Consider the following 72,089-nt stretch of genomic DNA (forward strand, 5'->3'; position numbering starts at 1 on the left):
ACGTGATGGTGAGTGGCAAACTACAGGGAGAGACGGTGGTTTTGGTAAACGTATATGCCCCGAACTGGGATGATGCCAATTTTATGAGGCGGATGCTAGGGCGCATTCCGGACCTAGAGACGGGAAAGCTGATAATGGGGGGAGACTTTAATACGGTGTTGGAACCAGGGCTGGATAGGTCGAAGTCCAGGACTGGAAGGAGGCCGGCAGCAGCCAAGGTGCTTAAAGATTTTATGGAGCAGATGGGAGGTGTAGACCCGTGGAGATTTAGTAGACCTAGGAGTAAGGAGTTCTCGTTTTTCTCCTATGTCCATAAAGTCTACTCGCGCATAGACTTTTTTGTGCTGGGTAGGGCATTGATCCCGAAGGTGAGGGGAACGGAGTATACGGCTATAGCCATTTCGGATCACGCTCCACACTGGGTGGACTTGGAGATAGGGGAGGAAACAGGAGGGCGCCCACCCTGGAGAATGGACATGGGACTAATGGCGGATGAGGGTGTGTGTCTAAGGGTGAGGGGGTGCATTGAAAAGTACTTGGAACTCAATGATAATGGGGAGGTCCAGGTAGGAGTGGTCTGGGAGGCGTTGAAGGCGGTGGTTAGGGGGGAGCTGATATCAATAAGGGCACATAAAGGGAAGCAGGAGAGTAAGGAACGGGAGCGGTTGCTGCAAGAACTTTTGAGGGTGGACAGACAATATGCGGAAGCACCGGAGGAGGGATTGTACAGGGAAAGGCAAAGGCTGCATGTGGAATTTGACTTGCTGACTACAGGCACTGCAGAGGCACAATGGAGGAAGGCACAGGGTGTACAGTACGAATATGGGGAGAAGGCGAGCAGGTTGCTGGCACACCAATTGAGGAAAAGGGGAGCAGCGAGGGAAATAGGGGGAGTGAGGGACGAGGAAGGAGAGATGGAGCGGGGAGCGGAGAGAGTGAATGGAGTGTTCAAGACATTTTATAAAAAATTATATGAATCTCAACCCCCGGAGGGGAGGGAGAGAATGATGGGCTTCTTGGATCGGCTGGAATTTCCCAAGGTGAAAGAGCAGGAAAGGGTGGGACTGGGAGCACAGATCGAGGTAGAAGAAGTGGTGAAAGGAATTAGGAGCATGCAGACGGGAAAGGCCCCGGGACCGGATGGATTCCCAGTCGAATTCTATAGAAAATATTTGGACTTGCTCGCCCCGGTACTGACGAGGACCTTTAATGAGGCAAAGGAAAGGGGCAACTGCCCCCGACTATGTCTGAAGCAACGATATCGCTTCTCTTAAAGACGGAAAAGGACCCGCTACAATGCGGGTCCTACAGACCAATTTCCCTCCTAAATGTAGATGCCAAGGTCCTGGCCAAGGTAATGGCAATGAGAATAGAGGAATGTGTCCCGGGGGTGGTCCACGAGGACCAAACTGGGTTTGTGAAGGGGAGACAGCTGAACACGAATATACGGAGGTTGTTAGGGGTAATGATGATGGCCCCACCAGAGGGAGAAACGGAGATAGTAGTGGCGATGGATGCCGAGAAAGCATTTGATAGAGTGGAATGGGATTATTTGTGGGAGGTATTGAGGAGATTTAGTTTTGGAGAGGGGTATGTTAGATGGGTGCAGCTATTGTATAGGGCCCCAGTGGCGAGCGTGGTCACGAATGGACGGGGATCTGCATATTTTCGGCTCCATAGAGGGACAAGGCAGGGATGCCCTCTGTCCCCATTATTGTTTGCACTGGCGATTGAGCCCCTGGCGATAGCGTTGAGGGGTTCCAAGAAGTGGAGGGGAGTACTTAGGGGAGGAGAAGAACACCGGGTATCTTTGTATGCGGACGATTTGCTACTGTACGTGGCGGATCCGACGGAGGGGATGCCAGAAATAATGCGGATACTTGGGGAGTTTGGGGATTTTTCAGGGTATAAATTGAACATGGGGAAAAGTGAGTTGTTTGTGGTGCATCCAGGGGAGCAGAGTAGAGAAATAGAGGACCTACCGTTGAGGAAGGTAACAAGGGACTTTCGTTACCTGGGGATCCAGATAGCTAAGAATTGGGGCACATTGCACAGGTTAAATTTAACGCGGTTGGTGGAACAGATGGAGGAAGATTTCAAGAGATGGGATATGGTATCCCTGTCAATGGCAGGGAGGGTGCAGGCGGTTAAGATGGTGGTCCTCCCGAGATTCCTCTTTGTGTTTCAGTGCCTCCCGGTGGTGATCACGAAGGCTTTTTTAAAAAGGATTGAAAAGAGCATCATGGGTTTTGTCTGGGCCGGGAAGACCCCGAGAGTGAGGAAGGGATTCTTACAGCGTAGCAGGGATAGGGGGGGGCTGGCACTACCGAGCCTGAGTGAGTATTATTGGGCCGCTAATATTTCAATGGTGAGTAAGTGGATGGGAGAGGAGGAGGGAGCGGCGTGGAAAAGATTAGAGAGGGCGTCCTGTAGGGGGACTAGCCTACAGGCTATGGTGACAGCCCCATTGCCGTTCTCACCGAGGAACTACACCACAAGCCCGGTGGTGGTGGCTACACTGAAGATTTGGGGACAGTGGAGACGGCATAGGGGAAAGACTGGAGCCTTGGGGGGGTCCCCGATAAGAAACAACCATAGGTTTGCCCCGGGGGGAATGGATGGGGGATATGGAATGTGGCAAAGAGCAGGAATAACGCAACTGAAAGATCTATTTGTGGATGGGAAGTTCGCGAGTCTGGGAGCGCTGACCGAGAAATATGGGTTGCCCCAAGGGAATGCATTCAGGTACATGCAACTGAGGGCTTTTGCGAGGCAACAGGTGAGGGAATTTCCGCAGCTCCCGACACAAGAGGTGCAGGACAGAGTGATCTCAAAGACATGGGTGGGGGATGGTAAGGTGTCAGATATATATAGGGAAATGAGGGACGAAGGGGAGACTATGGTAGATGAACTAAAAGGGAAATGGGAAGAAGAGCTGGGGGAGAAGATCGAGGAGGGGCTGTGGGCAGATGCCCTAAGCCGGGTAAACTCGTCGTCCTCATGTGCCAGGCTAAGCCTGATTCAGTTTAAGGTATTACACAGGGCGCATATGACTGGAGCACGGCTCAGTAAATTTTTTGGGGTGGAGGATAGGTGCTCGAGAAGCCCAGCGAATCATACCCATATGTTTTGGTCATGCCCGGCACTACGGGGGTTTTGGATGGGGGTGACAAAGGTGCTTTCAAAAGTAGTGGGGGTCCGGGTCGAACCAAGCTGGGGGTTGGCTATATTTGGGGTTGCACAAGAGCCGGGAGTGCAGGAGGCGAGAGAGGCCGATGTTTTGGCCTTTGCGTCCCTAGTAGCCCGGCGCAGGATATTGCTAATGTGGAAAGAAGCCAAGCCCCCGGGGGTGGAGACCTGGATAAATGACATGGCGGGGTTTATAAAGCTAGAGCGGATTAAGTTCGTCCTAAGGGGGTCGGCTCAAGGGTTCACCAGGCGGTGGCAACCGTTCGTCGAATACCTCGCGGATAGATAGATGGAATGGGAAAAAGAAGGCAGCAGCAGCAGCCCAGGATCGGGGGGGAGGGGGGGGGGGGAGGGGTAGGGGGGGGGGTTACTTGTGACAAGGCAGTTGCCAATTAGGGCTAGTTTTCATTTTTGTTATTTAATATTTATTCATTTTTTGTTTATATAAAATAGGTCATTGTTATTTGTGCTGTTATAATATTGTGTAAAGGATGCACAATGTACTGTGTTGGTTGACCAAAAATTTTCAATAAAATATTTTAAAAAAAAACCAAGTCAAATTCTACATGTAGCCTTTGCCTTTCCCTGTACAGTCCCTCCAACGGTGCCTCCGCATATTGTCTGTCCACCCTCAGAAGTTCTTTCAACAACCGCTCCCTTTCCCTACCCTCCTGCTTTCCTTTATGTGCCCTAATAGATATCAGCTCCCCTCTAACCACTGCCTTCAGCTCCTCCCAGACCACTCCCACCTGAACCTCCCCATTATCATTGAGTTCCAAGTACCTTTCAATACACCCCCTCACCCTTAAACACACCCCCTCATCTGCCAATAATCCTATGTCCATTCTCCAGGGTGAACGCTGTTCTTTTTCCTCCCTATCTCCAGGTCCACCCAATGTGGAGCGTGATCCGAAATAGCTATAGCCGTGTACTCCGTCCTCGTCACCTTCGGGATCAGTGCCCTTCCCAAAACAAAAAAGTCTATCCGTGAATAAACTTTGTGGACATAGGAGAAAAACGAAAACTCCTTACTCCTAGTTCTACTAAATCTCCAGGGGTCTACTCCTCCCATCTGCTCCATAAAGTCCTTAAGCACCCTAGCTGCAGCCGGCCTCCTTCCGGTCCTGGACCTTGATCTGTCCAGCCCTGGGTCCAGCACCGTATTAAAATCTCCACTCTTTACCAACTTCCCCACCTCTAGGTCCGGGATACGTCCTAACATACGCCTCATAAAGTTGGCATCATCCCAGTTCGGGGCATATACGTTCACTAAGACCACCGCCTCCCCTTGCAATTTGCCACTCACCATCACGTATCTGCCCCCACTATCCGCCACTATGGTCTTTGCCTCAAACATTACCCGCTTCCCCACTAGTATAGCCACCCCCCTGTTTTTTGCGTCTAGCCCCGAATGAAACACCTGCCCCCACCCATCCTTTGCGTAGTCTGACCTGGTCTATCAGTTTCAGATGCGTCTCCTGCAGCATAACCACATCTGCCTTAAGTTTCTTTAGGTGTGCGAGTACCCGTGCCCTCTTTATCGGCCCGTTCAGCCCTCTCACATTCCACGTGATCAGCCGGGTTGGGGGGCTCTTTACCCCCCCCCCCCCTTGTCGACTAGCCATCTCCTTTTTCAATCCAGCTCGTCACCCGGTTCCCACGTAGCCGTATCTCCCCCCAACGGTGCCCTCCCGCCCCGACCACCCCACCCCATATCAGCTCCCCCTTCTCCCCAGCAGCAGCAATCCAGTTACCCCCCCCCCCCGCTAGATCCCTCGCTAGCGTAATTGCACTCCCCATGTTGCTCCCAGAAGTCAGCAAACTCTGGCCGACCTTGGCTTCCCCCCGTGACCTCGGCTCCCACTGTGCGAGGCCCCCTCCTTCCTGCTTACCTGTTCCCGCCATGATTACCATAGCGCGGGAACAAAACCCGCGCTTCCCATTTGGCCCCGCCCCCAATGGCCGGCGCCCCCAGCTCCTCCTCCTCCCTCCCCCACGACATGGGGAAGAGAGAAAAGTTACAGGGGCGCGGGATTAACAACTTGGGAAATCATCTCTTCCCCCTTTTCCCCCTCTTCACCCCACGTATTCGCCCCACCACTTTGTCCCAAACGTTCTTTTTCTAGCCCGCTTATTCCAGTTTCTCCTCGACAATAAATGTCCACGCCTCTTCTGCCGTTTCAAAGTAGTGGTGTTTCCCTTGATGTGTGACCCACAGTCTTGCCGGCTGCAGCATTCCAAATTTAACCTTCCTTTTGTGCAGCACCGCCTTGGCCCGATTAAAGCTTGCCCTCCTTCTCGCCACCTCCGCACTCCAATCTTGATATACGCGGATCACCGCGTTCTCCCACCTACTGCTCCGAGTTTTCTTTGCCCATCTGAGGACCATCTCTCTGTCCTTATATCGGAGAAATCTCACCACTATGGCTCGAGGAATTTCTCCAGCCCTCGGTCTTCGCGCCATAACTCGATAGGCTCCCTCCACCTCCAACGGGCCTGTCGGGGCCTCCGATCCCATTAACGAGTGCAGCATCATGCTCACATATGCCCCGACGTCCGCCCCTTCTGCACCTTCGGGAAGACCAAGAATCCTTAAATTCTTCCTCCTCGCATTATTCTCCAGCACCTCCAGCCTTTCCACACACCTTTTGTGTTGTGCCTTGTGCATCTCTGTCTTCACCACCAGGCCCTGTATGTCATCCTCATTCTCAGCAGCCTTTGCCTTCACGACCCGAAGCTCCTGCTCCTGGGTCTTTTGCTCCTCCTTTAGCCCTTCAATCACCTGTAATATCGGGGCCAACAGCTCCTTCTTCATCTCCTTTTTAAGTTCTTCCACGCAACGCCGCAGGAACTCTTGTTGGTCAGGGCCCCATATTAAACTGCCTCCTTCCGACGCCATCTTGCTTTGTGCCTGCCTTCCTGGCCGCTGCTCTAGAGGATCCACCACAATCCGGCCACTTTCCTCTCCTTTTTCCATCCGTGTCCAGGGGGGATTCCCTTCTGGTTTACCGCACAGTGTTTTTAGCCGTTAAAATTGCCGTTGGGGCTCCTATTAAGAGCCCAAAAGTCCTTTCCACCGGGAGCTGCCGAAACGTGCGACTTAGCTGGTCATCGCCGCACCCGGAAGTCTTGTTGTGACTTTGTTGAGTGTACATGATTTGCTGTGTTCCGTGTTTCTCAAGGAATATCGACCTGAGCTCTCAGCTTGCGGCATTCCCCATTCTATGTCCTTATCCCAACCTCTCCCGTCTATTTTAATATGAACGCTAAAGGGAGGAGCACTAAATGATCACATCTGCCGTCGGACCGCATCCAGAGGTATTTTTTACTTGGGGCGGAATCAATGACGGTTTAGCAAACTCCGTCATACAAGTTTTTTTGCAAAGTCGCTAAACAGGATCAAACTCCTATTATGCATCGTCAGCTCAGTCAGCATCTAGCTTTGTCATCTGGGCTTGTCAATCAAACTCTGCACTTGGCCTTCAGGACGCAATAGCTTTAGGGGAGGGTTCTTTGGAATATGCTGTTGTACTTTTAAAATCCAGTAGTTAAATAAAATGGAATGATTTGTGGAATTAATGTTGTAAAATCACTGAGGCCTCACTATTTTCAGACTGCAAAATAGTGCCGTGCTGATTAGGGCACACAACGTAACTCTAAGGTTGGAGGTTGTATTATTGCGGCAAACTGGTTATAGATGTGCATCACTACAAGACTCATTGAATAACTAATAGACGTCCAAAGGGTTGCTTGGTTGCACAGAATTTGAATATTGCTCAAAAGAGACAGGTTGCTAAAGTTTTTCATCTCGCACTTATCAGGACAAACACAAGAATGCCAGATTACAAAAGGTGCAACAAATTTAGGCCACAGGACAAAAGGGTGCTGGTTGGTTGGCAAGTCGACTCAGGACTCTACTCCTGTAGTATAAATCGTTGCGATCGTTTGAAATTTGTCATTCTTGCACTCGTCCTGAAGAGCACCAAATGGAAAAGCTTCGACAACACGCCTCTCCTTTGAATAATGTTCACGTCTTTAGAATTAGAAAAGGGTTTGTTAGGGGGTAAACGTGAAGAAGATGTTTCAACTTCTGTGGAGGTGCTGGTGGGAGTGGGAGTGTGGGGGGGGGGGGGGGGTGCGGGGGGGGGGGGGGTATTCCACACAAAAGGTCATAAATATTAAGATAGTCACTGATAAATTCAATAAGAATTCAAGACAAACTCCTCCAACCAGGGAGTGGGGAGATTGGGGAACTTGCCACCACAAGGAGTAGTTGTGACAAATAGCTTGGATGCATTGGAAGGGGTGCTAAGGTTCGTAATGAGCAAGGGGCTTGGATGGACCATCACACTTGCATTGATCAGTTAGGCTAAATGACCTATTCCTGTGCTTCTAATTTCCACGCAACTCAGGAGTGACTCCTGAGTGCGCCAAAGCAATAAATCTAAAGCCAGAAACAAGACACCGCAGATAGTGAAAATCTGAAACACAAACAGTAAATGCTAGAAATACCGAACAGGTCTGGAAACGCCCGAAGGTAGGCAGAAAAACAGAGTTAACCTTTCAGGTCAATGTCTCTTGCGCAAAATTAAAAACTCAGCACATCCCAAACATTTTACAGCCAATTAGGTATGTTGGGAGTGTAGCCACGGTGACAGTCAACTTGTGCAGAGGAAGATCCCACAAACAGCAATGGGAGCACACCCCAGATAAAGGCTCTAAACTTGCGCGATGCAGAAACCATTGCTGGATTGCTACTCCGTCCGAATGCTCCAATTCCCCGACGGTGCTTTATATTTCCTGCAGGGTCGGCCGGCTTCTTCAGAAACATGGAGCGTTCAGTCCCACGGAGGATTCCATTGTTGTCGGTGGGACCAGAAGATGCTAGCTGCTGTTCACAGCAGGAAAACGCCACCCAGGGCCATGGGATGTTTCACACCAGCCTGAGATAGTTTGGTTCAACACCTCAGCTGGAAGGCGGAAGACACACTCTCCCTCGGCACTGCAGCGGGGCATCAGCATTGTCCTTTGAGTTCAAATCTCTGGAGTAGTGCTGGAGGCCACGACGTTCTGACTCCGAGCTGGGAGAGCTGCCCACCGAGCCACTCAACAGCATGTTTGACCACATGTGCGTGACATGCCACATTGGCCGCGCACTGCGTTTGTACCTCCGGCCTCCAAAGAGACTTTGAGCACTCTTTGGAGTGGAGCATCATCGATGTCAACGATAAAAGCAAATTACTGCCGATGCCGGAACCTGAAACAAAAACAGAAAATGCTGGGCAATCTCAGCAGGCCTGGCGGCGTCTGTGGAGAGAGAAGGGAGCTGCCGTTTCGAGTCGGTTTGGCTCTTTGTCAAAACTGACCCATTAATGACTGGGAGGAGCTTGCCACCATTCGTTCAAGGTGGCGACAACGTGCCCATCAAGCTGCCGCACGTTTTGAGTACGAACGTCATAATGGTGAAACGGAAGGAAAGAAAAGGAGGCAAATCCCTGCACTTTAGGAAATGTGGTGGTGTAGTGTCACTGGGCTCGAGAGCCTCCCTCAGTACGGAGGTGGGACGTCAGCATTGCTTTATGGGTTTAAATCTCTGGAGGCCACAAGGTGGGTTCAAATCCCGCCATGGCAGATGGTGACATTTGAATGAAATGAATGAAATGAAAAATGAAATGAAAATTAAATTTGAATTAAATTAGTAAATCTAAGGGGCGGCAGGGTGGCGCAATGGTTGGCACTGCTGCCTCGGGCGCTGGGGACACGGGTTCGATCCCGGCCCCGGGTCACTGTCTGTGTGGAGTTTGCACATTCTCCCTGTGTGCAGGTTAGGTGGATTGGCCACACTGAATTGCCCCTTAATTGAAAGGAATAATAATTGGGTAGTCTAAATTTATAAAAACTAAATAAATTAATAACTCTGGAACTAAAAGTCCAATGGTGACCATGAAACCACTGTTGTGAAAATCCATCTGCTTTGCCAGCTGTATGGGCCGGTTTAGCTGAGTGGGCTAGACAGCTGGTTTGTAATGCAGAACAAGGCCAGCAGCGCGGGTTCAATTCCCATACCGGCCTCCCCGAACAGGCGCCGGAATGTGGTGACTTTTCACAGCAACTTCATACTTGTGACAATAAAATATTATTTTTATTATTAATAATGGGAAGGAAATCTTCCACCCTTACCTGGTCTGGTCTATTTGTAAATGCAGATCCACACCAACGTGGTTGTCTCTGGAATGCGCTGGCAAGCCACTGAGATTCGGGATGGGTCCAGCCAGCGATGATTGATAACAATAACTCCAGATCCCACTAGCTCAAGGGACACCCAACCACATGTGCCCAACGATCTGCGGGTCGAGAATCGGCCGGTTCAGCCGCATGAAGACCCATGGCAGAAGCTCGCAACCCTCAGTAGGCCTCATTCTCGAATTGACCCCCTGCCTGGGTACAGACCTCGACTAAACAAGACAGTTCCAACAATGTTTTTTTCCAAGGAATTCTGCGCGAGTGATTCTGAGGCTCTTCAATGCAGTGTTAGAAAAACGAATGCAAAATGCTGAATGGCCAGTGTCGACTTTGTGAAGTAACTTTGGTTGTACTTAATGTTGTTATGCCACTCCCAGTTATACTGCCCTAATATTAAAATAGTCACTCAGAACACGGCATAAAAATGTGTGTGTAACTTGCACATCACTGAGCTCAACGTGAAGCACTAAGCAGTATCACTCAAATCAGCCGTACCTTGCACGAGATAATGGCCTGAGGGTGGGAACTGTGGTTTAACTCAAACCTTAATGCAGACACCCATGTCAGTCGGTGAGTAGCAGCCTCCACTTTCTTTCTAATCACAGCACAGCGAAATTGTGAAATCCACTGGAATCGGTTGACATTTCACAAGAGAGAGAGCCGACAACATAAGCTTTAAGGGCGCGATTTAACTAAATGGGAACAGAGTCCCATAGCGGGCGCGTCCCGCCGCGTGTTTCCTGGCGCTCGCAGCATTGAGAAACACAACGCAATCAGATGCCACTCGGGTTAGATAGGGGGCCACGGCGGGGGACGCATGGCAGAGGTTCACATAAACCCATTTCCTGCACTGAGAAGCTCCACTCGCGTACCATTTAGTTAAATTGTGCACAAGGTGGTTATTTTGCAATACCCCCCCAGCTCTAGGTGACCCGTTGCACCACTTGCCAATCTGGGATTTGCAAGTTTACAGATCTCTGCTGGAGCTGTTCCACAACTGACCACTAAGAGGCGCATAATAGCATCCTGGTTGATGGTATTAGTGAACTTGGGAGAGTTGATCGAATGATCATTCTATCCTGTTCACATTTGCTCTGTGTGTCCTTGGCCACTCTGAATTCGTTTTTTGTCTTGTTGCTAAGCACAGAGAAAGCCCTAGTTTCTGACTTTCTTTGCTCAAGTATCTAGGATATTCACGCAGCAAACTGGCTGGGAATGTGACCTGTGGAGTGGGGAATATTGGGTGCAAAATCCCCCCCCCCGCCCCTGCGGTTTTGGGGGCCGGACTTCCGGATTGGGTCTTTCCCACCATTTTCGCCATGGTGGAGAGGCTCCCATCCGCTCAACGGCTTCAAGCCAGTCTCCCAGTAGCTACAACATCCAATCCCTTCAGAACCTTGTACATTTCGATCAGTAAACACCACTAGTGATATATTGTCTGTATTACGGCACTGCCCGTGTATTACAAGTACTATGGTAAATCCCTGCCTGCTGGCTCCTCCCTGCAGGCGGCGTATAAAAGTGTGTGCTCTCCTGCGATGCAGCCATTCTGGTTCCAGCTACAGGAGGCACAACATCTTGTGCAATAAAACCTCGATTGTCTCACCATTCTCGTCTTGAGATAACTGACGGTACATCAATCAGGATCCCCTCGCATTTTTCCAAACTCCAGAGGATATCGGCCAAATTTACTCAGCCCCTCACCGTAGGACAACCTCCTCATCCGAAAGACCAATTTACCGAACATTGGCTGTCCTACCTCCAATGACCAGGAGCACACTATGGCTTACGAAACTGATGCCTGGGTGTGTTGGCGTAAAACTTGAAATTCTGAGCGCTAACGATTGGGGACAATTATGCCGTACATCATTTGTCAAATTTACGAATATCATTGCTTTGTGAGATGAGAAAATAATTAGCACAGACTGAACTGTTTCAATCTCCAGACCACATGGCTAATAGACAGCTGATAATGCAAGAACTAATAGATCAGCCCTCACATTAATCTCGGTAATTATTTATTCTATGGCTAATAATGATTTTTACTATGTTATTTATGGCCCATGTTGAATACTAACTCCCCTTTTAGAGCTATTTAATCAGCTTGCACGGTCTTGCCAATAGGAGCTCTGAATTTATTTGACAATTGGTGATGGGATTTGTAAGTTTTATTTTACGGGTTTATTTTTTGGCATAAGCTTTTATTTCCCCCCTCCCCCCCTCAAAGTGTTGAATCTTGCCAGGGGGGGGGCTTTGAATAGACAAGTGGACGCTTAGCCAGGATGTCTTTTTAAAAAGATTTAGGGTTTTTTTTCCAATTAAGGGGCAATTTAGTGTGGCCAATCTACCTAGCCTGCACATCTTTGGGCTGTGGGGGTGAGACCCACGCAGACACTGGGAGAATGTGCAAACTCCTCACGGACAGTGACCCAGGTTCGGGATCGAACCCGGGTCCTCTGCGCCGTGGGCAGCAATACTGTGCCACTCCTATCCAGGATGTCTTGACAGTAAAGAGCGAAACAATTATGATCAGGGCTCAGCCTGTGGTGAGCTCGCCTCTATGTCAAGAGGTTCTGAATCCACATAAACCTGAGTAAGCAAAGTTGCCACAGTCCCAGATGACCATAGGCTGCTTTGACAGAGTCATCCAGACTCGAACTATTAGCTCGCTTCTCTCTTCACAGACGGTCAGACCTGCTGAGATTGCCCAGTATTTTCTGTTTTTGTTTCAGATTTCAGCATCCGCAGTAATTCGCCTTCATCCTGAAGATTGATCTTTGACTGACTCCAGGCCAATCCTGGAGGGTCCATGACCCGAGTTGGTCACCAAAACACTGGGGATAGGAAAGCTTACAGTGCATTAAGCTCTTTAAGAACGCTGTAACCTCTCCAGTCTGGGTTGCTTGGGTGACCAACCATCCTGCATTTTGTTGTATTTTGAATTATAAATACCGTAATTAAACTCTTGGTAGGAATCTGAAATTGTGGGCAAAAAATATAATAAAACTCAAAGGTTTGTTCTAAAGTGGATATTGTGGGGGTGATTCAGGGGGTTGCAGCAGGAGTCACACAGAGAGATAGAGAGAGGGAGATGCAGACAGAGAAGGAGGGAGACAAAGACAGAGAGGGACACACAGAGAGGGAGACACAGGCAAAGAGAGATACAGGCAGAGAGAGAGACAGGCAGTGAGGGAGACACAGGCAAAGAGAGACACAGGCAGAGAGAGACGCAGGCAGAGAAGGAGACAGACACAGAGAGAGACACAGGTAGAGAGGGAGGGAGACACAGAGAGGGACATACAGGCAGAGAAGGAGGGACTCACACACAGAGGGAGACGAGACAGTGAGAGAGGGAGACAGAGAGGGAGGGGGACACACACTTAGAGGGAGATGTAGACATGTAGGGCAGCACGATAGCACAATGGTTAGCACAGTTGCTTCATAGCTCAGCGTCCCAGGTTCGATTCCCAGCTTGGGTCACTGTCTGCGCAGAGTCTGCACTTTCTCCCCGTGACTGCGTGGGTTTCCTCCGGGGGCTCCGGTTTCCTCCCACAGTCCAAAGACGTGCGGGTTAGGTGGATTGACCACGCTAAATTGCTCTTAGTGTCCAAAAAGGTTAGGTGGGGTTATGGGGATAGGGTGGAGGCGTGGGCTTAAGTCTGGTGCTCTTTCCAAGGGTGCAGACTCGATGGGCCGAATGGCCTCCTTCTGCACTGTTAATTCAATGGCAGAGAGGGAGACAGACACACAGAGAGGAGGAGGATGATCAATGATGAGGCTGGGGCGGGGCGGGGTCACAGAGCTACGCACGGGGTCAGCTGCTGAGCCGGAAGCGGAAGCGGGCTGCGGTTGTTGTCAGGGTGAAGCCGGGATGAGGAGATGGAGCCGCGGAGAGAGGATCAGAGTGAGCGGCAGCGAGCGGGGGAGGAAGCCGGGCCCTCGGTGAGAGCGGGGGGGAGGAAGCCGGGCCCTCGGTGAGAGCGGGGGGGGGAGGAAGCCGGGCCCTCGGTGAGAGCGGGGGGGAGGAAGCCGGGCCCTCGGTGAGAGCGGGGGGGAGGAAGCCGGGGTGGGGAGGAGGAGAAGAAGAAGGCGGGCCCCCTCGGTGAGAGCGGGTGGATTAACTGGGATGATAGGGGGGGTATTGACAATGGGGAGGGGAATGGGCTGGTATTGACGGGGGTTGGGGGGTATTGACGGGGGGAATGGGTTGGTTTTGAGGGGCGGATGGTGGGTATTGACGGGGGATGGGTTTTATTCGGGTACGAATGGCGGGTATTGGGGTGGGTAGGTATTGATATGGGGGATGGGGCAATATTTTTTTTTGGGGGGGGGGGGGGGGGGGAGAACAGACTGTGTGGAGACCTGTGGGACTGGGGACTCAGATGTAGGGCAGAGGTTTGTGGTCCAATGGCCGAGAGTGAGCAGCTTGGGGCAGGTGGCAGCCTGGGTGAGGAAGCAGCAGGATGGGAACAAGTAAGGGTGAGATCTACGGAGAGCGTGGAATTGATCCCTGGTTAGTTTGTGTTGCCCCCAGTTCTGCAGTGGGGTTCTTTTGGTATTTTGTGTGTTTATCACTCACTTGCTAATGAACTTTGCCTACAGTGGACTGAATATTGACATTGCTCTTCACTAGTACTTTTTAGTTTTGGTCAGGATGCTTTTGGTTAATGCAGATTGGGCTTCACAGAACTTAAACTTATGTCGTATAAATCTCATGTTGAGATTCGTCTGGCTTCTGAGCGAAGTCGAGAGAGCCCCTTTCTCCAGAATGTTTTGTTCCAGTATCTGGTCAGGCCCTGGCTCTGGATTGGGAATGAAAATTGCTTATTGTCACAAGTAGGCTTCAAATGAAGTTACTGTGAAAAGCCCCTAGTCGCCACATTCCGGCGTCTGTTTGGGGAGGCTGGTATGGGAATTGAACCGTGCTGCTGGCCTGCCTTGGTCTGCTTTCAAAGCCAGTGATTTAGCCCTGTGCTAAACCAGCCCCTGGTTTGCACTGCAGCTTTGCTTTGCACCAATACTACAATTGCACTGTAAATGTGTCTCCTGATGGAAACTAAACGTTGAGTGAGCTTGATAATTGTCTGTCAGCCCCAACTCTCTTTCCTTGCTGAAATTGCCTCCATTGGTGAAAGTTCCCTGGATGCTCCGTGCAGAACCAACATTTTCTCACTCGACCCAGTTAATTGGGAGAGGCAGGAGAGCCTTGATGCCACTTCCAATTAACAGACGGTGCTGGTAGCCATTTTAGTGAGTCTTTGAAATTCCCTGATGGGATATGAACATCACTGGCAAGACTGTCATTTGATGGCGCACACCTAATTGCCCTTGAACTGAGAGAGGCTAATGAGGCTATTTCAGTACGCAATTAAGAGTCAACCACATTATTGTGAAGCTGGAAATTGCAAAATTGGAGATTCAAATCGGAGATTTATGGTATAGTAGCTATGACTGAGACATGGCTGCGGGATGGTCAGGACTGGGAATTTAATGTGCCAGGTTGTAAGGACAAATAGGGAGAATGGCAGAGGCGGAAGCAGTAGCCTTACTGATTAGAAACAGAATCAATTCACTGGTGAGAGAGGATATAATGAGGGGAAAGCATCCAGTGGCGATCTTGTGGGTGGAACTAAGGAACAGTAAAGGATGTAAAACTGTAATAGGTGTCATGTAATGACCCCCTGGTTGCAGCTCGGAAGTGCAAGGTTGTATAAATGCAGGAATTAGGCAAGTGTGTCGCAAAGTATTAAATGGGGGATTTGAATTTTAACACGGATTGGGAGAGGAAGTCAAGCATCTGTCAGAAAGTTAGAGAATTTATGGAGTGTGTCAGGGATAATTTCCTACAGTAATATGCCCTGGATGCAACAAGGGGACAAGTAATGTTGGATTCAGTCATGAGCTGGATTTTATTAGTAACCTAATTGTGGGTGAAAATTTATCAAATAGCGATCATAACATGATCACGTTCAATGTCATGTTTGAAAGTGAAAAACACATCAGCTACTGGAAGTTTAGATGTAGGCGAGGTCGACTTTAATGAGACGAGACGGAGACTGTCCACAGTAAACTGGGAAAAACTGCGAATGGGTAAAACAACTGAAGGACAGTGGAAGATGTTTACAGAAACATTTTAACGTGACACAGAACTAGTTTATACCCCTGAGAGGGCAAAGCTCCACTTCATAGAAAAAAACAGCCATGGAGGACCAAAGAGATAAGGGACAGTATAAAATTAAAAGACAGGGCTAACAAAAATGCAAAAACATCACAGATCCTACCAAATGGGAAAGAGAGAAAGACCAGCAAAGAGCCACAGAGCAGCTGAGAAAGAACAAATTAATATTAAGCTGTGAAGTAAGTCTAAATTCAAGGAGGAAGATACTCCCTTAGGAAGCACTGAAAGTTGATCATTGACTATAGCGATATAGGTTTTAAAATGCGGGTTGTGATGGCTTAGAAGAGCGACTAAATGGGATTATGAAAGGAAACTTGTAAGGGACATCAAAAGCAATAAGAAGTTTTATAATTACATTTTTAAAATGGCATCGAACCTGGGACACGGCGCCATGAGGCAGCAGTGCTAACTACTGTGCTACCGTGGGAGTGAGTTCCAAACCTCTACCATCCTTTGAGTGAAGACGTTCTCCCCAACATCTCTCGTGAACAGTCTGACCCTAATCTTTAAACTATGCCCTGAGTTCTAGAATCTCCAACTAGTGGAAACAGTTGATCTTTACCTACCCTGTCTTTCCCTGTTAATATCTTGCTTTAAGACTTGGATCAGATTACCCATCAACCTTTAACCACTGTGCCGCCATGAAGTTTTGTAATTACACAAAGGGAAAGCGGGAGGTCAGGAACAATGTTGGCCATTAAAGACTGAAAGCTGGGGTATTGTTGTTGTCAATGATTATGGGGAAATGGCAGACATGTTGAATAATTACTTTGCCTCCGTATTTACAGTAGAAAAGGAGGCTAGCTTGCCAGACATCCCGAGGACAGTAATGGTGGATCAGGGTCTAAATAAAATTAACGTCAGTAAAACATCGATAATAAGGAAATTAATGGAACTAAAGAGTGACAAATCCCCAGGACTTGACAGTTTCCATCCAAGGATATTTAAGGGAGTAGGGGAGCACATTGTAGATGCCCTTACTATAATCAGATTTCCCTCAATTCAGGAGTCGTCCCTCTGGATTGGAAAATTGTTCATGTCACTCTTTTTGACAAGTGCGAAAGAGGAAAACCAGGGAATTACAGACCAGTTAGTCTAACATCTGTGGTGGGGAGTCTATCAAGGATAGGGTAACTGAACACCTCAAATTTTCAGTTAATCAGGGAGAGCCAACAAGGATTCATGACAGGTGGGTCATACCTGACCTGCCTCATTTTTGAAGAGGTGACTAAGATAATGGACAGGGGAATGTCTATTGATGTTTATATGGGCTTCCAGAAAGCATTTGATAAAGGAACCTCAATTGTTCACATTATTCATGAACGACTTGGATAATGACATAGAAAGTCATATATTCAAATTTGCTGCCGATACACAATGTTTGTAGACAGTGTAAATGACAGCATAAAATTACAAAGGGATATTGATAGACTAGGTGAATGGGCAAAACTGTGACAGATGGATTTCAATTTAAGTAAGTGTGAAGTTATTCATTTTGGACCAAACAAAGATCGATAAGGTTGAGGGGTAATCTGATCAAAATCTTCAAGATATTAACTGGAAAAGACAGGGTCGATAAATATAAACTGTTTCCACTGGCTGGAGATTCTAGAACTCGGGCATAGTTTAAAAATTAGGGCCAGACCATTCAGGAGAGATGTTCGGAAGAACACCCTCACTCAAAGGGTGGTAGAGGTTTGGAACTCTCTCCCACAAATAGCAGTTGAAGCTAGATCAGTTGTTAATTTTAAATCTGAGATAGATAAAGTTTTGTTAAGTAAAGTTATTAAGGGATATGGGTCAAAGGCAGTTCTATGGAGTTTAGCCACAGATCAGCCATGATCTCATTGAACGGCAGAGCAGGCTCGATGAGCTGAGTGGTCTGCTCTTGTTCCTGTGGAGTCTCATATAGGCCAGACCAGGTATAGGCGGCAGATTTCCTTCCCTAAAGGGCAGTTTTGAACCAGATGGGTCTTTACAACAATCGATGATGGCTTCATGGTCACCATTACACAAAGTGTGAGGTGATTCATTTTGGAAGGAATAACAGGAAGACAGATTACTGGGCTAATGGTAAGATTCTTGGCAGTGTGGATGAGCAGAGAGATCTTGGTGTCCATGTACATAGTGTTGCTCTTTTTAACCTTAGTCTATTTGCTCTGTTTACGTCACCTTTGCTCATGAGTCGCCAGGTATCTTTATGATACCGCCACGTGGTTCAAGTTCAGGTTATGATTAATAATACAGCACACCGCTTAGTAAGGATTAAAACAACGGTCATTTATTATATACAACAAGAAATATTAATACCCTAATACTACTTTCTATATAATAAACCTATCACTACTGGCCAATATTTAACTTGGGAAGAGCCCACCAGGTCAGGGAAACGAATGGCTTGTCCAATCAGATCTGGCCCGCGGGATTCAAAAGGCTGCTACAGGTCGGTGGCTAGGTGTCTCTACCGGATAGCGATTGCTGGATTCAAACTTACAGTTGCCGGTGGCTGGTCTTGCGAAGGTCTTGAGCAGGCGAAGATGAGAGAGAGAGAGATCTGAACTTGGACCCTCACTTTTATAGGGCCCAGGGGCGGCCCTTGACCCTGAGTCCCAAGTGATTGGATCTGTCCCCAATCTCTGGGGTCGATGTGTCCAATGGTGAGGCGATTCCTCGATCGGGGGGTGGTCGCTCACCTGTCTTTGTTTCGGCCACTGCAGGCGCCGACAGGTCTGGCCCGGTATTCAATTGCTAATATGTTGCAATTGTTCCCAGGGATAGCCGATTTAACTGTGGATGTCTGAATAGATTAGCTGCAAACAGTACTGAATGCAACTGCGGATACCTGGGTTGATGGGCTGTTGATAGCCCTGAGTATCGATCTGGGCTACCTTCCCAGAGCCGAATATGCAAAACTGTCTGCAGCTGCCTGCTTGTGTCTTTTCCCAGCAGTCTTTCGGGTTAGCCGTTTAATCAGATTAATCAGAACGCAGCCATTTTACATGGCTACATTCCCACCTTGTGATCCTAACGCGAAGCGTGAAGGATCACATAAATTTTGTCCTCTTCGTTTCCCGACTGGGGGGGGGCACCTCCCACATGGCCACTACTCTGACCCTAGCTATGCACAAAAATTTACCTAAACAATTCTTGAGGGCGCTATGTCAGGCAGGGGCATGTGTCTGGAAAAAAATAAACTGGGAACCTCTAATTTTACCTAAACAATTCTTCAAGTATTATACAATCTTATCTCTCTAAACATGCAATAACAATTACAACATTTAATATATTCTTTCCTGGCTTGGCAGTCAAGCTCAGGATCATACATTTCCACACATTCTCTTTTTATTTACAGGAAAAACCGCCAGTGCATGTTTTATTATTCATATATCGCGGGTGTCTGGGGTCTGGTCATAGCCGAATATCGGGGATCGGATCCGATAGACCGGGGTTCGAGCGCGGTACGCTCTCCTTTTCCACTTGCAGAGGCGCATGGTCTGTACTGCACAACTGATTATAGCCAATGCCAACAGTGCCTCAATGATGTACGATAGGGAGTACCAAGTTATGAACTTGGCACACCAGGATAATGCAGCGTGGTTGGTGACTGGGCCCTCGGTACTACTGGGCAGTGAAGCGTTAACGGTAAAGGGGTTTGGAGTGATGGGGTCCGTGTTCCCGCGCAACCAAAGGTCCATAATAAACATGTTGAGCACGAAGAAGGGAGTCCTCATGGCTGTCTTCTTTCTTTTCCTTTTTCTGTTTACTGGTTTTCTCTGGACTTAGAGCTTCTGGAGTTCTGTAAGACAAGCGTAGTGTGTTTAAATACTTTGGTTTAATATCTGGTGTGTTAGTGTGTCTGTCCTTCTTGGGGCCAATTAAACCCTTATAATTGGTCACAGCATGTGACTCTCCCCCCATTTTTTTTTTCAAAACAAATGTTTGGATATGGCACACTTCCCAATGGTGGACCAGTGCTAGGTTTATCATCCAAATGTTCTAGGATGTAAATAGCATGTGGCAGCAACCCAAAGGTTGCCTAAATAAAATAAAACGGTTTTTGAAAGAAAACTTCGAATGATGTGCGTGTGGGCCGCGACGGGTACGATTTGGGTGGAGTTCCCGGTTAGGACGGCTACCAATACCGTATCTTCCTTACCCGAGCGTTTTGATCAACGGGGGGGGGTCCCCAGGCAGGGCAGGTCTCACGCCGTTTCTCCACTGCCTGAGCGACCAAAGAACGGACAAAAATGTAGTCATCATGGTGGGGTTACTGTTCTGATTCTACCATCAAATCAGAAGAGTAGTTATGATCGGGTGTCTGAGGCAAGTCCTCAGAGGTATCAGCCGAATGGGCGTGTGGCCGCGGTGGGTGTCAGTGGGAAAAGTTAAAAAGTTCAGGTGAATGCGTGTGGGGCGGTGAGAACATTCTCCTGTAGGACGAACAACATTTAACAAACAGACAGACAACATAAAACATTCTGCAGGTTCCATCGGAAAGGACAACACTTTTCACCAAGTGTCTCCTTTAAATCATCATGTGGACACCTCAGTTCTCGGTCGCTATGGGCTCTGCCTTTTTCTTATCGAGAGTGCCTGTCGGTTAGGCACTCTGTGGTTTCTTAGGGCTATTGCATTCTCTAGCAAAATGCCCCAATTGGCCGCAATTGTAGCACTCTTGCGGTTTGGCTGGGGGGCTGTTCTTTCCCTCGTTTACCCAGGCGGGGTTGTGAAGAGTGGTTCTTACTGCCTGCACGTCTGCGGCGGCTTGGTTTTCCTCAGGGGTTCTAGCTGCTGATTTACCGTGAGCCGCTTGTTCCCAAACGCGGGACAATCTCTTGACCACCCACTTCTCATTATGAGCCTCCTCCAAGGGGTCATAATTGCTACAGGCATTCTGTCCTGCTTCCGTGGCATGGGAGATAAGGATGCGGGTCCACTTGGCCATATTGTCTGGGGACAAATGGGCACGATCTACGTTGCCGAAAACGGCTTCAAAATGAATCCACAAGCGTCCTGCGAACGCTGTGGGGTGTTCAGACTTTTTCTGTCTGCATTTATTCAGACCGTCTACGGGGTCGCCCCAGTTGTACCCGATCGCATCCAGGATCGCGGTATGCATTTCTGCAAGGGTGCCTCCTCCTACATTCTGTGGGTCGGGAAGGGCTGCTGCGACCGATGGGTCTAAGCTGAGGACCGTGAGCTTTACCTGCTCTTTCTCATCCAGGCCGTACATGGTCGCCTGGTGTTTGACGGTGGCAAAGAAATGGTGTGGGTCTGAAGCGGGGAGGAACGGTGTGGTTTTGGCACACGCGTCCCGTAATTGGGTCACTGTGAGGGGGGTGGAATATAAGACCTCCGCCTCGTCTGCTGTGGCGGTGCGGTGGGTTGTTACAGGGTTCATGGGAGCCTGTATTATCTGTTGTGTGGGGGGTGGGGGTGCTTTCCTCCTTTGGGGTTTTCCCTGCGCACACGCTCCCTGAACATATCTCTGCGCTCTCTCTTGCAATTCTTCCCAATCAGGGCCGTCTTCCTGTTCTAAACTTTCCCCAAAGGTTTGCCAGAATGTTGCCTGGTATGGAGGGAAGATCTTATGAGGAAAGGCTGAGGGACTTGAGGCTGTTTTCGTTAGAGAGAAGAAGGTTAAGAGGTGACTTAATTGAGGCATACAAGATGATCAGAGGATTGGATAGGGTGGACAGTGAGAGCCTTTTTCCTCGGATGGTGATGTCTAGCACGAGGGGACATAGCTTTAAATTGAGGGGAGATAGATATAGGACCGATGTCAGAGGTAGGTTCTTTACTCAGAGTAGTCAGGGCGTGGAATGCCCTGCCTGCAACAGTAGTGGACTCGCCAACACTAAGGGCATTCAAATGGTCATTGGATAGACATATGGATGATAAGGGAATAGTGTAGATGGGCTTTAGGTCGGCGCAACATCGAAGGCCGAAGGGCCTGTACTGCGCTGTAATGTTCTATTACTGAGACTAGCTTTATATTCCAGATTTTTATTAATTGAATTTAAAATTCACCAATTGCTACGGTGGGATTCTGACCCCTGTCACCAGAGTCTGGGCCTCTGGATCACTCGTCCAGTGACATTACCACTCTGTCTCCTGCTAGTGCCAATTAATTGGACCTTTGGCTCGGTGAAGAATGAAAACCCATGATCCAGGAGACCGCCAAGATTGAAAGCTGTAGGTGAGATGAGGGACAAAGTCCAGTGGTGGCCATTGGGTGACGCCCTGCTTGGATTTGGAAAGCCTGTCGGTTGTTGTCGAGGGGAAGGTGGGAAGGACATTGCACGTTCCATTGCTGAGAAAGAGCAAATTAATATTAAGCTGTGAAATTCAAGGAGGAAAATACTCCCTTAGGAAGCACTGAAAGCTGATCATTGACTATAGCGATATAGGTTTTAAAATGCGGGTTCTGATGGTAGTATCAGTTGTGTTTATCTAGTCTAAGCACTAGGGGCTTAGATTAATATGAACCAGACCTTTCGGGGGCTACTTCTGCACACAAAGGGTGGTAAAAATGTTAAATTCTGCCACTAATGGTAATTGATACTAGATCAGTTGCATGCTTTAAATCTGAGAATAACAGATTTTTGTTGGCTTAAGGTATTGAGGGATATGGGGGCAAAGGAGTTGGGTCACAGGTCAGCCATGATCCCATTGAGTAGCAGAACAGACTTGGGGGAGGTTAAAGGCAAATTGTAGAATTCAAATTTTGATCATGTGCAACTTAAAGGACATTTCTGATTTAAAGTTTCCTAAATGTCCAATTTGTTTTCGTTTGTGAGGACACTTTTGAGATGTTAATGTTTCTTTCAGAAGCAGTTGAAATTCTAAGAGCCAGTGCAGTCACTGGACGAAATGGCCTGGGGCGCTATGTGGTTCTAAGTTGCTGCAAATTGGCTTTGCGTGCCTACATAATGTGAAGGTGTGTCAGTGACATGGTGGTGTGTTGAACCTAAGCCACAGAAACAGACCATTTGAACCAACTGGCTTATGTTGACATTTATGCTCCCAAGTGTTAGTGTTTTTATGGTAACCAATCTATTCATTTGTGGAGATGGATGATTTGTGACATGCGGTGGTTCCCTCTGTGTATCAAAAGTGGCAAAATCTTTTGCTTTTTGTGATGATTAGCATGGATCCTCATGAGTCACATATAAATGCATCGGCTATGATAAATGCAATGTCTAAAGTCGCTGTGTATCTCCAGTTCTGGTCCCTTGCGTATCCCTGATTTTCATCTCTCTACTGCAGCCTGCGCCTATAGTGGCCTAGGCTTTAAGCTCCGCAAATTCCTCCTCAAGCCTCTCCGCCTCTCTACCCCTTTCTCCACTGCTTTGGTCGCCTGTCTTAATATTTCTTTATGTGACTCGGTATCAGGTTTACTTTGATAACATTTTACTCTACTTGAGACAGTTTACTCTGTCAAAAGTGCCACACAAATGCCAGTTATTGGTGTCCACAATCTGTAGATTTTGTTTCCCAATGCACCTCTAGATACTAACTCTCCCATTGAACCGGAGGAAATCGTGTTTGTCCAATTTACCTTGCCAGAACGCTGCCAAATTAGGGCCACTCGTTTGCAAAATTCTCTCCTTTTGAGTCCATTTTGTGTCTTCATCCAAATCGCATGCCTGTTGAATCAGACTGATTCGTTGACATACACAAGTGCACTCCCCTGCACCGGTTAGCAATCAGGACAAAGAATCTGGCTGAGCTTTTCCCTCACTAACCAGGATCTTATAATATTCTATGCTCTAATGGTAAGAGCTGGAATATCTCTGGTATGTGCTCATTCTAGAATGTGTCATTTCTAGTATTCTTTCAGCCGATGTCTTCACCATTGCAATGGCATTGAAACTGGACACATGTTTTAACTTGCTTCATAGATTTAGCGTTGACTATTTAATTCTGTTCGTAGTGCCCCCATTTACCAAACTGTAGGATATCAGAAGTATCTTTCTCCTGAAATGCCTGGTTTGACTCTACATGCAGACCAGGAACTCCTCAGTTGGATTGTCGATCTGTGTTGAGCTTTGAGGTCAGCCCTCGAGCCAATTTCTTTACCTCTCATCTCTTGAGGTGCATTAGCCCATTTTAATATGCAGTTAGTGCTGTATGAATGTGGACCATTGAGCAAATTGACCTAAGGCGGACTGGTGGCAGGGGCATTGTGGTTAGTGAGGGAAAAGCTCAGCCGGATTCTTTGTCCTGATTGCTAACCGGTGCAGGAGAGTGCACTTGTGTATGTCAACGAGTCAGTCTGATCCCACAGGCATGCGATTTGGATGAAGACACAATATAACTTTGCTGAAATGCCCCTTTCCTCATGGTTGGAACAGTTTTCTAGACCTGTATGGAAGTAGGTAAATACTCAAAAGGGGAGAATTTTGCAAACGAGTGGCCCTAATTAGATATTTCTTGAAAAGAGCTGGCACAGGCATGATGGGTTGAATGGCCTCCTCTTTGACTAGAATGACAAATGGTAAATATCTGGTGCTTGTGGAACTGCAGCCAGCAAGAATAAATTATTCTTGGGTCTGGAGGCAAGAAATTGGAAAGATAAAGCCTCTCCTTCAGAAAATGGATCACAACATTTGTCACCTTGTGCTTTGGCTTTCATACTTCAACTTAACAACAGCTTCTATTTATACAGCATCCCAAGGTGCTTCACCAGGATTGTTGGAAAATAAAATATGACACCAAGCCACATAAGACAATATTAGGTCAGATGACCAAAGACTGTGTGATGGAAGTAGGTTTTATCGAGTGTCCCAAAAGGGGAGAGGGAGAGAGATGTGTAGCGAAGGTATTCCAGAGGTTAAGGCCTAGACAATTGAAAGCACAGACATCAATTGTGAAACAAATAAAATCAGGGATGTTCAAGAGGCCAGAATTAGAGGAGTGCAGATATCTCTGAGGGTTGTGGGGTTAGAGGAGATTACAGAGATGGGGCGGGACGAGGGTCCATACGGGATTTTAAAATGAGAGGCAGTCTCGGTCAGTGAGGATTGGTGGGGTGGGGGAGCTGGGGGGGATAGATAAACTGGACTTGCTGTGAATTAGGACAGAGTTTTGGACAACCTGAAGTTTGCAGAGTGCAGAATATGGGAGACCAGTCAGGAGAGCATTGGCATAGTTGAGTCTGGAGGTAACAAAGGCATGAGTGAGGGTTTCAGCGGCATATGAGCCGAGAGAAGGGCATTGAACAGTTAGCAATGGCATGGGTATGTTGCTGGAAGCTCATCTCTGGATCAAATATAATACCAATATTGTGAACCGACTGACTTAGACTCAAACATTTTCCAGGGTGAGGAATGGAGTTGTTAGCTAGGGAACGGAATTTGGAGCAAGAACTGAAAACAATGGCTTCAACTTTCCCTAAAGATAAAGTGTGATTCGTCCATATTATAAAATGTAACTTGAGATGAGCATTGATTGAACCCCTCAATTGGACCCTATGTCTGAACCCCTCAATTGGACCCTTGCAATGTTATTAACTTTGACATTCATTTCCTCCTATATATAAATGGTAGTGCATTTGTCATCACACAACAATTCATTGTTGCATAACCTGCTTAAAATGCCATCAAAAGTTTTAATATTGCTTCAGGTCCTGCCACCAAATTATAGTTGCAGATGCTAAATCAGAAGGAAGTCTGAAATGTGCCACGTCAGGAAGAAGGGAAATCCCTGAGTGTCATAGTCGTCAGCACAGGGTCACTCATTTCCGCCACAAGTCTCCATGACTAAACAGGCCAATTCTCAAGATGTGTATCTTTGGGTGCAGGAGGCAGGATGTTCTGAGAGGCATTGGGATCCAGAATGGAGAGTTTGTTTCCTTCTCTTCACATGTCTGCCATTGCACTTCCCCACCATCATCACAGTGTTGGCTATTTGAAATGCGCCACAGCTTGCCGGCCATTTTGTCGCCATTCTGAGTAATTGACAGCAAGCCCCTCCCGGTTATTAATGCCAATACTGCTGCGCGATTCCAGGGGAGCTTCAGAGTGCCTTTGAAGATCTCCCCTGGAACACTGACCATTTGAGAGTGGAGAGAAAGGAACCTAATGGAGGAGATCATTTTTGGCCATCCGGACACGGTGGCCATTCCATCAGTGATGATTTAGCAGGAGGTTTGCCTGAATGTGCGGTCACTACCTTGTATATAATATGCCAAGGTCGGGTACTATTCTGCTGAATTTAAAGTGACTTCTTCGAGTGGGATGAGGCTGGTACATGTGCAAGTTGGATCTGAACAGTGTTCTCCGATTGCTTATCTGACTTATTTGCTTCTTCTCTCAGTCGTACATTTGACCATACAGACATATGAATTAGGAGCAGGAGTAGGTAACTCAGCCCTTGGGGCCTGTTCTGCCATTCAATAAGATCATGGCCGATCTGATTGTAACCTCCTGCCTACAGACTCCCTACCTTAAAATGTAATTCCCTTTGCAATAAACAACATTCTATTAACTTTCCTGGTTACTTGTGCCTGCATTTTGTGCTCCATCATTTGGACACCCATATTTTTTGAATCTCAGAGCTTGGCAATCTCTCCCCATTTAGATGATATGCTTTTTAATAAATTCTTCCTGCCAAAATGGTGAATTTCTCACATTGTACTACATTGCCACATCTTTGTCCTCTCGGTTAATCTATTCATATAGATTATTCATATACAGCACGGTAGCATAGTGGTTAGCACAATTGCTTCACAGCTCCATGGTCCCAGGTTCGATTCCCCACTGGGTCACTGTCTGTGCGGAGTCTGCACGTTCTCCCTGTGTCTGCGTGGGTTTCCTCCGGGTGCTCCGGTTTCCTCCCACAGTCCAAAGATGTGCACCTTAGGTGGATTGGCCATGCTAAAATTGCCCTTAGTTTCCAAAATTGCCCTTCGTGTTGGGTGGGGTTACTGGGTTATGGGGTGGGAGTGTGGGCTTGGGTGGGGTGCTCTTTCAAAGAGCCTGTGCAGACTCGATGGGCCGAATGGCCTCGTTCTGCACTGTAAATTGTGTATGTAGCCTCTTTATGTCCTCTTCACGACTTACTTTCCTACAGATTTAGCAACCATACCTTCTGTCTCTTCATTTATATAAATTGTTAAAAGGTTGAGGCCCCAGCGCTGATCCCTGTGACACACTACTCGTTACATCCCACCAACCAGAAAAAGACCCATTTATGGCCACCCTCCATTTCCTGTTAGTGAGCCAATCTTCACAGAATCAGTTGCTATGGTGCTGAAGGAGGCCATTTGGCTCATCATGTTTGCACCAGCTCTCCAAACGAGCATCAAGACTGAGTTCCATTCGCTTGCCTTTCCCCCTACTTTTGCACATTGTTTCCATTCAAGTAATCATCTAATGTCCTTTTGAATGGCTTGACTGAACCTGCCTCCACCACACTTCCAGACAGTGCATTCCAGAGCCCGAATCACTTGCTGTGTGAAAATTTGTTCTCTCGCATCACATTTGTTTCTTTTGCAAATCGCTTTAAATTTGTGTCCTCTTGTTCTTGATCCTTTTACAAGAGGGAACAGTTTCTCCCAGTCTACTCTGCCCAGCCCCCTCATGATTTTGAACATCTCTATCACAGGAAAATACAGTGCAGAAAAGGCTCATCGAGTCTGCACCGCCGCACGAAAGGCAACTGATCTGCCTATCCTAACCCTATTTGCCAGCACTTGGCCCGTAGCCTCGAATGTTATGATGTGCCAAGTGCTCATCCAGGTACTTTTTAAAGAATGTGAGGCAACCTGCCTCTACCACCCTCCCAGGCAGTGCATTCCAGACCGTCACCACCCTCTGGGTAAAAACATTTTTCTTCAAGTCCCCTCTGAACCTCGCACCCCTCATCTTGAACTTGTGTCCCTCATAACCCGACCGTTCAACTAAGGGGAATCCCAACCTCTCCAATTTATCCTCATAACTGAAGTTTCTTATCCCTGGGGCCATTCTTGTAAACCTCTTCTGCGCTCTCTCCAATCTGTTCACATCCTTCCTTTGGTGTGGCGCCCAGAACTGTACACAATATTTCAGCTGAGGTCTAACTAGGTGTCTTGTATAAGTTCAGCATCGCTTCCTCGCTCTGGTACTCAATGCCTCTATATGTAAAGCCCACAATACTATTTGCTTTATTAAATATTCTTTACACCTGTCCTGCCACCTCCGTGATTATGCTCATAGGCACTCAAGACCCTCAGTTCCTACACCTCTTAAGAAATTTATATTGTCTCCATGTTCCTCCCACTCTCCCCAATACTAGTGCCATGAACCTCCCATACCAGTCTTTCAGTCATGTGTTCATTTCTCGAATCTTATTTGCCCAGTGGCAATTTGTATGTGGATCAGGAACAGCCCCCCACTCTCTGGCTCCCACTCTCATCCAAACAGCTATTTTTAAATAAATTTAGAGTACCCAATTATGTTTTTTTCCCCAATTAAGGGGCAATTTAGCCTGGCCAATCCACCTACCCTGCACATCTTTGGTTGTGGGGGTGAGACCCATGCAAACACGGGGAGAATGTGCAAACTCCACATGGACAGTGACCCGGGGCCAAGATCAAACCCAAGTCCTCGGCGTTGTGAGGCAGCAGTGCTAACCACTGCACCACCATGCCGTCCAAACAAGCTAAGAGAATCTCAAACCTATTTGACAATTGCAGAGATTGAAGCACCTGCACTCCTGCTGTCTGTGTCCCTTACCTGCCTTTCTCGCAGTCACACCCTCCTGTCCCTGAGCAAGTCGGAAGACCCTATCCGAAACGGTGTGACTGGCTCCTGCTGCAAAGCATCCAGGTGACTTTTCCCCCTCCCTGATGTGTTGCAGTGTCTGCACCTCGGCCTCTAGCTTAGTGACAGCCTTAAGCAATACTTAATGCAGCCTTGATCCCAAATTCTGGAATGTTCTCCGTAAATCCTTATTTCTGCCATTTTCTCCTCCAAGCACCACCTCATCACCCTATGTCCCTGGTCGTTCGGATATTGATTTTGGTCATTCTCATACCAATCGTTACTTAGGGTTCCTTTCACTACAATGAAGAACTTTGGAACTCAAAAGCTGCTATGTAGGAGCAACGTGCAGATACTTCACTTCTGATGAAAAGTTTACTTGGGCATAATTTCCGAGACTGCTCCCTGCATTGGCAGCATTTTTTGCTTTTACCTCAAATTCCCAGTTCTGCTGATCAGCACCAAGGTGCTGGTTAAATCTTCATTTTTCTCTCCAACTCGTGTTAATTGGCTTGTCTGCTAACATGCAAAGGATTAAAGGCTTAAAATAAACTGCTGAGGATCATTCACTCAGCACTTCTGCAGCCACTGCAGCTGGTGTGAAATTGGAACATCTCATCCCTGGTTGTCTCAAATCACTTGTCTCCGATAGAGTGCTGCCGGTCTGGCGGCTCCTCTCAATTCATTTTGTGCTCAGGGCAAACTTCCCCACACCAACACCAATAACCTGCATTTATATAGCAACCCATAATGTAGTAAAACATCCCAAGACACGGGCGTCAACAAACAAAATTTGACACCGCCTCATACGGTAATACTAGGGTTGATGACCAATAGATTCTTGAAGAAATTGGTGTAAGAGCGTTTTAAAGGAGAGGAGAGATGTGCCTGAAGGCATGCACACCATTTACATAGGCTTACATTCGGCCCAATTAGTCCATGCTTCGAGCATTTATGCTCCATTGAGCCTCCTCCCATATATTCTCATCTAAATCTATCATCGTAATCCTTGATTCTCTTCTCCCTCGTATACTTAAGGCCATAAGACATAGCAGCAGAATTCGGCCTTTCGGTCCATCGTGTCTGCTCCGCAATTCGATCATGGCTGATATGTTTCACATCCCCATTCTCCTGCCTTCTCCCTGTAACCCCTGATCCCCTTATTAATCAAGAACCTATCTATCTCTGTCTTAAATACACTCAGTGACTTGGCCTCCACAGCCTTCTGCGGCAAAGAGTTTCACAGATTCACCACCCTCTGGCTGAAGAATTTCATGCTCATCCCAGTTTTAAAGGATCCTCCCCTCAGTCTGAGGTTGTGCCCATGGGTTCTAGTGTCTCCTACGAGTGGGAACATCCACTCCATGTCCACTCTATCTAGGCCTCTCAGTATTCTGTAAGTTTCAATGAGAAACTTGTCTAGTCGCCGCTTAACTGTATCTTTACTGTTTGCTTCCACCACTCCCTGTGGTAGCAAGCTCCGCATTCTTCCAAATTTTGAACAAGGCAGCGGGAACAGGGATGATGGGTGAGCGGGATGCGGTGCAAGCTGGATACAATTTAAACTTGGAATAAGATTTGGGCTGGTGAAGGGGGTGTACGGGTATGAATTGTGCCCATGTTACTTGCTGAATTCACCTTTTACTGGCCACAGCTAGTTTTCTACAAGGACTAGGGGGCAGCTAGACAGGCTGAGGACTCACTGGGATAAACCTTTTAGGGTGTGAATGGGAAAGTGAAAATTCTGTCCACGTTTTCATTTGTTGTTTTCAGACCAAAAGTATAGACAACTAGTTTTACTGGGAGTCGAACCTTTTCTGCAAACAGTCAAACTTGACATTCTGGAATAATACTTCCCTGCCATGGACAGCTTTGTAGCCAAAAAGATGGAGAGTATCTTTCGCAATCAATAGAATTCTATAATCTGAACGTTAGATTTATAGCTTTACCGGTAGTTTCTTATAGGCCTTACTAGAGACTTAATTCCACATGTAAAACTTACGATAGCTTTGAAAATGCCTTTGTTTTAGTGGTATCAGTGTTGGGGAGTTCAATTCTCCTACTTTTCCACCTCTCGTAGAGGAGAGGAATTTGCAAAGTAAACCTCCCTCTAATCCAGTGCTAGCCAGTAGGAAGTGCCCACTAACCACAGGTCTTTTAGACTTAATTTAGTAGAGAATATTTTACAAATGCTCGCACGTTTTACCCAAATTGTATTTCATGTGTCTTTATTTACTTAGCAAATGTATACCACCATTCAGCAACTAAACCTAAAGTATTGATTATTTTTTTAAAAAACACCAGTACTTTTTTCATTCTCCCATTTCAGCAACTAATAATAAATAATCTTTTTGTGTCGCAAGTAGGCTTACATTAACACTGCAATGAAGTTACTGTGAAAATCCTACATGAGAATGTGAAAGTTCGCATGCACACACCATGTGGATAGAATACTGAAATCACGTGTACAATGTGGTGCTTGTTGCTTATTTTAAAGTTACTTATTAGAAAAGCACTTTTGTCACATCTTGGTTCGCCGTTGTCCAGATTTGGTGGATTAATTGGACCGCACTCCTTTTCTCTGCCTTAAAACAATGTACCTCAAGCCACTATTTGGAATTTCCTCCTGCTGCACACTTGACACTTGCTTTACCTGTTTCCTCATTCCAGCCATTCTGGACTTTGAATGGTCAATATTTTATTTTCCAGTAACGCGCCCCCCACTCTGTGTTAATCGCTTGACTGTCCTCATAGAATTTACAGTGCAGAAGGAGGCCATTTGGCCCATCGAGCCTGCACCGGCCCTTGGAAAGAGCACCCTACCCGTGCCCACACCTCCGCCTTATCCCCCTGACCCAATAACCCCACCTAACCTTTCAGACACTAAGGGCAATTTAGAATGGCCAATCCACCTAACTCGCACATCTTTGGACTGTGGGAGGAAACCTGAGCACCCGGAGGAAACCCACGCAGGCACGGGGAGAACGTGCAGACTCCGCACAGACAGTGACCCAAGCCGGGAACCTGGAGCTGTGAAGGAACTGTGCTAACCACCGTGCTGCCCTGTTTGGATGTAACCCTTAATTTTATTTAAAAACAAATGCGCAGGGATAAAATTAAAACTGCCAGTGATTATTAATTTTATGCATTATTGAATCCCTGCTCACTCGCAAATGGACTGAGCCTGTGTGGGTTCATTGAACAAGGCACCTTTACCCCCAGCAGTCCGAAGAAGCAACCGTCCCCACAGCCTGAGCTAGATTGAATGCAAATCCGGTGGGAAAATGCCAGTCAATAATTCACTACGTTCATCCTCCCCTCAATCGCCACCTACCCAGAGGCTATCCTGAAGTCTCATGGATGATGTCACTTTGGTCCCAGTTCTTTGTAATTTTTGTAACAGTAGCGCACCAATTATTCATGAGTTGTTAGCAAGGGAATTGCATGCTTGGGCTGGTTATATTTTGACTAAGTGGACTTCCCACATACCATGCAAAACGTGCTATGTAATTTCTCCAGAGCACTCCCCAGTCTGCTGCACCTTTTTGTTGTGACCTGTCTTAAACGCTAGATATCATCTGCTCACAATCCCAACCCTTGCACGGCAAAACCCTAGACCCTTTGGCTGAAGGTGCTGACTTGCAGCTGATGAAATTGCAGTGCACATGATACTGAAAGCTGTACTTAACAAACTTCAATTCTCCCTGGTAAAATACGGATTGAACAGTTCATAAACACTTGTGGCAGAGCTGATGTTTTAACAGCTGAATGAGGCTTGACATGAAACTGCGATTATTTCCTCTTCCTGTCCATAAAATGAAATGGCCGTTATTGTGTTTTAAAGCTTTTTAAATGTTCAGCAGCAAAAGCCATTGTTTTTACATAACACTACCATAGAGTTTCCAAGCAGACTGGTTTGCAGCATAGAGATTTCTCTGCACAACGGTCTGAGGAATTTCACAGAATCATAGAATCCTCACAGGGCAGAAGGAGGCCATTCAGCCCATCGAGTCTGCACCGACCCTCTGAAAGTGCACTCTCACGCCCTATCCCGTCTAACCTGCACACCCCTAGACACGCAGCGGCAATTTATCATGGCCGATCCACCTAACCTGCACATCTTTGGACTGTGGGAGGAAACCGGAGCACCCGGATGGGAGGAAACCGGAGCACGCGGAGGAAACCCACGCAGACACAAGGAGAACGGATAAACCCACACAATCACCCAAGGTCAGAATCCTACCCGGGTCCCTGGCACCGTGAGGCAGCAGTACTAACCACTGTGCCATCGTGCCACCCCAATGACTAGAGACAGTTTGGAGATGTAAAACTGAGCTATCACTGGTGGAATTGATGAGTTCATATGGATATTTACCATGTGCTCAGTAGGAATTTGTAACTGGAAAAGTTGACACAAAGAATGGACAACTGCAAATGAAGTATTGTGGGCCAGAGACAATTAATATATGGATAGCTAGATAGATTTAAAAATCAAACCAGTACGAAATGGAAAGCAGCCTTTCCCAGTTTCCAAGTTAACTGCATACAGTAGCTGACGGAATTATTATCTTGTACTTTTACAATGAACTATTTTGTCATAATTGATGACTTGCCCCTCTCTCTGGCAGGTGATTTATCTGACTACATCTCGTTTCCTGACCCCAATCTCCCTGGGCATCCAGCAAGGAATGCTCACCGAGGAACATTTGCTACCCCTGATTTAAAGCACGTATCTGTGCAGAGTGGAGCATTTGACCCTTGATACTGGTTTGTTTTTAGAATTGAACATGTGTCCTGACATCTTTGATGCATTCACTGCCCCAATGTGACACGCACACATGTTCGATGCCCACTATGCTTAACCTTTGCATCACGTTTTTGTTGGAGATTAGAATTGTACAGCACAGAGAGCCGCTGTATGGCACATTATGCCTGTGGCGGGTTTCTTAATGTTATCCTGTTAGTCCCACTCTCCCTGTTCTTTCCCCACAGCCCTGTATTTTTTTTTCCTTTTCAATTCCGTTACAAAGTTATAATTGAATCTGCTACCGCCGCCCTTTAAGCTGGCACGTTCCAGATCGTCGCCTTGTGAGAAAAGACTGAGCAGGTTGGCTTTATGCTCCTTGGGGTTTAGAGGAATGAGAGGTGATCTTGTTGAAACGTATACAAGATCCCGAGAGGACTTGACAGGGTGGAGGCTGAGAGAATGGGTCCCCTCATGGGGGGAATACACAACCAGGGGGCACAATTTGGAAATAAAGGGTCTCCCGTTTAAGATGGAGACGAGGAGGAATTTCTTCTCTCGGAGGGTGATCGTCTTTGGAATTCTCTACCCAGCTAGCATTCAAAACTGTTTCCATGATTGTGATAGTCAGTGGTTAGCACTGTTGCTTCACAACGCCAGGTTCGCTTCCCGCTTGGGTCATGTCTGTGTGGAGGCTGCACGTTTTTCCTGTGTCTGCGTGGGTTTCCTCCGGGTGCTCCAGTTTCCTCCCACAAATCCCGTACGACGTGCTGTTAGGTAATTTGGACATTCTGATTTCTCCCTCTTGTGTACCCGAACAGGCGCCAGAATGTGGCGACTTTTCGCAGTAACTTTGAAATGAAAATCGCTTATTGTCACAAGTAGGCTTCAAATGAAGCTACTGTGAAAAGCCCCTAGTCGCCACATTCCGGCGTCTGTTCGGGGAGGCTGGGACGGGAATTGAACCGTGCTGCTGGCCTGCCATGGTTGTAAAAGCCAGCTCTTTAGCCCTGTGCTAAACCTGCCCCTTTATTGCAGTGTTAATATAAGCCTACTTGTGACAATAAAGATTACTATAAGTGGGGGGATGCACAGCAGAAAGTGGTCTTGAGGCCACAATCGGATCAGTCACAATCTTTTTGAATGGGGACAGACCTGAGGGACTGAATGGCCAACTCCTGTTTCTTATGATCTTCTATTGTTACGTTTCTGTTCCTATTAAGGGTCACAGCAAAAGCTGGAAAAATGAGAGTGTGTTCAAGATACCAGAGAGGAGGAAACTGCCGCCAACCGCCACCAAAACATCTTCGATACATCTCAAATTACGTGAGTCACAAGCTAGCTGATCAGTTGTCTCTTTTATGGGTCACTCTGACCAGCGAACGATCTGTACAGTGGCACAGATTGCTAACATTACATCGCAACTCTAATAGCGCATACTCTAGTTTTCTTCCTCCTGGGCCTGGCACTGAGGCCTATGATTTTGGTCCTGGCAGACCCCCAATATCGTGCCCATATGGTCACTCACATGAACCTTCCTGTGTGACCTTCACTCGTGCTGGTGGCCCTCTGGTATTGCACCAAGTGATCATTCGCCGTGCCCGGGTCTTGATGTAGCCAGCATGCTAATCCACCATGGAGTGATTGACAGACCAGCTTTGTCCCTGTTGTCAGCCAATTTTCTCAGCAGTATTGCCCAACATGGAGCACCAATGATCATGAATGGAAGCCTTTGTGAATTAGATCCCTAGATTCTCCCCCCCCCCCCCCCCCCCCCCCCCCCAACCCCCCACCCCCCACCCCTCCACCCAATATCAAATATCAGTCTGCAGGGTTTGGCAAAAGAGTCCGCTATTGTGTTATATAAAACACTGTTTATGTGAAACGCAATGGGACACGCAGACAAGAAGAAGGAGCAGTTACAGTACCAAGCTCCTTTTAACATCCCGGTGGATATTTTTTAAACCACTTTGCTTCTATTGGAAATTAGTTGGATACAGCAGGAAACTGAATGGGGGGCTTCATTCAATCTGTGAATGCATGAGGGTGTCTGACAAGGTTGCGGTTATTGTCCTGCCCTGAGAGCATGGGTGTGGGCTGCGTTCCTGAGCCGCGCCGGTACTCGTGGTGTTGGCACCATCACAATTGTGGTGGCTTGAAAGTTCCAGGATTTTTACCGAGTACCCATGAAGGCACAACGACGTGTCCCAAAGTGTGACGGGGAGGGAAACATGGGAGTTAACAATGTCGCTTTGTGCCAAGAATTGAAGTCTGCAGCAAGTATGTACTTTGGCTGTGTGGTGTCAGCAGTCTGGTCGCCGGCTTTCTGAGGTTTACTCCTAGTTTGCTGATGGTACCCAGGAGTCTTGCCAATCAAACATGTTCTGGATGTGTACACGTTTGGCCTTCCTGAAGATGGAAGAGTTAACACTAGATGGGGGACAATCTCGGGTTTGATTTCTTATTCAACAGGTGACAGAATGTTTTGAGTATGATGGAAGATTCCTTACAACTGGTACAGTTTACAAAAGTACAGAATTGGGCGACGGTGGCCCACCGTGCCGAGGACCTGGGTTCGATCGCGGCCCCGGGTCACTGTCTGTGTGGAGTTTGTATATTCTCCACGTGTCTATGTGGGTTTCACCCCCACAACCCAAAGATGTGCAGGGTAGATGGATTGGCCACGTTAAATTGCCCCTTAATTAGAAAAAAAAACATTTGGGCACTTTAAATTAAAAAAAAAAAACAAAAGTGCAGAATATGCCAACAACAGCCCGCTTCAGTGATTGTTTTAATTTAAAAGCACCATCTCTCTGCACCCTGTCCGTTTGATGAGGGCAATGGTTAACTCCCTTCGGCCAATTGACTGACTCCCTTTATCTGTCCTCTGCTTTTAAAATGTCTTTCTCCAGCCCCAACGAGATCTGTTAATGTTTCCAAAGTGTGAACGGTCTTGAAAAACCAAAGATGTTTAATAAATTGCCTATTAAATCAATAATCTTTATTATTGTCACAAGTAGGTTTACATTAACAGTGCAATGACGTTACTGTGAACATCCCCTAGTCGTCACACTCCGGCGCCTGTTCGGGGACACGGGGAGAATTCAGAATGTCCAATTCACCTAACAAGCACGTCTTTCGGGACTTGTGGGAGGAAACCGGAGCACCTGGAGAAAACCCACGCAGACACGGGGAGAATGTGCAGACTCTGCACAGAGAGTGACCCAAGTGGGAATCGAACCCGGGACCCTGGCGCTGTGAAGCAACAACGTTAACCGCTGTGCTGTTTTGGCGTCCTGAGACACTCTACTTCTCGTGCTTTAAATACCTTCAGTTGGCTTAAAAAGCACCCTTCATCAGAGCTTATGTCCAAGTTCTTTCCATGGGGGCAAAATGTGCCTCAAAGGACCTCAAACCGTAACGATGCTCCTCTTCTCCTTCACAGTGGCAGAGAAGTGTTGTCAGAGAATTGATTTAAAAAAACACCCAAGTTAAGACTTTCTTGCATCAGGGAAAGGCTACTTTAAATCGTCAGAACGTGTCCAATGCTGCAAACATCCAGAAAAAGATTCAAGTCTGTTTGTCCTGGGAGTAAATTTGTATTGTTTTATTCCTGATTGGGCACCCTGTCTCCTACGGGAAGTACTCCAGCAGCAAATGATGCCCCCAATGGAAGGCCTCCACAATCCTCGTGATTGTCCGCCTCGCCGGGATCTGCCTAATTGGACTCAGTGATCCCTGACCCCACCTACCTGTGCAACAGGTCGCTTCTCTGGCTGCTGATCCGGGACGTGCTGCAGTCGCAGCAGTGACCACTGCTCCCGGTGGCGTTTTTGGGACTGAGAAGCTGCTCGTCCTCGGATTGGCAAGAAGCACTGGGAAATGTGACATCTGCCTTGGACAGGAAGAAACCAGGTCTCCAATGTAAATTAGGATCTTGCTTCCAGGGCTGGAGGAGCAGAGTTCCCTCTCGACCTGGTGGCTGGGACCAATGCTGCTCTGCACAATCTCGACTCGTGATCTTTGGCCACTTGGTGCGAATGGAGGCGGGGTGAGGGTAGGGTGTGGTGGGCGAGGGAACGTTAGAAAATCCCCTCGTGGGTCTTCCCCAGGCTAAGCCAAGGTGGTGTTCCACAGGTCCGTGTGGTGTGCGCTCCAGCTGTCTGCTTCTCTTCCACATCTACGCCTGCACCAAGGTAGCTCCTGAGAGGGAACGCACTGTGTTTAGCAGTATGTTCGAGGCCTTCTGTGACTGATGGGCACTGCCGGGTTTGGAGTATATAATCAAGAGTGTAAATAATAGCTGGTATTTCCCTTCCTCAAGAACAATAAATGCTAAGAGGTTTGCCTCTAAGATTGTTGGTCCAATCAAAGGAGAAGAAATGAGGTTAAATGTCTAACCTCTTTGTCTTATCTAGTTACTTGATGAAAAGCAAGTTGAAGATCTAGTCCCAGTGAATTTCACAGCTCCAGGGTTCCAGGTTCGATTCTGGCTTGGGTCACTGTCTGTGCGGAGTTTGCACATCCTCCCCGTGTGTGCGTGGGTTTCCTCCGGGTGCTCCGGTTTCCTCCCACAGTCCAAAGATGTGCGGGTTAGGTGGATTGGCCATGATAAATTGCCCTTAGTGTCCAAAATTGCCCGTGGGGTTACTGGGTTATGGGGATAGGGTGGCGGTGTTGACCTTGGGTAGGGTGCTCTTTCCAAGAACCGGTGCAGACTCGATGGGCTGAATGGCCTCCTTCTGCTCTGTAAATTCTATGAATGTGCCCCCTTTTTGCCGCCTTGCTGCACTCGCAGTCTCGCCTTATTCACTCTGCTTTGCTGCTCGCTTTGAAACTGTCCTTCCTGGATTCATATTTCCCTCCAAGAAACGTCCCTTCTCTAGTTTTGTGACCCTCAGTTTATTGGACGAGATGGAAAGAAAAACAAGAAGTTTTTAAAATATACTCGTTCATGAATCAGAATGTTGGACGTGGGTGTCACTGGCTGGGCAACATTTATTGTCCTTCCCTAATTTATTGCCCTGGAACAAGTGGCTTGGCTAGGTCATTTCAGAGGGCAGTTAAGAGTCAGCCACATTGCTGTAGATCTGGAGTCACATGTAGGCCAGACCAGGTAAGGACGGCAGATTTCCTTCTCTAAAGGGCATTAGTGAACAAGGTGATTTTTTACAAAGATCAATTTCATGGTCAACATTAGACTTTTAATTCCAGATTTTTATTGATTATAAATTTCACCACCTGCCATGGCGGGATTTGAATTCACGCCCCCAGAACATTACCCTGGATCTCTGGATTACTTGTCCAGTGACAATACCACTGCGCACTGCCTCCCCTGTAATGCTGGAAATGTAGGGGAAAAAATCAGATGATTCTGGAACTGCCCAGTCACCCATTAGCATTTGAGAATAGTAGCTAATGATCTACAGTGTAATATGGATAAATGTGAGGTTATCCGCTTTGGTAGCAAAAATAGGAAGGCAGATTATTATTTGAATGGAGATGGGCGGATACGCAGTAAGATCTTGGTGTCCTCGTGCATCAGAAATGAAAGTAAGCACGCAGGTACGGCAGGCAGTAAAGGAGGCAAATGGTATGTTGGCCTTCATAGCGAGGAATTGAGTAAAGGAATAGGGATGTTTTACTTCAAGTGCATATGGCATTGGTGAGGTCACACCTGGAGTATTGTGTACAGTTTTGGTGTCCTTACCTGAGGAAGGATGTTCTTTCTATGGAGGGAGTGCAGCAAAGGTTTACCAGGTTGATTCCTGGGATGGCGGGACTGTCATATGCGGAGAGACTATGTCTGATGAGAGACCAAGTCTGAAAGGATTATATTCATTGGAGGTTAGAAGAGTGAGAGAGGGTCTCGTAGGAAGTTGTAAAATTTGAACGGGATTAGACAAGGTAGATTCAGAATTTTTTTCCCAATGGTGGGGGGTCCAGAACACGGGGTCATAGTTTGAGGATAAGGAGTAAACCTTTACGACTGAGGTGAGGAGAAATTTTTTCACATAGAGAGTGGTGAATCTGTGGAAGTCACCACCACAGAAAGTAGTGGTGATGGCAACTGCTCTGTGTGGTGATATACATCACTGTAAGTACACAAAGGGTTAATGTACATACACTACACCTAGCTAGACACTAGAGGGAGTACCAGAGACATTTCCTACCTTTAATTTTATTTTCCAATTAAGGGGCAATTTAGCGTGGCCAATCCACCTAACCTGCACATCTTTGGGTTGTGGGGGTGAGACCCACGCAGACCCGGGGAGAATGCACAAACTCCACACAGACAGTGACCCGGGGCTGGGATCGAACCTGGGTCCTCAGCGTTGTGAGGCAGCAGTGCTAACCACTGCGCCGCTGTGCCATCCTTGCATTCTCTACCTTTTATTCCTCTTTTCAGAAGCTTGTTTGTTACGTTCCTTTCAGTACTATTCTCATCACTTGTAATGCTTCAACAATGTTCATGGTGTACCTTCCTCTCTGTACTCTCTCTCCCTCTTTCCCTTTATCTTTCTCTCTCTCTCTCTCCAGGCGACTGCTGCCTCTATTGTGCTACTGTTTCTATCACCAGATTGCAGTTTCCTTACATGTGCATCGCAGCCTGCTGTGCCCACCCGTCTGCTCCTCCTAGCCCAGTCCTCCTGTTTTGCAAATTAAGAAACCAATAAGGTTGGTGCTGTTGGAAAACCAATGCTATTTAAAAATATGTTTTAATATCTAATTTCTTGTTGCTCAGCCGAGCCATGCAGGCAAAATAATGGAATAGGTCGGGGAGCAGGCAGCTGACACTGTTTTACAGATTCATTGCCAGAAATTAGGAAGTCTCTGCAATGTTGTAGGAGAACTTGATAAAACCTGGCTGGCAATTCACTGACAACCGTCCTAACAGTCCCAGAGATGCAGCTTTTCTGATTCTTGCTACTTGCTAACAGCAGGACGATCGACTCTAGGAGAGAGAGAGAGACACGAGGGGGACACGGGCAGAACAGCGTCAGTGAGGGAGTGCGGGGCAGGATTAGTGGGAGGGTTACTGATGAGACTGCGAGAGCGGGTTGGGGGCTGTTCCTGGCCAGACTTGAGGGGTGGGGGGGGGTGGGTTGTGCTGCGTCTGGTGATTTCTGTGCAGCAAAATTAAAGTGTTCTCCGTTGCAAACAGTCAGTGGCAAGAGCAGAAAAAGAAACCCTGCATCGCTGATGATGCTGAACTTAGCATTGTGGCAAACTGACACGAAAGCGGCAAACTCCAATTCAGGGGAGAATAAGATGGACCTATCTTTAGCAATGGGAGCTCCCAAGTTTCTTGCCACCATGACTCAGTGGGTAGTGATGTTGCCTCTCATTCAGAAGGCTGTAGAATCAAGCTCGTTAAACCCATGCGCCCCTAATCCAGACTGACAATCCCGTGTGGCCCTGAATGAGTGCTGTACTGTAGGGAACACTGTCTTTTAAATAAGACATTGAACCACGTAAAGTGGATGTTAAAGATTTCCATGGCACTATTCAAAGAGCAAAGGAGTTCTACAGGTGTACTGACCAATATTTATCTCTTAATTGGCAGATTGAGTAACATGAAAGCAGCTTCTCTGGTGATTATTTCAGTGCTTGTGCAAATTGGCTGCCCTTTTATTTCAGAACAGTCCAATAATATTTACAATCTTCCCGGCAGTGGCTATTCACCTCATCAGAGATCAGCTGCCCTCTGGTGTCTCTATTAAGTATGGTCTAAATGGAAAATTCTCTAAACTCAGCTGCCTCCCTGTCAAAACTAAACTGACCACCACAAGCATACTTGATCTAGAGCTTTCGGGTGACTGCAGTGTTGTTGGCCACTGTGAGTCACTCTCAATCTGCATACGAGAACCGTAGGTTGTCCTTGAATGTTGCCAAATATGTCAACCCACAACTGGTCAGCCAAATATTCCATCTTCCATATATGTTGAAGTAGAGACTCTGGAACTTTAACTTTTCCTTTACGGGCTGTGGGCATCGCTGGCTCGATCAGCGTTTATTGCCCACCCCTAGTTGCCTATGAGAAGGTGGTGGTGAGCTGCCTTCTTGAACCGCTGCAGGTACACCCACTGCTGTTAGGGAAGGAATTCCAGGATAATTAAAAAAATTATTGTCACACGTAGGCTTACATTAACACTGCAATGAAGTTACTGTGAAAAGCCCCGATTCGCCACAGTCCGGCGCCTGTTCGGGTACACAGGGAGAATTCAGAATGCCCAAATTACCTAACAGCACGTCTTTCGGGACTTGTGGGAGGAAACTGGAGCACCCGGAGGAAACCCACGCGGACAAGGGGAGAACGTGCAGACCCCGCTTAGCATTTCCCGTACCTTTGCAGGCACTCCTCTCAGACGGTCACACTTGAGGATCAGCTGTGCTGTCTCGGCGTTCTACAAACTATGACAATGAGTGTTTTGCAACAAAGCCCTCCGCAATTCAACAAAAGCCCTGGTATACAGAGTGTTTTGTTATGCTCGTGACGTAGCATGAGCTGCTTCCTTGATGTGCACTCTGACAAAGGAAGGTTCAGACTTGGAGATAGCTTTAACGCATTTATTACTGTTAACGATTCTCCTACTTGGATTCGACTCTCCTGTTAATCCTGCTATAGCTACTCAGACTGACGAACCAGTCTGCTACAATCCATGTGCTGGGTGTGATGTGTTTCAAATCAATCTTGTGTACACACTGAATGTCTTCACTGGAAAGAGACTGAGCATGTGTGATATGTCCTTTTTATATGGGATGGTGTAATGCCCTCCTGTGGTAGTGTCACCTCTATGTGTATCGTGAATGCCCATTGGTCGTGTCCTTATCTTACTGACCTATTGGTTGAATGTCTGTGTCTCATGTCTCTGGTACTCCCTCTAGTGTCTAGCTAGGTGTAGTGTATGTACATTAACCCTTTGTGTACTTACAGTGATGTATATCACCACACAGAGCAGTTGCCATCACCACACTCCTGTACTGCAGTGGGACCTGGGCTGTGTATCAGCAACGCATAGGAGCACTAGAAACTTTTCATCAGTAATACCTCCGCCCCATCCTCTGGATTCAGTGTGAGGACCGTCGAACGAACGCTAGTGTGTTTCTTGAAGCCAGCTCCACAAGTAATTAAAGAAAACTCCTGCAAAATCAACTTCAGTGGACCTGAACACTCTGTTGTGGAAAAGCAAAATGCATCTCCCTTGTCAAATCCAGTTTTGTCAACCCTCAACTGACCAATGTTCCAGGGGAAATAAAACAAAATTCTTCAAAGACATTCTGGAGCTCTCCTTGAAGCGTGGTAGCCTTGACCTTAGGAGGAGCCTGCTACCAATCGTTCAAAATGGTGACAACTAGTCCATCAAGCGGCCTCATGCTTTTGAGTCTGAACATTTTAATGATGAGGCAGGACTGTGACGCTGGGGAAAGAAAAGGAAGCAAACCCTGCCCTCAGGACCTCACTACCTTGTTGGATGCCCTGCCCCATATTCCCAAAGATCTGAAGGTCGGAAATCGACCGTTTAATCACCGCTAAGGGCAGGCCGGTAGCAGTTTCCTGACAGCTCCAGGGTCCCAGGTTTGATTCCCGGCTTGGGTCAATGTTTGTGCGGAGACTGCACGTTCTCCCCGTGTCTGAATGGGTTTCCTCCCGGGTGCTCCTGTTTCCCTCCCACTGTCCCAAGATGTGCAGGTTAGGTGGATTGGCCATGCTGAATTGCCCTTAGTGTCCAAAAAGGATAGGTGGGGTTACTGGGTTATGGGGATAGGGTGGAGGTGTAGGCTTAAATAGGGTGCTCTTTCTGAGAGTGGTGCAGACTCGATGGGCCGAATGGCCTCCTTCTGCACTGTAAATTCTATGATTCTATGAAGACCTATGGCCGCAATTAGTGGCCCTGAATAGATGTCACCCTCGAATCGAGGGACAGCTACAGCTCTAGCATTTCCCCAAATCAATGACCCACACTGGAGAATGTCATAATTAGCTATAAAGCAGTTTGGGACATCCTGAATTGTGAAGTGCAAGCCTTAAGAGCAGAGAAACTTTTATTTAAAATGGTGCTATGGCTGAATGGCCTCCACTAGTTTCTACATTCCTACTACTTTTATTGCCATTCAGCCCCTTGAGCTTGCTCTGCTATTCAGCCAGATCATGGCTGGATGTGTGTCTTGGCTCCACCTACCATCCTTGGCTCCATAATCAATCGGGTTTTTTTTTTTAGGGGAGGAAATATGTGATTGATGGAAGAAATCATTGGACATGTCCTTGTGGCGTCAGCGAGTCACAGGCCTGCCTCATCAGCTTTGAGATAGCTGTACGGAACTTGTGTGAATTAGTCAGAATGCTTCCCTTTATAAAACTTGCAAATTCAGTGCAGAGGCTTCAATTATTGTGGAGCTGAGGGGTGCAGTGTTAAGCTTTGGGCCTCCAAGTCCCATTCTGCAATGCATGGAATGTGGTACAAAAATGGACGTATTCAAGCCAGGATATGAGTCATCTTATCCAAGATCGGGTTAGAAAAGGGCCAATTTAACAAGCTCTCCTACTATATTTTGGGGGAACATTCCCATGAGAAAAGACCAATTTGAAAAAACTTGAGCTACTTCAGCCAGAGTTCTGGGATCATTATGGGATGTTTTGCAGTAATAAATCACTGTAGCTTTACTGAAGGCCATTCAGATGAATTTGTTTTTTTCCCCAAAAAAATCAGCACCGGGTGATTAATCGGAGTGTGGCGAGAGCAAGGCTATTAAACTGTTCGATAAACGAAAACAAGCTAATTAAGGAAAACAAATCAAAAAGATTGGAAACCTGCCTGGAGACTACAAAGGGAATTACACCCTTTGCTGCTAGCGTTCAAAGATCATAGATTGAATTCATTCATGGCAAAAAATACTGTTCAAAGTTTAGGTGTTGCACACGTGACATGAGTCATGCAAAACCGGGTCTGAGTGATCAAATAGTATTTGATGTGGGTTCTGAGTTCGCCTAATCCAATCTTGAGACGCTGAAATAGACGTGTTAACGATAAGATTACCTCCACCTTTTTGTCCCCTCCCATTTAGAATTTGGCTTTCTCTGCTCCAATCCCAAGTCTTGGTAGTTTATGGCTTTTCTTTCTTCCCCTGACACTGTGCCTTTCTTCAAATTAAATTCTGCTGTATGTTGTTTCTTATAGAGAAGCATCGGGAATTAGCCAAGAAAGCCCTGAAGAAGAAAGGAATGGGGGGAGGCCCAGTCTTGCATCAGCCTAAATCGGGCTCGAAAAGGTTAGTAATGCGGCTGCGCTTCTTTATCCCTCCTTGTGTCGTTGGGGGGAAGGGGGGGTTGCTGTCTGCGATTCACTATTTTTGCTCCAGATCCTGTTTCTGGGTCTTTGCAGATGGCTGGATTTTCCAGTGACCTTTGTCCGAACGATTTCAGACTTGCACTTTCACTTGTTTCACGTGAAAGGTTTGTGTGTGTTTTTTTGGACTGGGTCAGAAATCATGGCCTCGGGGTGATGTGTTTACCTCCATGTTTTTTAAAAAATTGCGTTTGTACCAAATGCCACCAAGTCAACAGAGGTTAAAAATTAAAATAACTTTTCCAGGTTACTTATTCCGTTAACATTTGGGTATAGTGACTCTCATCTCTGGTACCTCTATCGATGCTTGTGATATGTTTAAAAAAAATCATCGGCCCAATTTTGTTCCGCAATCTTTCCCCCCAATTTTAAGGGGCAATTTAGTGTGGCCAATCCACCTACCCTGCACATCTTTGGACTGTGAGAGTGAGACCCACACAGACCCGAGGAGAATGTGCAAACTCCACACGGACAGTGACCCGGGGCCGGGATTGCAACCGGGTCCTTGACGCGGCGAGGCAGCAATGCTAACCACTGCACCACCGATTTTAGAAAATGATTGCAGTATTACCAAGCTGAAATAACAACAGTTGTGTTTTGTTGACAAACTTGGAAGTCTGTATTTTTGCATAAAATGTGTTCCCTTCCTGTGGGCCGTTGCATACTTTTTGATTTGAACAACAATGTAGACCCCCAAAGATCCTCCTCCTACTAGTTCTCCAGCCCCCACCCCCCTTGCAAACCAACTTGATTGGTTCAGAATGTTTTAATTGTTTGCATAAATTGTTCAAATTGATTTAACCAAAATTGGTAGAGCAAGAAAAGAAGGATAACGGACAGCGAACTGGAGGCTAGCACAGAGTACGCTGCTCTTAGGTTGCATTTACACTAGAATTGTAATGTGGAGCAGGATTTCCCTGAAGGAGGGAGTCCTGTTGTCCTTCATCTGACCGATCACGCAGCTATTTCTAAGGACTGTCTCTGAGGATGTAAAGTTGAATCTGAAGTTGTTATAAGATGAGGTTGTTACGGTAGTTATGGATGTTTAGAAGCTGACCATATTTGGACTAGATGCTGCATTTTTGCGTTCCACCACAGTACATTGGGACCATGGAGGAGGAAAATAGTAGTTATGGCTGGGAACATTGTGGTAGTCTGTGTTAGGAGGATTACGGTACCTAGTAATGCTGGAATACCATATGTGGAGAATGTACTTGTTCCCATTGGATAAGCTTGCATGTTAGCTCTGCCCTACAAGGCGGGGTATAAGAGCCCATGCCGCCCCAGCAGCTTTCTTCTGTACCTGCGCTGCTGGGGGAAACATCTAGCGTATTAAAGCCTTCAATTGTCTCCAATCTCGTTTCTGAGGTTATTGATTGTGCATCAAACATATAACTGACTTTTGTTTTTAAAGGATCCCCACACCGCGCACAAGTTTGCAAGGTGACTGAAGATTGATAAGACCTCATTTGCCAGGGCTAAAAGCACTTTCACACATCTTTCACAAGGATGTTGAAAGATCCTCTTCAGGTCCCGGGTTCGATCCCGGCTCTGGGTCACTGTCTGTGCGGAGTTTGCACATTCTCCCTGTGTTTGTGTGGGTTTCGTCACCACAACCCAAAGAATGTGCAGGGTAGGTGGATTGGCCATGCTAAATTGCCCCTTAATTGGAAAAAATAAATTGGGCTCTCTAAATTTAAAACAAAAAGAAAAAATATCCTCTTCAGGGGAAGCGACCCCAGGTATTGTGTAACTGAACCCGTTGGGTGCTGGTTGCATTGGGCTCCTTCATGTCATAGAAATTCAACTGAGTGTATGCACAGAGGAATGACTCGCTTCATTTGCGTTAGAGGAATTAGTTTTAATCTAGTGGCAGGTTTATAAACCTAAATATTCACCGTTATTAGTTCCAGATAGGTTGGGCAGTTGCCCAGCAGGTGGACGACAGGACAATTCACTCTGGTAACTTCCTGTAATAGTAAAAAAAAACATTTTAAACAGGCGTCCAGTAATATTTCGGGAAGTTCCAAATGCTACTCATTTGTTGACACTAAATGATTATAGATGCGATCAGTGTTGTAAGTGGTAAGCAATTGCTTCTGATACTTACGTGATTGTTTCAACCCTCACTGCAATTAAATTCTAATTGGGATCAATGCTATTCTGCAAATTACAATTTATCTCAAATAAAACGCTATTTTTATTCTTAATTATATTCTAATTAGTTTTTGTCAATACTCTTCAAAATGCGCGCACACTATTTAACCAACTATATTTTAAACTTCTTCTGATCTTTCACAGAGTTGGCAATTGCAATTTTCCAAAATCTGTCCACTTTGGATTCTCCAGATGCGTTAAAGAACTGGCGTGGCAACAGGAGACAGTAACAGTGGAAGGGAGTATTTCAGAATAGAGATCTGTAACTAGGAGTGTTCCACAAGGATCAGTGCTGGGGCCTCTGTTGTTTGTAATATATAAATGATCTGGAGGAAAATGTAGATGGTAAGTGGAGTTGCAGATAGTGAAGAGGACTGTCAGAGAATACAGCAGAATATAGATAGCTTGGAGAGTTGGGCAGAAAAATGGCAGATGGAGTTCAATTCGGACAAATGCGAGGTGATGCATTTTGGAAGATCAAATTTGGGTGTGAATTACACAGCAAATGGCAGAACCCTTGGCAGCATTGACGTACAGAGGGATCTGGATGTTCAGGTCCATAGTTCCATGAAAGTGGCAATGCAGGTGGATAAGGTGGTCAAGAAAGCATACGGCATGCTTGCCTTCATCGGCCGGGGCATTGGGTACAAGAGTTGGTGGGTCATGTTACAGTTGTATAAAACTTTAGTTAGGCCACACTTGGAATGTTGTGTGCAGTTCTGGTCACCACACTACCAGAAAGATGTGGATGCTTTGGAGAGAGTGCAAAGAAGGTTCACCAGAATGTTGCTTGGTCTCGAGGGTGTTGGCTATGAGAAGAGGTTGAATAAACTCGGATTGTTTTCGTTGGAAAGTCAGAGGCTGATGGGAGACCTGATTGAGGTCTACAAAATTACAAGAGGTATAGACAGGGTGAATAGTAAGAAGCTTTTTCCAAGGGTGGAAGACTCCATTACAAGGGGGGCGCAGATTCAAGGGGGGCGCAGATTCAAGGTGAAGCGGGGTGGGGGGGTTAGGGAAGGTTTAGGGGAGATGTGTGTTGCAAGTATTTCATGCAGAGAGTGGTGGATACCTGAAACATGTTGCCAGTGGATGTGCTGCAGACAGGCACGATAGCAATGTTTAAGATGTATTTTGATAGACACATGAATGGGTGGGTAATGGAGGGATACAGATTTGTTTGGGCAATAAGTAGTAGGTCTAAATAAAGAATCTGGATCGGTGCAGGCTTGGTGGGCCGAAGGGCATGTTCCTGTGCTGTAATGGTCTTTGTTCTTTTATTGTGCATTGTCCTCCTATAAAGATAGTGATTAGTTTGAGTAGCATTTTTGTCGGTCTCCTCTCTCGTATACCATCAAAAGATAAAATTAAAATAAAGCAGAAAACTCAATAAGATTTATAAAAACAAAAAAAGGTGTTAAGTTTTTCATTTTATAAATTCAGATGGCCCCACTTCGTTGTGACTCCCAAAACGCAGCAAAGTCTCCACTCCAGATTACAGCTGGAGAGATCCAAAGTTTTCTTTGTAATCTCGTCAATTCCCTGATTTCCGTCATGCTCCCAGCCCTTGGAATTCAGTGGTCAATGCTGTTACTGTGATAACTGCACCATTATGAAGGGCCTGAGACAGGGTGGGCAGCAGAGACTTGTTCACCCTAGCTGAAGGCTCCATTACCAGGGGACATCGATTTAAGGTGATTGGATTAGAGGGGACACGAGGAAACACTTTTTCACCGAGTGGGTGGTGGGTGCCTGGAATTCATTGCTTAAGTTGGTGGTTGAGGCGGAAACGCTCAACTCGTTTAAAAGGTACCTGGATCTGCCTTTAAGTGCTGGAACCTGCAAGGCCATGGACCAGGTGCGGCTAGTTTCTTTTGTTCACTTTTTGGCCCGCGCAGACACGATGGGCTGAATGGCCTCTTTCTGTAACATTTCTGTGATTCTGCAGCTGCTCTTGCTTGCTGCAAAGGTGTTGCTGAACCTCGAGAAACGATAATACAGAAAAGCACAGCTGTCCTTGCCTCCGAGTTGGCTCTCTCTCTCTCTCTCTCTCTCTCTCTCTCTCTCTCTCTCTCTCTCTCTCTCTCTCTCTCTCTCTCTCTCTCTCTCTCTCTCTCTCTCTCGCACGCACACACTCTCTCACACACACAGCCTGTTTGAACAGCTAAGCACCGAGTGCTATCCCCTGCGAGCTGTACGCAGAGTAATGAGAGCGGTGCTGGTTGCATTCAATAATTGCGTTTAATTTGAGTTTAATTCGAGTTTAATTCTGTTTGCCATTTCTTTCATTATAGGTCAGTAAAATTCAATAAAGGTTACTCTGCACTGAAACAAAACCCGGATGAATCTTTAGTCTCCTTAGAGTCTGACAGGTAAGGAAGCATTCGATCCTAACCATCGATTTTTCTTTTTTACAAAGTGAGAAGTCTAAGTGAAAGGCTAGCAGCTCTGTGTAAGAGCACACCACCTGGGTTGAAAGGGGAAAAGGTTAGATACGTTGAGAAACAATTTAGTTGGCCGTTTTAAAATCTACTTGAGGGGAAGGAAATATTCCAGGAGGTTCACTGCCCAGCTGACAACCTGCTGGATTCTGAATCCGAACCGGGGGAGAAATTAATGAAAATGAAATGAAAATCGCTTCTTGTCACAAGTAGGCTTCAAATGAAGTTACTGTGAAAAGCCCCTAGTCTCTACATTCTGGCGCCTGTTCGGGGAGGCTGTTACGGGAATCGAACCGTGCTGCTGGCTTGCTTTGGTCTGCTTTCAAAGCCAACGATTTAGCCCTGTGCTAAACAGCCCCTGTTACCAATTGCCAATGAACTACCATTTTGCCTCTCTCTCCACCTTGACTTTTCACCTTATTGCTGTGTCCCAGAGGCATTGGTGGCTTCACAGGGTTGCAGAGCCGCAGGTATCAGAGTGCCCACAGTACCATCTGAATTAATGGCAGTAGGCTGTTCAGTCAGTGAGGGCATCACAACCACCCCCTCCTCGAGGGCAATTAGGGATAGGCAACAAACAGTAGCCTTGCCAGTGATGTTCACATCCTTCATAAAATCCTTACAGTGAAGGAGGAGGCCATTTGGGTAATTGAGTCTGCACCAACTCTCCAAAAGGGAACTCTACCTAGGCCCGCCCCCCGTAACCCCACCTAATCTGTGCATCTGTGGACACCTAAGGGGCAATTTAGCACGGCCGATCCACCTAACCTGCATATCTTTGAACTGTGGGAAGAAACCGGAGCACCCGGAGGAAACCCACGCAGACACTGGAGAAAGTGTCTTAAAGACACTCCGTGACTTGGCCTCCACAGCCTTGTCCGGCAATGAGCTCCACAGATTCACCACCCTCTGGCTGAAAAATTTCCTCCTCATCTCTGTTTTAAAGGATCGTTCCTTCAGCCTGGGGCTGTGCCCTCCTCTGGTTCTAGTTTCTCCTGCTAGTGGAAACATCCTCTCCACGTCCACACTATCTAGGCCGCTCCGTATTCTCGAGTCAGAATGTGTGCATTCAAGTCCCACTTCAGCACAAAACCCAAAGCTGACACTCCAGTGCCGTTGTGAGCGTGCTGCATTGCCAGAGTTGCTGTCTTTTGGGTAAGATGTTAAATCAAGGTCAATCTACTCTTAATTGGACCTAAAATTACACTATTTTGAAAAAGAGCACAGGAGTTATCACCGGAATCCTAGCCAAAACTATCCCTCCATTAACGTCACAAAGAAACAAATTATCTGGACTTTGTTATTTATATATATATTTTTTCTCTCTTTTTAAATGTCTTCTCTCAAAGCCCTGTGAATCATTATAGAGCTAGACATAGAATCCCTACAGTGCACAGGGAGGCTATTCGGCCCATCTGGTCTGCACACAGGCTCAGAAAGACCCCCCCCCGAACTAGGCCCTGCAACCTCATCTAACCTGCACAGCTTTAGACACAAAGGGGCAATTTATCATGGCCAATCCACCTAACCTGCATATCTTTGGACTGTGGGAGGAAACCGGAGCACCCGGAGGAAACCCACGCAGACATGGGGAGAACGTGCAGACTCCGCACAGTCACCCAAGGCTGGAATCGAACCCGAGTCCCTGGCGCTGTGAGGTAGCAGTGCCAACCACTGTGCCACCATTGCCGCCCATTGTTATATTTTCATTCTGCTGTGTGCAACATGTTTCCTACATTAGAACAGTGACTTTCATTTTTTTTTAAAAAGGTACTTAATTTGTGGTTGTGGAAGGCACTATATAACTGTAAGTCACGTTTAATAAATCTCCTTCATTGTAAACTGCTTTGTGTTCTTTTCCAGTGATGGTGAATTTGAGTCCAAGTATTATTCTTCGTCGGGCTATTCCTCCGCAGAGGTGAGTTGATTGACTCACTTGTTTTACGTCAATTGCCGAGCCGATCGGGCGGCCGACCTTACTCGATAGCTTGCCATTAGTGAAATCCGAGGAAGTTAATACTTCCGACACAAGAACATTTTTACATTTGGGTAGCCGCCATGTAAAGTTTGCATTGTGTTATGGGTCTGGGTTTACAGAACCCCAAAGTGTTTCATGAGGTTCAACCAACCCGCAACTTTTAATAGATTGTGGTGTGGGAAGCACACGGCGTGCTCTCCAGGTGTGATACAGCAGAAATGGACAAATGGTTTTTAAAACAAAACAATATTTATTCTATGAACTCAAGTTAACCTTTTAAAACAAACATTGAATATCTTAATATCCATTACTTCAAAGATAACCCCAAAAGACTACAACACTAAATAATCCTTCAAACTGTTCCTTTAAACATCCAAAAGACTTCAAACCTTCAAAAATAATAATTAATAATAATAATTTCCGGTGCAGAAAGCTCCTTGGCCCTCTGGATCCCAGCTGATTTACTTTGAAACGTAGGAACGAGGGACAGGAGTAGGCCATTCGGCCCTTCCAGCCTGCTCCTCCATTCAATATAAACATGGCTGATCCTCTATCTCACGCCATACTCCCGTTCTCTCTCCATACTCCTTGACACATTTGCTGTCTCGAAATCTGTCAGTTTCCTTCTTAAATATACTCGGTGGCTTGGCCCCCACAGCCTTCTGTGGTTGAGAATTTTACAGATTCACCACCCTCTGAGTGAAGACATTTCTCCTCATCTCAGCCCTTAAGTGGCCTACCCTGAGACTGTGACCCCGTGTTTTAGCCCCCCGCTCGCCCAGCCTGAGGAAAATATCCCTGCATCCAGTCTGCCCAGCCTTGTGAGAATTTTAAACGTTTCAATGTGCTCTCTTCTCGTTCTTCCAAACGCTAGTGAACACAGACCCAGCCGACCCAATCTCTTCTCGTACAACAATCCTGCCACCTCAGGAATCAGACTGATGAACATCTGCTGCACTCTATCTATGGCAAGGATATCCGTTCTTAGATAAGCGGATTAAACCTGCCGGTGTGGTCTCACCAAGGCCCTGGACAGCGCAGTAAGACATCCTTGCTCCTGTCCTCCAGTCCTCTTGCAATGAAGGCCAACAATCCCATTTGCCTTCCTAATTGCTTGCTCTCGGTGACTGGTGTACGAGGACAGGTTCCTTTTCTACATCAATATTTCCCAACCTATCACCATTTAAATAATACTCTGCCATTCTGTTTTTCCGACCAAAGTGAATAACTTCGCATTTCTCCCCGTTACATTGCGTCTGCCGTGCATTTACCCACTCACTCGGCTTGTCTAAATCACCTCGAAGCCTCTTAACATCTTCCTCACGACTCCCGTTCATTCCCACCTAGTTTTGTGTCACCAGCCAGCTCGGAAATGTGACATTTGGTTCCCTCATCCAAATCATTGATCTCTATTGTGAATAGCAGGGGCCCAAGCACTGATCCCTATGATGCTGCACTGGTCGCCACTTGCGACCCTGAAAAAGACCCATTTATTCTTGCTCCTTGTTTCCTGTCTCCCTCACCTATTCTAGTTCCGTCTTCTACTTCAGTGTACTGTTAATGCATTACGCGAAGGTTTCATTCTGTGACTGCGAGATTGTTTGATCACCTACTTCACTTGTCCTTGGCGACTTTCTTTTCCAGCAGCAAGTTAATCAAGACCTGAACCGCCAGCTCCTGAAAGACGGCTATCACCTAGATGAGATACCAGATGACGAAGACCTTGACCTCATTCCTCCTAAACCTGTTACCTCGTCAGCCTGTTCTTGTTGCCAGGCAGATAGTTCTTGTACTGTCCAGTAACCACTGCCTCTTCCACTACCATGTCAAAAGATAATTTCATTTTGAGTAGTTGAATTTTTTAAGCATTGCATACAAGGACAGGATGTGTGTGCGTGTGCGTGTGTGTGTGTGTGTGTATATATATATAAAATATATTATATATTTTGGCTGATCTTGTTTAAGAAAAAATTTATAAACTGGGAAATGATATTAACATACTAGAATTCTGTTTAAAAATGTAGTCTGTGGCCATTGCAATTGCTGATCTCTCTGATTGAATTTGGTCTCTGCCCCTTTTATTCATATGCCATTCACACCTGTAATGCTGTCCTTGAGGTTACAGATAATAACTGTGAGACTAAAAGTTCAGTTGCTAAATTTCTCCACAATAAGCTACTCGTTTTGCCCCTCGCATAATTGAACAAAATTCCCAAGTTAACTTAATCCACTTTTCCCCTTGCTTATCTGCAAAATTGTAACTGGGGGATGGGGGGGAATTACGTAGTCAGATATTAGAATGAGGCGCTTCCACGCAATTTGAAAGGTGCTGGCTCAAGTTAAGCAGGCTAACGCCTGATGCTGGATAAAGGGGTTTTGCTCTAATGTGTGCGGGGGGCATTTTAATGGGTGGCGTCATTTCATTCCCGTAGAGACCAGGACTATGTTTAGTGGGCAGGCTGGGAATGAAAGATGGCGAAAGCGATACCCCTGTTGCTGCCTTAAATTATTGGGAGGAAATCGATGGGAGGGGTTGGGAGAAAAAGGGGGGGTAAGACGGACAAAATCTGAGGAAAAGTGATGGGTTCTAACTCTCAGCCTTACTTTCTGTCAACGGGCAGCAATAGAGGTGCTGAAACTAACCTATATGGCGGCGGACAGCTATAATCTGCGTTGGCCGTTGTATGTAGATCATCCGCATGAGGTGTCAGCTGTAAATTGTAGAATGCAGCACCAGAACAACGCTCGACTGCATAAAGGTTCACACTATATAGATATGACCAGAAATTATTCTCGTTTTGGTGTAAACACAGGTTATTTATTGACATCATTAATGTTTAGTATCCAAATTTTTGGAAAAGCACATTAGAACTTTGAAAATCATCTTGGAGACCCGGTGACTGTTCTATACTGCCTAAATATTTCACTGTAGAACAATAAACTGGGGGTTGTTCCCTCACTGCACCCCAGTCAGTGAGTTCCAGATTTTTGGTCACATCTCACCAAAGAGGCCGAACCATGGTGAGATCTTTTTGCCGAGGAAGATGGGATGGAGGTACCTGTGACAAAAGTTGAGAGGACGCCCATCTGTTGCGCACCAATGGCGGTGCTTTTGACGGGGATCCGGGAAGCAGCCTGTTGGCACTCTTGGTAACCTCGTGCAGTGTGGCAGAGACGGCCAGACAAAGTAAGCCTGGCGTGTTGCTTGGCACAGCGTGGCATTGTTGGATCCGGTTACCACAAGAAGTGCTTTGCTACCCAGGTGCTGAACCTTTCAGACGAATGTTCCAGTGAGCATGCCAGTCTGAGTGTCTTTTCGGCAACAACAAATGACTTACCCTTAATAGTGAACTTGCCAAATGAAAAGGTGAGGGAAGTTGTGAAAATCAATCTTCTGATTGTGATCATAATTAATTGGGTGCACCCATAAAATCCCCCGAAAATATTATGAATATAGAAGTTTCTTCCCATGGCAATAATGCGAGAATGGTAATGGAGATTTAATGGGCAGGATATCCAGTCTAGTTTATTCCATCCTGTCAATATCCAAATGCATGTTTAATGATTTCAGAGCAATTGTTTCCTTTATGCAGTTAGATACCACATAGAATCTGCCACATTGTGTAAAATGGCTGTGATTTCAAAGAGATTGGCTTTTACAATCCCACCACAGTAAGAACTGAATTCGATTAGTTGGGAAAAGGGCTCCTCTGAAGTTCTGGGAGCATTTGTTCAATGAATGTCTGGTATGTTCGGTTTGAAGGCAGCGACATCCGATGCACTTTGATTCTTTTTTTTTCTTCACATTACCGACTCTTTATCTCGACGTGTTGTGTTTACATGTGCTTCCGTTTAAATGTTGAACTCTGACCAATTGAAATTGGCCCACTTTTCAGAGGGATGCGCTTTCTCCTCTTGAAAAATCTGTACAGTGACTGTCCACGTCTGTATCCTGTGACGGGATGTTGCCTGTCTATTAGGCTATCTGCTGACCTTCTCCAAATTGCTTGTTTTGAACTAGGCTTTGGGTTAAAATTGCATTATTTTAATACCTTTGTGACGGTTCAGCCTATTTCGTGCTAGGATAGGGGATCAGGAGCTTGTTTAACGTACTAGTTCAGTCCCTTGCACTTTGGCTACCTATTTAGTTCCCTGCTTGCCCTGGAGCTGCAATGGAATATTTATTATTAACATTAATAGAGAGTTTTGGAATTCACGTGCGCTTCCTGTTTTAGGGATGTGGAGTTTTCTTGTATATTTCAATGCTCTCCCATTCAGTAAAGTTGTTTGATTTAGTTTAGCAATGATGTAAAGTCTGGACATTAAAAAAATATATCCTTGGTCCAGCTTCATCAACACACTAATTTCCTTCTGTTTTACAAGTTTGCCTGTAAGTTACCAAAGTTAATTTTGTCCGGAGTGTAAACCTGGCAGCCCTGTGTTTGGGCATCTTGGGTTGTGGCATTCAGCAGCTCTTGTAATAACTATCTAATGAGCAGCTAGTAAACTGAAAGTCTTAATGTTTAAACATCACTAAGGGGAAATAAATGAAACAGCATCACACAGCCTTGATAATTAAGTGCTCAGCATCTCGTGTCTCTGACCTTGAGGTTACACTGTAAATATTAGTGCATAAACGATGAATGCATTTTTGTGCAATTACTTGTGGCCTGTTTTAATGTAAGCCATTTATGACGAGCAAATTAACATCTTCATAAAATAGCCCAGCAAAGAATTGCTCAAGACTAATGCTGCACAGTTAGCGTATGGCTCCATAATGTAAGGAGCACATGCATATCTTTCTTGAGCCATAAATCAAACATGTTATGCTGACAGATCACTTATTTGGACGGTCTTAAATCATGTCTTAAATATTTCTTTCTTGGAGAACTGCCCCAAAGCCATGAGTACGTGCTTCCACATTGACGAAGTTTGGAATTCTTGAAATGAACACAATGGACGTTATATCATCTGCAGTTTAGAGGAAAATAGCAGTGTTTATAGTGTTTAGATTTCAGTGAAGCAGTTACTTAATGGTCTATTGATTTATCCAGTTTCAAGCTGAAAAGGCACTTTTGATTTAACTGTTACATCAATTGCAATCCCTGCTGGCGGATTCAGACGGATTGAGATTGAGTGCTGCTATGTCAAGGGAGCTGTTGAATGTTGAAACAAAAGGGCAGGCTGTCCCAACTTCTCCTCCCTTGAGGCTGGGGAGCTGGGAAGCTGCAGTAGAAATGTGGGAGGGCAGGGAATCCAAAGTCTGTTGGAGTAAGAAACCCTGAACACTATAGAACTCTCCTGCCACTTAAATATACGTGTGAATAGCTTATCCATTGTCTGATTTAGCTGTTTCCCAAGTTTGGTTTCAGTCATAGCCAAGCTACCACAGTTTTGGATCTGTCTGGTAACAAGTATCACATTTTGTAGCGAATCAAGTCAGAAGCATTTATTGGATATTCGGGTTTGGTGTATAAGATGCTACACTAGCCTAATAAGTAGCTAATCCTGGCACCCAATTGTAGAGTTCTAACTGTGCATTTGTCAACTCGCCTACCAATGAATTAGCTCCTTAACAAGCATTGGGAAGAGAATACTGGTATTTGACCTCCAGAAGTGCTCAATCTTGGCCTCACTGACCTGCCCTTTTAGGAGTTTGTTCTGAGCAACTTTTGTAAGCAGAGTAATGTCGCAGGAATCCATTAATTCTATTTTAATTACTTTATCTAGGGGCGTCAAAACGTTTCTTTAAATTCTGTTAAATTCTAATTCTGCTATTGTTATTTGTTATGGCGACTGCCACATGTTCCAAGTTAATCTATATTGAATAGTTGCGATCACTATAGAGAAATATTTGAACCAGGTTGGGGGAGGCTGTGTTATGTGGGCATCGGAGATTTGGTCAATACTTGCAGCAAAGAAAAAAGACTTCCGATTTATAACTGTATAGGAATCCTAGGTGAGGGTTAGTAATTTTCTCAATTAATTCACCCACTTGAACTCTTATGTAACACTGCACTCCAAACCTCTGCAGGAGAACATGTTGAAATCTCTAAAACTTCATGTTCGCCCTCCTAATATGACTTGAGATACATTTTCAAAGCTCTGTGGTGATTGCCTGTGCCAGGGGTCGATTATGTACTGCATCTTTGTGCCTCAGTTACTCCAGGCCTTATTGCATCTTGTAGCACAGTTCATCAGCATGGTTCCTTTAAATTTGTATTGTTTTTTTTTTTTGGAAAGTATTGCACACCCTTGTTTAAGAATAATGTAGCGCAGACAATGCTATTTCAGTGTGTATTTTGTAGACCGTAGCGGTACCCTTGAGTATAACGTCCAGAGAGGAGGGAGGGGGGGGGCTGGAGAAAAGGAGGGGTGATATCAGCAATTTGTACCCGAGGTGCTACAAGGGGCGAATTGCGGAAGAATAGGGAATGCCTTGCCTTATGATCACTGCAATCAATTGTTAATAATGTTGTGCAAACATCTGCAGATACGTTTTTGGTTGTTCATAAGGATTGGCATGGAGAAATTCTAATTACCTGGGTTGTTTCATTCTAAAACACTTGATGGCATTTAATACGCGTGGGTGTCTTGAGGGGTTCTCTCCTAATTCCACTGGGGAATTGCAAACCGGGAGCTCTTAATTAGACAGCCAGAGGATGGCAGAATACTTTGTTTCGAACCAAAGCAGAAATCATTTCTGGGGAAAGATGCACAGTTGCATTCTGCCAGGCTGTCGGTTACCAAGACACAGTTTCAAGTCATTAGCAACCCTCCGCATTGCATTGCCCCATACATACATGGTCAAAGAAAACTGAAAAGGGCAGTTTGAGAAATGTGTGGAAAGAGGTTTAATGTTCTGTACACTTGCTCAACCATAACATTTCTGTGAATGTGGACATTGAGGATATTTTAAAGAAAAATTGAAGGTGATGCCGGGTGTTGTGGGAGCTCCAGCGGATTGTGAAAATGCACTGGGCCATGTGGCCATTTGAGTTCCAAAACCATCGTTAACTTTTCAATTTACACAGTGTATGCAAAGTGTAAAGACTAAATATTCTTTTTGTGCAATACATAGACTTAACTACAATTTATTAAATTGCATTTATTTTTTTGTAAGCTATTGGTATGGCAGATTAAAATAAAGAATTCTTTAAAAGACTTGAGTATGTTCTGTGCTTGTCAGAGTTTGTCGAATGATCGAATCGCTGGAGTGGAGAAGAAGGCCATTCGGCCCATTGAGTCTCACCGATCCTCTGAATGAGCTCTCCACCCAAAATTTATTAAATTGCATTTATTTTTTTGTAAGCTATTGGAATGGCAGATTAAAATAAAGAATTCTTTAAAAGACTTGAGCTTGTTCTGTGCTTGTCAATTTGTCGAATGATCGAATTGCTGGAGTGGAGAAGAAGGCCATTCGGCCCATTGAGTCTCACCGATCCTCTGAATGAGCTCTCCACCCAAGTCCACACGCCCATCCTATCCCCGTAACATAACCTACACATCTTTGGATTGTGTGTGTGTGGGGGGGGGGATGGGGGGAGAGAACTGGAGCATCCGGAGGAAACCCATGCAGACACTGGGAGAACGTGCAAACTCCACAGACAGTAACCAAGGCCAGAATTGAAACTGGGCCTCTGGGGCTGTGAGGCAGCAGTGCTAAGCACTGTGCCACCGTGCCACCATAGAGTTGCTACAAAAAAAAAAATTGCTGGCTCCGTAGGTTCCTGTGTAGCAAACCATGCGGATCGGAAAGTCCCAAGATTTTCACGCTGAAGTTTGTGTAACTTGCTATCCGATAACTTTGAATTAGGATAACAGCAGTTTTCAGCCAATTAATTCACTTTGAAGTGTAGTCACTAATGTTCAAAGTGCAGTAGCTATTTTACGCACCGCAAGCTTCCACAGACAACACAATGACCAGATATCTGGTTGAGTGATACTATTGGTCAAGGTGGAGAGGAGAACTCCTTTGAAGTAGTGTAAGATCTTTTATGTCCACCTGAAAAATGAGCAGGGGCTAAAGTTTGATGAATAATCTGAAAGACAGAACCTCCAACAGCGCTGTATTCCCTTGATACAGCTTAGAACTTGTCCAGTGTTTGGAGTCAACCGTGAACCCACAAACTTCTCACTCTGGTGAGAGCTACATGCAGCCAAACCTGTGCTTTAAGGAAGTTAAGACAAAGGAGAGCCAGTGGATGTGATCTATTTGGATTTCCAAAAGGCCTTTGGTAAGGTGCTGTACAGGAGGCTGCTAAATACGATAAGAGTCCATGGTGTTAGGGCAAGGTACTGGCATGGATAAAGGATGGCTGACTGGCAGAAGGCAGGGTGTGGGGATAAAGCAATACTTTTCACTGTACCTCGGTGTACGTGACAAATGTAAATGGGTCTTTTTCAGGATGGCAGCCGGTGACTTGTGTTCCACAGGGGTCAGTGTTAGGACCACAGCTATTCACCATGTGCATTATTGATCTGGAAGAAGGAACTGAGGGCATTGTTGCTAAGTTTGCAGATGATTCAAAGATATGTAGAGGAACAGGTAGTGTTGAGGAAGCCAGGAGGCTGCAGAAGGGACAGCCTAGGAGAGTGGGCAAAAAAGTGGCAGATGGAATATAATGTGGAAAAGTGCGGTTATGCACTTTGGTAGGAAGAATAGAGGAGTAGACTTCTAAATGGGGAAAGGCTTCAGAAATCTGAAACACAGAGTCTTGGAGTTAACATGCAGGTTCAGTTAGCAGTTCGGAAGGCAAATGCAATGTTAGCATTCATGTTGAGAGGGCTAGACTACAAGAGCAGGGATGTACAACTGTGGCTGTGGTCCGACCCCATTTGGAATATTGTGAGCAGTTTTGAGCCCCATATCTAAGGAAGGATGTGCTGGCCTTTACGGGGGTCCAGAGTGGCTTCACAAGAATGATCCCGGGAATGAAGGGCTTGTCATATGAGGAGCGGTTGTGGACTAGGTCTGTACTCGATGGAGTTTAGAAGGATGAGAAGGGGGAATCTCATTGAAACTTGCAGAATACAGGGAGGCCTAGATAAAGTGAACGTGGAGAGGATGTTTCCACTAGTAGGAGAGACTAGAACCCGAGGGCACAACTTCAGACTGAAGGGACGATCTTTTAAAACAGATGAAAAATAAATTGGGGACCAAGTTATTGCTGGTGTTAACGTGCATGCAAGCGGAGTTAAAGAGGATAGAATCAAGCTGGTATCCTTTCATCCACGGTTGAATGGGCCGAATGATGGCCACCTGTGCCATAAATTAACATGTACATGTTTTATATATTTTATAAAAGTGCTTTTAAAAACATTTTAAATTACTAATTTCCTACACCTCAAGGCGACTTTAATTGAACTAATTTTAAAAAAAATTCCTGGACTACCAACTTGGATTACCATCTCGGATGCCATCTGAAATGGCCTGGCAAGTCCCTCAGTCAATTAGGGTGAAGCTTTTTATTGCAAGGTGCCTACTGTGTATTGACTTCACTGAAAACTCCTGACCCTTGTACATCGTGGACCCACATCAGGTTTGCCCAAATGTCTTTGATTAAGGGTGACGACAATCTCGTTAATCTTGTTGCCTTTTGAAGGTACACGTTGAGAGAGCAATTTTGGTTGGCGTGGATCCATGGTAGAATTTCCTACTCTCCAAATAGTGTAATGGAATTTCTAACAGCCTCGCCAGGAGGCCATTCAGCCCTTCGAGTCTCTATCAACTCTCTGAAAGAGCAGCCGACCTAGGTCCACTCTGCTGCCCCATCCCCATAACCGCACCGAACCTGTGCATCTCGGAGAAAACCTGCAAAGACACGGGGAGAACATGCAAACTCCAAACAGTCACCCATGGCTGGAATTGAATCTGGGTCCCTGGCACTGTGAGGCAGCAGTGCTAGCCACTCTGCCACCATGCCGCCCTCTCAGCTGCGGGCAACTAGATTTCATACAACCCTAGATCGGCAGATGAAAGGTCCTCTGTCAGCAAGCATCATTTACTGGCATTTTTTTGAAGAAACCTAGAAAATGCGAGTAGAAGTGGGCCATTCAGCTACCCATTTTCAAATGGATCGATTGAATGGCCTTCCCTAGCCTAGTACATTTTGGGAATTGGGAGTGGAGAAATTTCTGGGCTTCTTGAAAAATTCATTGATGGAACCGTGGGCATTGCTAGCTGAGCCAGCATTTACTTCCCATCTCTAATTGGCTTGCACGGCCATTTCAGAGGGTAATTGAAAGTCAACCACAAAGCTGTGGGTCTGGAGTCCATGTAAACCAGACCAGGTAAGGCCGGCAGGTTTCCCGTCTCTCGAGCACATTAGTGAACCTGATGTGCAGCACGGTAGCACAGTGGTTAGCGCTGTTGCTTCACAGCGGCAGGGTCCCAGGTTCGATTCCCGGCTTGGGTCACTGTCTGTGCGGAGTCTGCACCTTCTCCCCGTGTCTGCGTGGGTTTCCTCCGGGCGTTCCGGTTTCCTCCCACTAGTCCCGAAAGATGTGCTTGTTAGGTGAATTGGACATTCTGAATTCACCCTCCGTGTACCCGAACAGGCGCCGGAATGTGGCGACGAGGGGATTTTCACAGCAACTTCATTGCTGTGTTAATGTAAGCCTACTTGTGACACTAATAAAGATTATTATTGTATTATATTCCTGCATGCTATTTTCACATGGGAGTTAAATAAATATCTTAAATAAAGATAGCGTCCAGGAGTGCAGTGCCAGTAGATTAGCAGGCAGTCGTAAATTTTGCCGATCAGAATTTCTACCCTCGCATTTCACTTTGAGTCCAGGTTCGGTGTTTAGGTTACAATGAAGCATACCACTGTCTTGCCCTTTTTAACATAAGGAGCAGGTTATTTAAGACTGGGATCTGGTGGAATATCTTCATTTGGAGTTGGGTAAATATTTGGAATTCTCCACCCCAGGAGGGCGCTGGAGGCTCAATCATTGAATATGTTCAAGACCGAGATCTATAGATTTTTGGACACTAATGACACCAATGAGTATGGGGATAGTAAGGACAAATGGTGTAGAGGTAGATGAGCAGCCATGATCTGTTTGAATGCTGGAGCAGGCTTGATGGGTTGAATGGTCTATACCTCCTATTTCCTGCGTAACCCCCATTGAGGATTTCCATTGTTACTCCAGAGTATGGAATTTACAGACAGTCACCGCATACAAAGCCATCTCTGTCCGTACTCCTTTGTATGACCTCCAGCCACTTTGCATTTTTTGTGCTTTTCCATTGTGCCAACGTAATTTGCCATCATATCCTGGCCCCCGGTCACTGTCCGTGTGGAGTTTGCACATTCTCCCCGTCTTTGCGTGGATCCCAACCCCACAATCCAAAGATGTGCAGGGTAGGTGGATTGGCCACGTTAAATTGCCCCACCATTGGACAAAAAAACAGAATTGGGTACTGTATGTTAAAAGAAAGTATTGCCATCGTAAATGCATTTCCACTTTACTTAAGAATAAGGTTTTTACATTAAATTACAGGAACGTTTTAAGATTGCAACTGAGTACATTCTGCAGCGCTTTACTAAGGAGAACGATAATTTGCAAAACTGTCCCGTAAAATTGTCTTGAAGAATTGTTCTTTTTGCCAGCATCTTAAAAATGTAACACTCTTGCCCTCTAGTGTTTCGAGATTGAGCTTTGCTGCTCTGCAAGATATCAAGCCCCTGCTTCAATTCACAACGGCTGACATGAGGAACAGGGATTGTCAATCTTTATTGCCCTTTTAATGCAGGGGTCGTTTATTGTGAGAGGAATTGATTACAAACGTAGGGAGGTTATGCTTCAGCTGTACAGGGAATTTTTTCAGCCAGAGGGTGGGGAATCTGTGGAACTCTTTGCCACAGAAGGCTGTGGAGACCAATTCACTGAGTGTCTTTTAAGACAGAGATAGACAGGTTCTTGATTAATAAAGTGATCAGGGGTTATGGGGAGAAGGCAGGAGAATGGAGGTGAGAAAAATATCAGCCATGATTGAATGGCGGAGCAGACTCGATGGGCCGAGTGGCCTAATTCTGCTCCTATGTCTTATGGTCTTATGAGTATTGGTGAGATCACATCTGAAGCATTGGAGACAATACTGGTCTCCTTTATCGAAGGAAAGATGTCGAAGCAGTTCAGAGAAGGCGTACTAGACTAACACCAGGAATGGGCGGTTTCTCTTATGAGGGAAGTTTGGAGAGGTTAAGTCTGTATCCACTAGGGGGGAGCACGGTGGCGCAGTGGTTAGCACTGCTGCCTCACGGCGTCGAGGACCCGGGTTTGTTCCCGGCCCCAGGTCACTGTCTATGTGGAGTTGGTACAATCTCCCAGTGTCTGCGTGGGTCTCTCTCTCTCCCCCCCCCCCCCCGCCCCCCCCAAACCCCAAAAGTTGTGCAGGGTAGGTGAATTGGCAACGCTAAATTGCCCCTTAATTGGGGGAAAAAAAAGAATTGGATACTCTTAAAATTTTTTTTTAAAGTTTTATATCCGCTAGAGTTTAAAAGAGTAAGAGGCAACTTGATTGAATCCTTTACGACCCTGAGGGGTATTGACAGGGTGGATATGGAGAGGATGTTTCCTCTTGTGGGAGAATCTAAAACTAGGGAGGGTCACTGTTTAAAAATAAGGGACTGCTTGTTTAAGACCAAGATGAGGAGGAATATTTTCTCTGAGGGCTGTGGGCCTCTTCCTCAAGAGGTAGTGGAATCTTTGAATATTTTTAAGGCGGAGCTGGATAGATTCTTGATTAACAAGGGGTGAAAGGTTATCGGGGGTCGGCAGGAATGTGGGGTTGAGGTTGGAATCAAATCAGCCATGATCTTACTGAATAGCGGAGCAGGTTCGAGGGGCTGAATTGTCTGTTCCTGCTCCTAATTTGTGTGTCTGTAGTAAATGTGTTGAAATAGTAGTCAAAGGAATTCCATGCAACACATTACTATTATTACAGTGATATTTCAGACAATTTAAATTTATTCTGAAATACAATCAAGAAGGGCAGCAACACCCAGAACATCTAGCACCAACAATCCCTCCTGGATTGGATTGGATTTGTTTATTGTCACGTGTACCGAGGTACAGTGAAAAGTATTTTTCTTCGCGCAGCTCAACAGATCATTAAGTACATGGGAAGAAAAGGGAATAAAAGAAAATACAGAATAGGGCAACACAAAGTATACAATGTAACTACATAAGCACCGGCATCGGATGAAGCATACAGGGTGTAGTGTTAATGAGATCAATCCATAAGAAGGTCATTTAGGAGTCTGGTAACAGTGGGGAAGAAGCTGTTTTTGAGTCTGTTCGTGTGTGTTCTCAGACTTCTGTATCTCCTACCCGATGGAAGAAGTTAGAAAAGTGAGTAAGCCGGGTGGGAGGGGTCTTTGATTATGCTGCCCGCTTTCCCCAGGCAGCAGGAGGTGTAGATAGAACATAGAACATTACAGCGCAGTACAAGCCCTTCGGCCCTCGATGTTGCGCCGACCTGTGAAATCACTCTAAAGCCCATCAACACTATTCCCTTATCGTCCATATGTCTATCCAATGACCATTTGAATGCCCTTACTGTTGGCGAGTCCACTACTGTTGCAGGCAGGGCATTCCACGCCCTTACTACTCTCTGAGTAAAGAACCTACCTCTGACATCTGTCCTATATCTATCTCCCCTCAATTTAAAGTTATGTCCCCTCGTGCTAGACATCACCATCCGAGGAAAAAGGCTCTCACTGTCCACCCTGTCTAATCCTCTGATCATCTTGTATGCCTCAATTAAGTCACCTCTTAACCTTCTCTCTAATGAAAACAGCCTCAAGTCCCTCAGCCTTCCCTCATAAGATCTTCCCTCCATACCAGGCAACATTCTGGTAAATCTCCTCTGCACCCTTTCCAATGCTTCCACATCCTTCCTATAATGCGGCGACCAGAATTGCACGCAATACTCCAAATGCGGCCGCACCAGAGTTTTGTACAGCTGCAACATGGCCTCATGGCTCCTAAACTCAATCCCTCTACCAATAAACGCTAACACACCATACGCCTTCTTAACAACCCTCTCAACCTGGGTGGCAACTTTCAGGGATCTATGTACATGGACACCGAGATCTCTCTGCTCATCCACACTGCCAAGAATCTTACCATTAGCCCAGTACTCTGTCTTCCTGTTATTCCTTCCAAAATGAATCACCTCACACTTTTTTCTGCATTCAACTCCATTTGCCACCTCTCAGCGCAGCGCTGCAGCTTATCTATGTCCCTCTGTAACTTGTAACATCCTTCCGCACTGTCCACAACTCCACCGACTTGTGTCATCTGCAAATTTACTCACCCCTCCTTCTACGCCCTCCTCCAGGTCATTTATAAAAATGACAAACAGCAATGGCCCCAAAACAGATCCTTGTGGTACACCACTAGTGACTGGACTCCAGTCTGATCATTTCCCATCAATCACCACCCTTTATCTTCTTCCAGCTCGCCAATTTCTGATCCAAACTGCTAAATCACCCTGAATCCCATGCCTCCGTATTTTCGGCAGTAGCCTACCGTGGGGAACCTTATCAAACGCTTTACTGAAATTCATATACACCGCATCAACTGCTTTACCCTCATCCACCTGTTTGGTCACCTTCTCAAAGAACTCTAAGGTTTGTGAGGCACAACCTACCCTTCACAAAACCGTGTTGACTATCTCTAATCAAATTATTCCTTTCCAGATGATTATACATCCTATCTCTTATAAACCTTTCCAAGACTTTGCCCACAACAGAAGTAAGGCTCACTGGTCTATAGTTACCTGGGTTGTCTCTGCTCACCTTCTTGAACAAGGGGACAACATTTGCTATCCTCCAGTCTTCTGGCACTATTCCTGTAGACAAAGATGACTTAAATATCAAAGCCAAAGGCTCAGCAATCTCCTCCTCAGCTTCCCAGAGAATCCTAGGATAAGTCCCATCCGGCCCAATTGAGTCAATGGATGGGAGGCAGGTTTGTGTGATGGACTGGGCGGTGTTCACGACTCCCTGACATTTCTTGCGGTCCTGGGCCGAGCAGTTGCCATACCAGGCTGTGATGTAGCCAGATTGGATGCTTTCTGTGGTCACTTCTCCACATCCCAAGCCTCACTGTGACGAATGCAGTATTTTAGACGTATTGGATTGTATACATTTGGCAATTTAATTGAGTGTGTTTGGCCGCAGCAGTCATGTTCTTAAAAATAAACTTGTTTTGCAAGACCAGAAAACTTTAAGGAGCCAGAGGTGAAATTGAGCAGAGTAATGTGTTGTCAGCCTGGGGAGTTGATATGTTTTCAGCTTGAGGTTATTAATTTGTTTTCAGTTTTGGGGAGATTAATTTCTGGGAAGCGCTAAGGTATTCAGACATTTTGAGAAAGCTTTTTAAACTGAGTTTTGATCTGGATTACCCTTTTAGGTGACAAGTGAAGTATTTTTTCTCTCACAGTAGGATAGTTTAAAAAAAAAGAGTAATAGTATTTAAAGCAGAGCAGACTTGTCTGAGGACAGGGGGAAAGCTGAAAAACATCAGTTGAGACAGCATTTTGAAGACAACCAGTCAGAGTCTGCAGGGGTCTTAACAGGCGCGAAATTGGTTTTGGAACATTCGTTCTGTGCCATTGAGATGTGGGATGGGCTGAAATTTAGATATTTCTTGTAGTGAGTAGTGTTGTTTAAGGGGTAATTGTAAGCGATTTCCTTTTTTAAAACTGTATTTTATTCCAAACTCATTGAAACTGTTACAGAACACAAATAATCCGGGGAACATGCTCCCAACTCACAGTTTTACAGTCTGTACAGGATTTCCCCCTATTTTCAACCCCCCCCCCCACCTCCACCTGCGACGAACAGCTCCTCGAACATGGCCACAAACAGTCCCCACCGTGTCTCAAAGCCCTCCGCTGAACCCCTCAGTTACTTCTTGATTTTCTCTAACTGGGGGGAAATCACACAGGTCCCCGAGCCAGGCCGCCAGCCCCGTAGGCGTTGCCGACTGCCATTCCTATAGAATTCTCCGCCGGGCAATCAGCAATTGTAAGCTATTTTCCAGGTGTGATGTTAAAAGAGTTTAATTTTGCGTTCATAATAAAGTTTTGTTTTAAAATACCACACAGCCTTTTGGAGAATTCGCCTCAGCCCCAGCTATTCGCAGAGGTAAAACATTAATTTGTTTCATGGAACGAGCGTCACAGCCTGGCCTCTCACATATTACTCATCATTAATTCCTCTTGAGAAGGTGGTGGTGCACCTTGAACTGCTGCCGTCCACGTGTGTAGGTACATTCACGATGCTGTTAGGAAGGGAGTTCCAAGATTTTGACCCAGTGACAGTGAAAGGTCTTTAATAAAAGATAAATATCTTTATTAGTGTCACAAGTAGGCTTACATTAACACTGCAATTAAGTTACTGTGAAAAGCCCCCAGTCGCCACACTCCGGCGCCTGTTCGGGTACACAGAGGGAGAATTCAGAATGTCCAATTCACCTAACAGCACGTCTTTCGGGACTTGTGGGAGGAAACCGGAGCACCCGGAGGAAACCCACGCAGACACGGGAAGAACCTGCAGACTCTGCACAGACAGCGACCCAAGCCGGGAATCGAACCTGGGACCCTGGCACTGTGCAGCAACAGTGCTAACCACTATGTTACCATGCCGCCCTAACGGTGATGTGGCTCCAAGTCAGGATGGTGTGTGCCTTGGAGGGGGGAGCCTCCAGGTGGCGGTGCTCCCATGCAACTGCTGCTCTTAACCTTCGAGATGGTAGAGGTCACAGGTTTGGAAGGTGTGAGTTGCTGCGATGCATCTTATAGATGGTACACACTTCTGCCACTGTGCGCTGGTGGGATCGCTTCGCTCTGTCTATCGCATGCTGCTTCTGCTGTTTGGCATGTGAGCAGTTCTGTATTGTAGTTTCACACCTCATTTTTAGGTATGCATGGTGCTGCTCCTGACATTCTACCTGTGCTCTTCATCGAACCAGGTTTGATCCACTGGTTTGATGGTAATGGTAGTAATATGCCGGGCCTTGAGTTACAGATTGTGGTTGAGTACAATTCTGCTGCCGCTGATGACCCACAGTGTCTCATGGATGCTGTCATGGATTTGCCCAGTAACAGCAGTAACACTATTTAACAAGGGGATTTAACAATACGCCAACATCTTCATACACAAGTTTGAACAATGCCTACTCACCGCACAGGACCTTCAACCGACGTTATACACCAGATACAGCGATGACATTTTTTTCCTCTGGACCCACGGCGAAGAATCACTGAAACGACTGCACGATGACATTAATAAGTTCCATCCAACCATCAGCCTCACCATGGACTACTCTCCAAAATCGGTTGCATTCTTGGACACACTCGTCTCCATCGAGGACGGTCACCTCAGCACTTCGCTTTACCGCAAACCCACGGATAACCTCACGATGCTCCACTTCTCCAGCTTCCACCCCAAACACATTAAAGAAGCCATCCCCTGTGGACAAGCTCTCCGTGTACACAGGATTTGCTCAGACGAGGCGGAGCGTAACAGACATCTGCAGACGTTGAAAGATGCCCTTGTATGAACGGGATATGGCGCTCGACTCATCGATCGACAGTTCCAACGCGCCACAGCATAAAACCGCACCGACCTCCTCAGAAGACAAACATGGGACACAACCGACAGAATACCCTTCGTCGTCCAGTACTTTCCCAGAGCGGAGAAACTACGACATCTTCTTCACAGCCTTCATCACGTCATCGATGAAGATGAACATCTTGCCAAGGTCATCCCCACACCCCCACTACTTGCCTTCAAACAACCGCGCAACCTCAAACAAATCATTGTTTGCAGCAAACTACTTAGCCTTCAGAACAGTGACCACGACACCACACAACCCTGTCATGGCAATCTCTGCACGACGTGCCAGATCATCGACATGGATACCACCATTACACGTGAGAACATCACCCACCAGGTACGCGGTACATACTCGTGCGACTCGGCCAACGTTGTCAACCTCATACGCTGCAGGAAAGGATGTACCGAAGCGTGGTACATTGGCGAGACCATGCAGACGCTGCGACAACGAATGAACGGACATCGTGCGACAATCACCAGGCAGGAATGTTCGCTTCCAGTCGGGGAACACTTCAGCAGTCAAGGGCATTCAGCCTCTGATCTCCGGGTAAGCGTTCTCCAAGGCGGCCTTCAGGACGCGGGACAACGCAGAATTGCCGAGCAGAAGCTTATAGCCAAGTTCCGCACACATGAGTGCGGCCTCAACCGGGACCTGGGATTCATGTCGCATTACATTCATCCCCCACCATCTGGCCTGCGAAATCCTACCAACTGTCCTGGCTTGACACAATTCATACCTCTTTAACCTGTGGTTACCATATCTCTGGATCTGTAAAGATTTAATCACCTGCTAATGCTCGCATTCCAAGCATTGTCTGGCATCTTTGAATCTGTCTATATATATGTTTCTGGAACATACCTCTTCATTCACCTGGGGAAGGAGCAGCGCTCCGAAAGCTAGTGACATTGAAACAAACCTGTTGGACTTTAACCTGGTGTTGTAAAACTTCTTACTGTGCTCACCCCAGTCCAACGCCGGCATCTCCACATCATGACTATTTAACACAACATAATAGAATGCGACCTGCGCAGCCACAGGTAGAAATCTGCCTCGCGACAGTAATGAGATTAGAAGGCATTTGGATAGAACCAGCTGTGAATAGCTCATTAGCAGAAACAGCGTACCTAGATGATTGAGAGATCGATGAGGTTATACACATGCTAATGTCGAGAATCAAGGAATTCGATCGGGGTAGACAGCCAAATGCACAGAAGGCAGAATCAAATTGGAACAAAGGTATAATTGCCAGGACCCTCAGAAGCAAGACAGGCTAGTTGCCAGCCACCTCAGAAACAGACAAGCCAGTTTCCAGTTGCAGCCTGGAGGCCACGTTTTATATCTAACAGCCTTCGAGCCAAGAATACAGGAAACCTTCAGAAAGGCAGTTTGAATATCTTCGCTGGACCAGGAGAAGACGTTTCACAGACTTGGTTATCCTCCCTGTATTGCGTGGCAAATATAAACTGGTTTTGACTTATAAATCTATTTAATAATAATAATCTTTATTGTCACAAGTAGGCTTACCTTAACACTGCAATTAAGTTACTGTGAAAATCCCCCCCGTCGCCACATTCCGGTGCCTGTTCGGTTACACAGAGGGAGAATTCAGAATGTCCAATTCACCCAACAAGCACGTCTTTCGGGACTTGTGGGAGGAAACCGGAGCGCCCGGAGGAAACCCACGCAGACACGGGGAGAACGTGCAGACTCCGCACAGACAGTGACCCAAGCTGGGAATCGAACCTGGGACCCCGGTGCTGTGACGCAACAGTGCTAACCACTGTGCTACCGTGCCGCCCATAAATTTGGATGTTGTTTAAGGGTAAATCGTAAGTAGTTCATGGATCATGGATATATTTTGGAATAATTTAGTAAATCAGGTGATTAAGAAGGCAAATGGAATTTTGTCCTTCATTGCTAGAGGGCTGGAGTTTAAGACTAGGGAGACCGTGCTGCAATTGTATAAGGTGTTAGGGAGGCCACACCTGGAGTATTGTGTTCAGTTTTGGTCTCCTTACTTGAGAAAGGACGTACTGGCGCTGGAGGGTGTGCAGAGGAGATTCACTCGGTTAATCCCAGAGCTGAAGGAGTTGGATTACGAGGAGAGGTTGAGTAGACTGGGGCTGTACTCGTTGGAATTTAGAAGGATGAGGGGGGATCTTATAGAAACATATAAAATTATGAAGGGAATAGATAGGATAGATGCGGGCAGGTTGTTTCCACTGGCGAGTGAAAGCAGAGCTAGGGGGCATAGCCTCAAAATAAGGGGAAGTAGATTTAGGACTGAGTTTAGGAGGAACTTCTTCACCCAAAGGGTTGTGAATCTATGGAATTCCTTGCCCAGTGAAGCAGTTGAGGCTCCTTCATTAAATGTTTTTAAGATAAAGATAGATAGTTTTTTGAAAAATAAAGGGATTAAGGGTTATGGTGTTCAGGCCGGAAAGTGGAGCTGAGTCCACAAAAGATCAGCCATGATCTCATTGAATGGTGGAGCAGGCTCGAGGGGCCAATGGCCTACTCCTGCTCCTAGTTCTTATGTATACGTAATTGTCTTGGCATAGTATAGTCGAGTTTCTGTGTATTTGTCTTCTCTTTAATTTAACAAATAGTCTTTAATAATTATTACAGCACGACTGAACTGTTTACTCTCACTGGGGTTTCACTTGGCTCCTCCGAACCATTCCAAAAATAAAACTACACACCGCACACATCGGTGTTCCCAGCTGGGATACCCTTGCAGCATGGTTTGTGACAATGCCCAGTTTTGAGTTACTAAATTTGTTCAAAGTCTGTCCCATTTAGCCACACAACATGACAGAGGGTATCCTCAACGTGTAGATGGAACTTTGTCTCCACGAGGTCTGCGCGGTGGTCACTGCTATCACGCGTGTCATGAACAGATGCACCTACGTCTGAGAGATTGGTGAGGCCGCGGTCAAGTTGATGATGTCTCTACCCTCTCCCCTTTCCCCTCAACCCCTGTTGGTTCCCTCACCAGCTGCAGACCCAGTCTCACAACAGGAGGCCATTACTGTGCTGTCTGACTCCTATCTGGAAAGTTCTGCCTGATTCAGGTGGGAGTGGCGGTCACCTAAATTTGAGCCCGCCCAAAGTAGCGGTCCGCTCGTACGTTGACCAAGGGACAGGCCAAGTGCTTCACTGCTGGCCAAACACTTCTTACAGGTTCAGCTGCTCTTATGCTGTGGGAAATACTGTCGCCAACTTGCACACAGCGACCTCCCACAGCCAGCAACGTGAGCAGATAATCTCTTTCTGTGGCCTTGATTGAGGGATAGATCTTGACATGTTCACATCTGGGAGCGAATGGAAGAGAGTGCTAACTGGCTGAGAATGGCTCAAATAGCTTGCAGGCCCACCAACCATCAGCAACATTTATTTTCACTCTATTAAATAAGTAATAC

General features: G+C 46.3%; 1 protein-coding gene across 3 annotated transcripts; it reads left to right on the top strand.

Moving 5' to 3' along the window:
• The first annotated feature begins 13,248 nt into the window (after positions 1-13,248).
• LOC140404395 (protein FAM219B-like) lies at positions 13,249-58,377 on the top strand. Of its 3 annotated transcripts, none has more exons than XM_072492856.1 (6): positions 13,249-13,374; positions 34,324-34,426; positions 44,281-44,371; positions 48,900-48,977; positions 50,910-50,964; positions 52,669-58,377. In XM_072492856.1, the coding sequence occupies exons 1-6, from the start codon at positions 13,312-13,314 to the stop codon at positions 52,825-52,827; spliced, it is 549 nt and encodes a 182-aa protein (XP_072348957.1). In that variant the 5' UTR covers positions 13,249-13,311; the 3' UTR covers positions 52,828-58,377. The 3 variants fall into 3 exon arrangements, with proteins under 3 accessions (XP_072348957.1, XP_072348958.1, XP_072348959.1); XM_072492857.1 differs by having other exon boundaries at positions 52,672-58,377; XM_072492858.1 differs by having other exon boundaries at positions 13,271-13,336.
• Positions 58,378-72,089: the final 13,712 nt, after the last annotated feature.

The sequence above is a fragment of the Scyliorhinus torazame genome, chromosome 30 (assembly GCF_047496885.1).
Source record: "Scyliorhinus torazame isolate Kashiwa2021f chromosome 30, sScyTor2.1, whole genome shotgun sequence".
NCBI lineage: Eukaryota > Metazoa > Chordata > Chondrichthyes > Carcharhiniformes > Scyliorhinidae > Scyliorhinus > Scyliorhinus torazame.

Coding starts and splice junctions, on each gene's coding strand:
- LOC140404395 (XM_072492856.1), top strand. CDS start 13,312: ATGGAGCCGCGGAGAGAGGATCAGAGTGAGCGGCAGCGAGCGGGGGAG. Junction 13,375..34,323: donor GGGAGGAAGCCGGGCCCTCG/GTGAGAGCGGGG, acceptor GTTCCTATTAAG/GGTCACAGCAAAAGCTGGAA. Junction 50,965..52,668: donor CGGGCTATTCCTCCGCAGAG/GTGAGTTGATTG, acceptor TTTCTTTTCCAG/CAGCAAGTTAATCAAGACCT.